General features: G+C 44.3%; 2 protein-coding genes and 2 pseudogenes across 3 annotated transcripts; all 4 read left to right on the top strand.

The window, feature by feature from the left end:
* The first annotated feature begins 8,771 nt into the window (after positions 1–8,771).
* On the top strand, positions 8,772–9,742 carry LOC137817581 (secreted RxLR effector protein 161-like). The gene is made up of 2 exons (XM_068620860.1): positions 8,772–9,319; positions 9,655–9,742. Exons 1-2 carry the CDS (start codon positions 8,772–8,774, stop codon positions 9,740–9,742), a joined length of 636 nt encoding a protein of 211 aa, XP_068476961.1.
* Positions 9,743–15,309: 5,567 nt separating this feature from the next.
* LOC150027569 (uncharacterized) lies at positions 15,310–39,177 on the top strand (annotated as a pseudogene).
* A 3,035-nt stretch (positions 39,178–42,212) lies between these two features.
* LOC137834291 (shikimate O-hydroxycinnamoyltransferase-like) lies at positions 42,213–43,535 on the top strand (annotated as a pseudogene). The gene is made up of 2 exons (XR_016521238.1): positions 42,213–42,612; positions 42,688–43,535. The product of XR_016521238.1 is annotated as a shikimate O-hydroxycinnamoyltransferase-like (transcript).
* Positions 43,536–68,257: 24,722 nt separating this feature from the next.
* Positions 68,258–69,583, top strand: LOC137834290 (uncharacterized). The gene has a single exon (XM_068642352.1). The coding sequence runs from the start codon at positions 68,258–68,260 to the stop codon at positions 69,581–69,583; it is 1,326 nt and encodes a 441-aa protein (XP_068498453.1).
* Positions 69,584–72,089: the final 2,506 nt, after the last annotated feature.

Here is a 72,089-nt window from a genome sequence, read left to right as displayed (position 1 = left end):
CCACCAGCTATGGTGTGTATCTCGCCGTGGACGGGCACCTCGTGCTGCTGTCCTTCATTGCCCGCTGGTTGGGAACCTGCTGATTGGCCCGCTTGCTTTTCCAGCAAGTAATCTTTCAGGAATCCACACTTGACCCAAAGGTAATCCACACTTGACCCGCTTGCTTTTCCAGCAAGTAATCTTTCAGGCGAGTTGGTAACCCAAAGCCAAACACGAGTTGATGGAGTGGCCAAAGCTCTTGTGGAACTCACACCACGTATCTGGTTTTGGACCCAAAACCTTTTATGTCGTCTTCTCAAGAACTTTGAGCCTAGCAGCGATATTCGGGATGGCGATCAGATCAGCCAACCCCATCACAAACTCATACCTTGGTGGGCGATTAGTCTCTCTGGGCCCCCCGGCCCCTTCCCCTTACTCTTCTTAGGGTCATAAGGATGACGCATCCTCTGGTCCCTCTTCCCCGCCACTGCCTCCATTACTCTTTGCGGCTGGACCCTCGTCTGGGCGCGCGGCTTAGCCGGGGCCACGTTTCCCCTTTTCTCGGAAACTTCGCTTTCAACGACGATGTGAGCCACGGCACGTCGCCGGATTTCAGCGAACGTGGCGGGGTGACTCCTGATAAGCGACTCACTAAAGGGTCCGGGCAACACACCCTTCTTGAAGGCATGTACAAACATTTCCTCGTCTTTACCTGGCAAGCGGACTATCTGAGCTCCGAATCTGTTCAGGAAATCCTTCAGGGACTCCCCTTGGTGCTGCCTCATGTCGAACAGGTCATAAGACACCAATGGTGGTGCCTTGTTCACTATATATTGCTCAACAAACATCTTGGAGAACTGTTGAAACGTGGTAATGTGGCCAGTAGGTAAACTGACAAACTAGTCCAACGCTGTCCCACTAAGAGTGCTCATGAACACCTTACAGTAAACCGCGTCCGACCCCCCCGAGAGCATCATCTGAGTGTGAAACGCCGTGAGATGAGCCTCAGGGTCCTCCACCCCGGTGAAAGACGCCTTCACCGCCACTGTATCGGCTGGGACCACCGAGTCCATGATCTCTTGAGAAAATGGCATGGGAAAGCTACGCGGTGGGGACGGGGGTGCGGATCCTGTTGAGCTCCTCATTTCTAGCTTGTGAGGCCACCAGTGCCTCGTGCATTCTTTCTTGTTCAGAACGTGATGCAGCGACGTTCTCCTGCAGCGTCCTCATCATATCCATCACCTGCGTCATGGACACAACATCCTCATCTATCGACGGTGCGACTGAACTAGATAGCGTTCTCCTCATCCTTTCTCAGCAAACTCAGCAGCTCAAAGAAACTCCAAACAAACAGAAACCGACTGCGACAGCGAGCAGTCGAACAGAAAGCACCAAAAACTCAACAAACACGAACTATGGTTGGGAATCACCTTTTATACGGCCCCATGGTCGGCGCCAGATGATCCTGCCGGTTGACCTAGCGTAAGAGCATTGCCTCGTCACGAACCTCCTCACCAGCTTGACCCCACGTGGCCTTCAAGTCCACACCATAGAAATCCTCTCTGAGAACCTGAAAACACAAGATGGCGCCTCTGCGGCCGGTGGCGCTCAAGTCAGTAACAAGAACACCCAGAGACTCAGAGAAAATATGCTCTGTAGAACCGTACTAAAGGTACACAACCCTAGCAATGAGCCGTAATGAAAAACGTACCTCTGCAAATTCTGTTAAGTTTACCTTTATAGCTAGGTTTCTTCTCTCTCCAGGTCGTTATGCTTTTGGACGCGTGGCTCGCATCCAGCCCTGCACGTGTCGCCATCTGGGCTGGGATAGCAGGTAGCGCCCAGCCCTACACGTGTCATCATCTGAGCTAGGATAGCTTGAGCGTCATTTCTCTATTGCATCCAACCCTACACGTGTCATCATCTGGATTGGAGTAACAGGTAGCATCCAACCCTACACGTGTCGTCATCTGGGTTGGGGCAACTTGAACATTATTTCTGTGTAATAACCAGCCGCGCGGCTAAGTCCTCTACTCAAGGAGCAAGCTAGCACGCAATATGCCCTAGAACACCACCTGACAAGGCGAGTGTCGGGTGCAGCAAAATGCACCATCTCTATGACATCGCTTGTCGTTAGTGGTACCTTCCTTATTGCTACACCATGCATGTTCTAGCTGGGGGAACCTTGCCAGCAGCGAATGTCCACTCTGGGAATCCAGTCACTGATGGGCAAGCTGCTCCCTTCAGCCTACTCGACCTCCATGCCCCATGCTAGCCCAACAATCATCTCGTTGGACTTACACGCTTGGACTTACTCCTCTAAGCCTCCAGCAGCTTTAACTAAGTTTACTGGGAGATTCGGCGATGTCAGACCACCAGATCTTCCATTACCTAGTACGTCGATGACACACAAACCCGGCGACGACCGACTATGTACACTGTAGAACGCCACTTCCACGAATAGGAGACTATGCTCGCTTCTGAACCATTCATCTTTCTCTTGTCCACGTGTTCTGCTGAGCACGCCCCACATAGTCACGTGCTAGACACGTCATCACACGCGATGACCTGGTCGGTACAAAATTACATCGAGAAAACTTGAATCTGAATTCAGTTTGCCAAAAACACAAAGCAAATAAGCACAGCACCAGAAAAACAATCGGTTGTTTCGCATAAACAATCGGTTGTTTATACCAGTTCACAAATATAAAACTGAATTTAAAGAGTTCAAAGGATAGAGAGATTGAACACAGGTTTATACTAGTTCACTCTTAACCAAGAGCTACATCCAGTCTTCCCAGAAACCACTGCGGAATCCACTAAGCAATCAACCCTAGATTACTTACAACACCACCAAAGAAGTGACCTTGATCCCCTCAAGACACACACTTCCTTTGGCTCAGCACAAAACCACTAAGAATGTTGATCTTGACAACCTCAAGAACACACAACACTTCTTAGCTTCACACACAGAGTTTCTTCAAAGGTACAAAGGATTACACTTGTTACAGAAAAGATCTGAAATCAATACAAGATGAAAATCCTATATCACACTCTCTCTTTGATCCCAGCAAAAAAAAAAGCAATCTCCAACTCTTCAAAAGCAAAATTAGTGAAAAACTCAAATCTGTTTTTCTTTTATTAAAACTAAGTTCTTGTTTGTTACATTAACTGAACAAACTATTTTAATGCATTCAAAGACTGGTCAAAGCATCTAAAATTGGAGCGTAATCAGTTATAAAATCATTTAATGCTCAGTGAAAGCATAAAACAGTTTTCTGTTATGGTCCCAAAACAAACAATCGGTTGAATGCTCGAATCAATCGGTTGTTTTGGTTTGACAGCAGGTCAACCATCAAAAAAAGTTTTCAACCTTTCTAAAAACACCTAAGTATAAAACAATCGGTTGTTTCGACAAAACAACAGGTTGTTTTTCACTTAGTTTGAAAAACACTTTTCAATTAAAAGGATTAAGAATGCTTAAGCTTTGGATTCAATCAAGAGTGGATTTAACACATAAAATCTGCCCCAGATCCTATCTAAAGAGAACTCAGCAACAACAAGCATACAACCAGCCTTCCATCAACCTTCAAAGGGTTTCGATTCTTCAAAGCTTAAACACACTTGATTCAACAGAAGTCACCCATGAAGGTACAAATGATGTGAAGAGAGATAGGAAACACACTCTAATTCAAGCATATGAGATGTTTAGAATGCTCAAGGGAGAATCAATTGCTGAAGTACAAAAGAGATTCACTCACATCATCAACCATCTAATGAGTCTTGGAAAAACCTTTGATAAAGAGGAGCTAAACATCAAGATTCTCAAGTGTCTTGATAGAACTTGGCAACCTAAGGTCACGACAATCTCTGAATCAAAGGACTTGACATCCTTGACTATGGCTTCCTTGTTTGGTAAGCTTAGAGAACATGAATTGGAGATGAATAGACTCAATGTTTAAGAAAGTGAGGACAAGCATGTAAGGAACATTGCCTTGAAAGATGCCAAGCACAAGAAGAAGCAAGATTCAAGTGATGAAAATGAGGAAGAAAACCTAAGCTTGTTGTCCAAAAAATTCAGCAAATTCTTGAGGAGAAATCGCAACAAAGAATCCAACAAAGAAAGGTATGGAAAGAAGAAAACTAGTGATTTCAATTCTAACAATTATACTTGCTTTGGTTGTGGTGAAAAAGGGCATATAAAAGCCGATTGCCCAAATAAATAAGGCAATGAAAAGAAGTCAAGCAATAAGGAAAAGGGAGGGAAATCAAAAAGAGCATATATTGCTTGGGATGAAAATGAAGTCTCTTCATCAAGCTCCTCATCAAGTGAAGATGAAAAAGCCAATCTTTGTTTAATGGCAGAAGGAGATGATGATTCAAGCAGCTCAAGCAGTGTAAGTTCTTGTGCTTCCTTAAGTGCTGAAAATTAAAGCCAATTACTTCAAGCTTTTAAAGAAACTCATGAAGAAGCTAACCGATTAGCTCTCTCAAACAACCGATTGAAGGGGATGAATAACTGGCTTGAAAACAGAGTCAATACTCTTGAAGAAGAACTGCAAAAGTCAAAAATTGATTTTGAAAAACTTGAAATGCATTGCAAAAATTCTTCTCACTTGAGTGACTCCAAGTTTTGTAAAAACTATAAAACTCTTGAGAGTAAGATCCACTATCTTGTAAGAACTGTGGATAAACTTTCAAAGGGTAAATCCAACTTTGAAATTGTCTTGGCATCCCCAAAATGTGTTTTTGGAAAATCTGGTTTGGGGTTTTATCCTCAAAACAAGAAAAATGGGATTTCAAAGCCTTTTTCAAAAGTGCCAGAAAAACAACCGATTGAAAGATCGAAACAACTGGTTGTTACGTGCTTTTATTGCATGAAGAGAGGCCACTCTATTAGATTCTGTAAAATTAGGAAATATTTTGTTCCTAAAGGTATCTTGAAATGGATTTCCAAAGGTTGTAAGGTTTCAATTGCTAAAGATGAATCAAAAGGACCCACATTTGTAAAGGGACCAAATCTTGCTGCTTGAATTCATTATGATGCAGGGATACTAAGAGAAACATGAAGTCCTGAGTTATCTGATCAAGCCCTTGGAAGAAAAGAAGTAAGACTGGAACTGAATGTACCATTCCAAAATGTATTGAAAGCCAAAAGAAGCATTCTTGATCACAAACAATGACTCATTGAAGGAACTTCATATCAAAAGGATATTACCTTCCCTATCTCTGCTTTTCAATTATAACTTCATATTAAATTCTTCATCTACATAAGATAAATTGCATTTGTTTTAAACTCTTATCAGTTTCTGTTTAAAATAAAAACACTGTTGTTGCTGCAGAAAAACAACCGATTGTTTTCTCGAAACAACCGATTGTTTCTTCTCTGACAGCACTGCATAAATAGATTTAATTTCTTTATGCATTCTATCTTTTGCAGATTCATATCTTAAAGAGTCTTTAAGTCAATAAAGCAGTCATGAAAGCCTGATTTGGTTCTGAAGGAAGTTACATCTTGTCATAAAGGAATATATTCCATATCTTGGAAATTCAAGTGCCTTTATGTCTAGTCAAAGTCACATGGCCTGACCATGTGTTTTTATGCTCTATGTTGACGTTTTTTCTGTGCAAAAGCTGGACCAGATTTCTTCCTTGAAGACTGAAACCCACTTCAACCAAAGGTTCAAAGAGGGATTATGTTTTGCTATAAAACCCTCTGCAAATGTTTTCCTTCACAAAAACAACCCATTGGCTCATCTCTTGCTACATCTCTTTCTCTCCTTGTGTGTCTGCCTCTTTCTCATTCTTTTTTCATGGATTCTACTCCTCCTACATCAAAAAGAATTAAAACCAGGGCTGTGAGATCAGGAGGACGTCTTGAGGGCTAGTTTTTAGGTGACAATGAATTGATTGAGAAATATCGCTTTGAAACAAGTAGAAAAGTGATAAACAACCCAAAAGTTGTCTCTTTTGACTGGTTGAAAAGCCAAAAGCTGGACAATGTGAGGAGGCTTCTCAAAGAACAGTTGTTGAAGAGGTTCTTGGAGATGAAAGGAAACATCTATCCGCATCTTATTCGGGTTTTCTACACCAACTTTAAATTTGAAGGTAACAATCTTGTTTCTCATGTAAAGAGAGTGGATATGGAGATCACTCATGAGGTGTGGGCTGTTGTGGTTGGCCTAAAGTATGCTGGGTTGAGAATCAACAAAGGGAACATTGGTGTGGTGGAAGACTTCAACAAGATTCAATATTACAAAAGTTGTTTGAAGAATCCACATGCACAAGTAAGAACTTGTTCGGTTGGAGGGTTGAAATTAGATGAAAGGTTGTTGGCTCTCTTTGTCACTTGGATTCTAACACCAAGAGGAAGCAACCATTATGTTCTAACTGAGGAAGATCTTGTCTACATCTACTGCATAATGAACAAAATCAAGATTAATTGGATTCATATCATCAAGGAGCATATGAAAAAAGTCTATAAGGTTAAGTGATTATCATTACCCTTATGCTATCTTGATTTCTAAATTCTTACACTATTTAGAAGTGAATCTTGAGGGTGAAACATCTGAGTTGGTGAAGTCAACATTTGAAGTGAACAATGGATAATTAAGCAAGATGGGTTTTACCAAAATCAATGGAAAATGGGTGAGTAAGGATGATGGACAAGGTGGTTCCTCAAGTGGCATTCATGCTGAACATGGTGAAGAAGATCAAGAGGATGCTGAAGGTGCTGATATGGAGTTTCCAGATGCAGAACAACCTACAACTGGTTTTGGTGTTGGAACAAGTGTTGGACATCAAGGAGATGGGACTCCTTCAATGACTTCCTTTGAGAGCTACATGGTGAATAAGCTAGACGGCTTTGCGGAAAATCAAAGGAATCTTCATGATCTTTATGTTTCAAACTTTCAGAACTTTGATAATAGATTCCAAAGCATGGATACAAGATTTCAAACGCTTGATGAACAGATTGAAGTTGTTCAGAATCAAATTTTCGAGCTGCAGTTTGGAAAGGAAGAATGAAGAAAAACAATTGGTTGATCTGTCGAAACAACCAATTGTTAAGCTTGACTATCAAGGCTTTGTTGTTTTCTATCTTTGTATTTCCTTATTCTGAACTTTTCTGTTAAATCTTTGTTTTATGTCTTCCTAAAGTCTATTTGTGAAGACAAATAGGGGGAGAATATTTGGTTTTGTGTTGCCAAACTTTGATATGTTTGAATGTTGTTTAAATTCTGCTGCTACTACTAATGTTTTTAACTTGTTTTCTTTTGGCTGATTTTTCTGCTCTAAGGTTTATGCAGAAAACTAGTTAATGTGCCAATCTAACCTGCTATTAAAGATGCTCTGGTTTGCATAAGTTTTGTTTTGCAGGTGTTGCTTCAGATTCAAACAAAGACCAACATAAGCAACCAGGGATTTGTCTTCATCAAGTAGGGGGAGATTGTTGATCAAGAGTGATCAAGTGCTTTGAAAAATCCAAATCCTATGTGTTTGATGAAAGGCTGGTGTTGCTGTTGTGTTTGGGTGGGATCTGGGTAGTTTAATTTGTAATCCACTCCTTTGTTGAATCTAAAGCTAATGTGTTTTAAATCCTTTTTGAAATAAAGTGTTTTTACAACTAAGTGAAAAACAACTTGTTGTTTTGTCGAATCAATCGGTTGTTTTACTCTTAGGAGGTTTTGAAAAGGTTGAAAATTGTTTAAGTTTGGTTGACTTAACTGCCAAACCAAACAATCGGTTGTTTCGTGGTTTCAACCGATTGTTTCTTTGAAAATACTAACAAAATTCTGTTTGGGTGGTTGAATGTGCTCTCAATGATTTCAAACTGAATACGCTCCTTCATTAATTGCTTTGACTAATCTTTGGAAAATATAAATGGTTTGTTTATGTTTTCAAACAAACAAGAGAAACAGATTTGAGTTTTTCAGTTGTGAAAAAGTTGATTTCAAGATTTGAACATTCACATCAAGCTTTGGGTTTTCTAAGAGAGTGGAATAGGATTGCAATTGTATTGATTTCAAATTGTTCTGTAAACAAGTGTAATCCCTTCTCAATCTACTGTATTTCTGGTGTTGTGTTGCCAAGGAGTGTTGTGTGCTCTTGAGGTGGTCAAGATCAATACTCTTGGTGTGTGTTTTGCAAAAGGGGGTGTGTTTCTTGAAGGGTTCAAGGTCACTACTTTGGTGGTTTTTGTGTTGTAATCTGGTTTGATTACTTAGTGGATTACCTAGTGGTTTTCTGGGGACCGGATGTAGCTCTTAGCTTAAGAGTGAACCAGTATAAACTGTTGGTGTAACTCTCTCTTACCTTCAAACTCATTTAAATTGTGTTTTAAGTTTTACTAGTATAAACAATCGATTGTTTCGCAGAAACAACCGATTGTTTTTCTGTTGCTTTGTTGTTTTATTGCTTTTGTTCTTGGCTAACCTGATTTCTATTCTGGATTCATACAAAGAATTTTGTTAAACTTTAAAAAGATTTCAAAAACCTCTCTTAAACATTTCACCCCCCCCCCCTCTCGTTTAAGGCCATATATTCTAACAAGCTTGTGTAAAGAATTTGTGGTATCTATGCAGGGAGAATTCGAAATGTCAATGATGGGAGAGTTATCCTTCTTCTTGGGACTACAGGTCAAGCAATCTAAGGATGACATCTTTATAAGTCAATCCAAGTATTGCAAAGAGATCATCAAAAGGTTTGAAATGGAGAAGTGTAAAGAGGCAACTACACTGATGTTGCTGGAACACCAGTAGATCAAGCCAAATACAGCCAGCAGGCCAGACATTATGTTTGCAGTGTGCCCCTGTGCTAGATTCCAGTTAAGTCCAAAAGAATCACACCTTAAAGCTGCCAAAAGAATTTTGAAGTATCTAAAAGGCACAACCATTGTTGGGTTGTGGTATCCCTCTCACTCTCCTATACATTTAGTTGGATACTCTGATTCTGATTTTGTAGGATGCAAACTGGACAGAAAAAGCACAAGTGGAACTTGTCATCGTCTTAGCTCAAGCCTTATATCTTGGCATAACAAGAAGCAAGCTTGTGTAGCACTCTCAACTACTGAAGCAGAATACATCGTTGCAGGAAGCTGCTATGCTCAGATTTTGTGGATCAAACAACAACTAGAAGACTTTGAGTTGAAAGTTAGAAAAGTACCTCTGCTCTGTGACAACACAAGTGCCATTAATCTCATAAAAAATCAGGTTCAACACTCTAGAAAAAAGCAACACCATTTCATAAGGGATCATGCGAGCCATGGAGATTGTGAGGTGAAGTTCATTGCAACTGAAAGGCAACCAACTGACTTTTTCACTAAACCTTTTCCAAAGGACAGGTTCTTCTTTTTAAGAAACGAGTTAGGAATTCTTGACTTACAAACTCTATCTTAATGCTTTTTTTTATCCCTCCTTTGAGCCTATTTGTGCAAATAGGGGAAAAAGTATGTGGTTTGTAATGTGCTTAAATTCAGCTTTAAAACTTGGTTTATATGCTGCTTTATTTTGATTAAAAACTGCTACATAAACTCTTATTTCCACCTTGCTTTCACTAGTTTTCACACTGATTTTACTGATTTTTCTTATGGGAATCACTAAGTGAAAACTGGTTCTGTGGTGCTAATGATATTTGGGAATGATTACCTCTGGTATATGCACATTTTATGTTTTGCAGGTATTGTCAAATTCAAACAGAACATCCCAAGCAAGCCAGGGATTTGTCTTCATCAAATAGGGGGAGATTATTGAACTTAAAGTTTTGATGTCTCCAAATCCATGAAGATTGCTTGAAGACTGCGTTGTTGCTTGTAGGCATGGGTTCAAGGTAGATTAGATTTTGTCAATCCACTCTTAGCTTAATCCAAAACTGAATCAATCAAGTTCTTTCAAAAGAAAGTGCTTTTCAAAGTAAGTGAAAATAACTTGTTATTTTTCATTTCAATCGGTTGTTTTACACTTAGTGGTTTTGGAAAGGATTTGAAAAAGCTAAAATTGGCTGACCTCACAGTCAAGGTCAATTCAATCGGTTGAATCGTGCTTTCAATGGATTATTTTTTAAAAATCTTCACAAAACTGGTTAAGTCTGTTAAATTTGTTTTTCATATTTCAAATATGTTTTGGCCCCTGATTGAAAGTCTAAAACGGCTACTTTTGAGGCTATATATCTGGTTTTACATCTCTGAAATAAAGAGAGATCAGATTACCAAAAGATTAATAGTTTTTAAAGATTGCAAGATTGCTTAAGGCTTTGCATTAGTTAAGAGTGGAATAGGAACTGTTGTAATAATTTTTGTATCAGGTGTGATCTTTCCTATTCTTACTTGTATTTTCAATTAATAGTTGTAAAGTTGTAAGGAATTGGTGCTACAGTTAGAGGGTGTTCTGACTTGTAGTTTTTGTGATTCAAAGAGGGTGAGTGTTCTTGAAGGGTTCAAGATCACCTCTTTGGTGTTTGTGTTGTGTAATCTGTGGTTGATTACCTAGTGAAATACCCAAGGGTTTCTTGGGACTGGATGTAGCTCAAGTTAAGAGTGAACCAGTATAAACATTGTGTGTGAACTGTGTTTTTGTAAACTACTAACAAAAACAATTGGTTGATTCGCATAAACAACCAATTGATTTTCTGGAATCAATTTAAAATAGTTTTGTTTTTTGACCGATTTGATTGCTTTTTCTATGATTCTGCATTAATCTTCATTCTTGTCCAGTATTTTCGAAAATCTTTCATTAAAAAATTCACCCCTCTCTAGTTTAAAGCCTTTAATTCAAACAGTAGAGTCTTCCCGGTGCAGTTGAGAGCGACATTGTGCCGAGGACGCATACTCTCGCTTGTTCTTATTTGGTTTTTTTGTTTTTGCTTCGATTTTAGTTGTTTTTTTTCTATTTTTTGATTCGTTACTTTATTTCGCACGACTTTTTTGCGAATTTGTTCTTGATTTGCTCTTTCATTTTGATCTGGAATCCGATTCGAAACTAATTGTTTAAGCTGATTCGTTGAAATTCTACAATGGAAAATACACGAGGAGCAAATCGCTGCACGAATTCGGATGAACATTGGAGAAGGTGGTCGAAATTCGGTTATTTGTTAGAATTGGAATACGAGTTGATTCTTTGGCGCATCCCAATCGAAATTTTTCAAATTCTGCCTAATTGGTGAAGTACATTACTGACACACCCGAAAACATTTTGCTCATAACTCGTCTATTAAATCTACTTTTACGAAACCATGGATTTTTTATAGTGGAGCAACCGATCCCATTGCATCTTATTCACAATTTTTCACACATTCATGATCATTTATTCCAAATGTTAATTTTCCCATAGGCTTAATTGCGACCATCTCATCTACAGGTATGATTAAATTTAATGACAACATCACTCTCAAATATGTTCTTTGCGTTCCTTCTTTTAATTTAAATCTCATGTCCGTTAGTAAGATAACTAAATTGTTGTGTCATTCTTTTTCACATGGTTGCTTCTTGCCGGACTTGGCTACGGGAAGGATGATTGGCTTGGGTAAACAATACACAGGCTTATACTACATGTCCCCTCTTCCAAACCAAGCCCGCGCATCTCAAATTTTGACCGACCCTAATTTAGGCACAAGCGCCTCGGACATCCTTCTCCGACGTGTCTACAACTTGCATCTTTGTTACTATCTATCAATAAAATTCTCATTTCCATTTGATCCTGCCGACAACTCGAGCGTGGAGGAATTGCCTTGTCGCCTGCTTGACCCGCCTCTGGCAACTGTGCTATCTGCAAGAACACTCTTAGAACCTCCTCCTTGGGAACTCCGAACACAACCTGCAAACACACCGACGGCGCCTCTAGCGGCCGTTTGCACTCTGACGCTCAAGTTAGATCACAGAATCACTAGAAAATCATGTGTGTAAAAAACAGTGTGTGTGTATTTCTCTCTTATTCTCTTTTTATCCCCCTCTGTGTCTGTGCCTAACAGAATTCTGCTACGCTGTCCTCTGCGTGTGTCAGAATTCTGTTATGCTTTTGTACGAAAACGTACCACAGTCAGGGTCGTGGGTGTCTGGGTTTTCTGTCTGTACCTTTCACGACACGGAGTGCACCTTTATCTGGATCGCGCCCCTCTCAGACAGTGACACGTGGAGGCATGCAACTCGCATCTAACCGTTCACTTGCCACCACCCGAAGGGCTCTAGCGCATCTCTTTGTGCGCCTAAGTTATTCCCTTGCGGAGTAACTTAGCGCGTTTCTTCCATCTGGGTGAAATCGCACATTCCCAGGAGAACGCCAGGTGTGGCTGGACTAGGCACACTCACCAAGCATTGCTCTCTGCATACACGATTTCCCCTTCACGATGCCATGCACGTAATGGGTTGAGAGAGTAACCAATCACTGACCGGTTTACTGACTCCCTCAGGCCACTCTCGTGCACGACTATACCGACGAGGAGCTCTTCTTTCTCTGAGGTATGATCATGCGAGGTCCATGCGTAACGCTCTCGCTGGTAATCTCAGTCCCAATTTAACTGCGTGTAGCACGAAACCCCGATGACCATGCACCCGATGACTGATCGGTGCTCTTATGCTTCTCGCGTTCTCCCCCGGGTGTTTATCTTGGAACTGATCTGTCGGTGGCCACTCGGTTACTGACCACCGATCTCCACACCGGGGAATCTCCTCCATGACTATTCTGCCACCTGATCCACGTGTCGCCCGTTTATCTTGGAACTGATCTGTCGGTGGCCACTCGGTTATTGACCATCGATAACCATACCGGGTATTCTCCTCCCTGATTTCTCTGCCACCTGATCCACGTGTCACCCTGCGAGTGGTCCACGTGGTTATCTGCTGCTGACGTCATCGACTACCGATGACCGACCGGATCAGAAGCCCCCTAGTCTCGAGCTGTGAACTCGTTCTCAGCGAAGAGACTAAGTGGTCGCGCTCTCGGTCCACGTGGCAAGTGGGGCCGCATCACGTGCTACCTCACGTGTTGCCCTTTAACGTTACAACTTCCTTTCTTAATCTTGCAACACGTGGCCGCATCAACGGCAAGCGTGGAGTGCTGCTAGCGCTTCCCTTATTCAAATAGGCGCGCATTTTCACTGTTTCATCATCTTCTTCAACACTCTCAGGCTCACTTCGAACTCCCTCTCTGCGCGCCCATCTTCCTTCAAGCCTTCTACCTCCCAACCTTTCGCGATCACTCAAAGGTATGGTTTTTCTTCTTCCTTGGTCTATTTAGGCTCTTTTCACCGATTGCATTCGTCCCTTTCATTATCATGCATTCATCTTCTCTATTTTTCCTCTTCTCGACCCGCGCTAGGGTTTTTGCGCCCCTCACTCTGCTTTCTGCTTCTCCCTCTTCCTCTTTTTCGCCTGGACATTTCTTTCTTCTTCCCTTCCTCTGTTTTTCACCGAACCATTCATCATTTCTTCTTCTTCCATTCCTCTGACCCTTCATTTTTCTCCATTGCAGTTATCTCGCAATGGCTCGCTTAAAACAAACCGCTCGAATCGTCGCTTCGTCTTCTGGTGCACAGCCTTCAGCAAGTGCACCGGCGCCGCCACCACCCGATGCAACCTCCTACCATGACAACGCCAGGGTCTACGACTGGGCTCCCTTGGCATTGCTGGCCGAAACCTCCACCCTACTACCGCAGGGTCACCTCACATCCCTTCTGAGCAACGACCCAGATGAGCCTTCTTGCGCCGTCGACAGGGAAAACGATTTTAATATCGGCATACGCATTCCTCCTCGAGGGATGCCCATCTGTGCGGATGACAGGGCCACCAATGGGGTGCCCTTCACCTTCGTCTACTCCGCCATCTTCAAGAGGTTGAAGTTGCGCCTGCCCTTCACCTTTTTCGAGAAGGAGCTGATGATGGAGCTGAACGTCGCACCCTGCCAACTCCATCCAAATGCCTGGGCTTTCATCCGGGCATTTGAGATTCTCTGCAATTACTTCGGGCTTAACGCCTCCGTGGATGTGTTTCTCTACTTCTTCGAGGCGAAGAACCCTGGGGACAGGTCCTGGGTTAGTCTGAATGGGGTTGCTGGACGGGTGCTCTTGGGCCTGTATCAGCAATCCTTCAAAGATTGGAAAGGCAGGTTCTACATGATATCTGCCACCCCACGAAGTCCAACATTGCTCGAGGGGTACCCCCTCTACTGGGTTCCTGGGGTTGAGTTCAAGAAACCCCGGGGTCTCGAAGCCATGGCCCCCTACGAGCGCGAGCTATGTGGGTTGTTCCTGGGGGCCAAGTACAACTCTGCTCTTCTCATCAAACATGAGTTTGACGTGTTGTCTTTGAAAAAATACATAGGTAGGCTCTTCTTCTTTCACCTCTTAGGATACTTGCACATTCTCATGCATGCTTGCATACATCTTGACTCACTTGCATAACTATGCCATCTAACTCTTCTTTTTCCCTTCGATGTAGATACGATGTCAGAGAAGGAAAGGAGGAAAGCTTTGCTGGAGCTTGCCAGACTCAAAGGGGCCAAAGGGACCGGCTCCTCTTCTTCCACCACCGATCCTATCGCCGCTCCTCCTCTCTCGGTCGCGCCATCTGAAGGCCCTGAGCCAGGAAGGAAGAGAAGAAAGCTGACGAAGGCCTTTCCTTCATCTGCTGCTGCAGCTCCTGCTCCCTCAACCGAAGAGGAGAGCTCTGGCTCTCCTCTCGTACACCGCAAGAGGAAACTTCCAGCGGTTGGGGGGGCTTCATCTCTTCAGCCTGGGGAGATTGAGGTAGTGGAGATAGAGGAAGGTTCGCCCTCGCCTCTTTCTATTCAACCTGCCCCAGTGCCAACATGCTTTCCCTCTCCTCAACAACTGCCATCCCCAGCTCCTCGATCACCATCTCCTTCCCCAGCAGGCCAACCACTTGCTCAATCCACTCCACCTGCTAGGGGCGATTCTGCTCGCTCGGGGGATCTCCCGGGACCTCTCGTGACGCCACCACCACCGCCAACCTCCGCCGCTACCGCTGAAGGCGGCGGGGCCAGCTCTCGACCAAGCGGCTTTGGAGCAAGCAATGAGAACTTCAGCCGAGTCATTGCCTTGGTCCGACAGCTCATTCGCAGTTGGGAGCTTGTCGAGTGGAACGGAGAGGAGGTGGACATGCACCTGGCTAAGCAGATAGTGCTTTCCCTGGAGTTTTCCACCCAGCACCGCAAGCAGCTAATCCTGGAGAAAAGGATCAAGGAGCTTGAGCATGACAAGGAGTCACTGCAAAGTGACTTTGAGGCTGCCCAAGGGTTCGTTGAGCTGATGAGGGGTATGGTGGAAAAAGCCAGGGGAGAGTACCTAGCGCAGGTCCAAGAGACCATCAAGACTGAGATCTTGATGGGGCAAGCCGTCAACTCTCTGGACTGCGAGGTGGTGCAACTGCGGAGCAAGGTGATCCACCTGGAGGCCGAGACCTCCTCCCTACGCCAACTGAACTCACAACTGGCGGGGGATCTCGAGTCTGCCAGAGAAACGACCACTACTGGGGAGAAGAAGCTTGAGGAGGCGGTGAGCAAGCTGTCTGAGGCAAAGGGGCAATTGGAAGAAGCTGCTTCTTCCATTGCTTCCCTTACCACCGAGAAGAATGCTGCGGAGGCCTCCAAGCAAAAGCTCGAAGTGGAGAATGCTGACCTTATGGGCGTGGGCGCTAAAGCCCTTGCTGATGGGTTCGAGCTGGCACTCGAGCAGGTCAAATGCATTCTCCCGGATTTGGACCTCTCCCAGTTCAGCATTTATCACGAAGTGGTAGATGGAAAACTCATCCCTCCTCCTTGAGCTCTTTCTCTCTTTTTTTTTGTAATTTTACACTTCCGCACAATTTGTTGTACTTGAACTTGTATAAACTTTGTCGCTTAATATATACTAGTTTCAGACGCATATCTTTCTCTTCGCATTTTCTTAAGCTTTGTCTTTCTCTTTGCACACGACTAACTGTTAACCAGCTTAGGCTTAGCGCGATCTGCCTTCTTTGATCTTGGCCTCTACTTTGATCACGACTAACAACTCCCTTAGCTTCGTCCTTAACAGTTCTTGTGCACTGCTTTGTACTGGATGACTGACAAGGCATAACCTGTCTGCTAGCTTGTTGTTGTAGGAATTTGTTTGGAAAAGCTTCCTCCGACAAGGCAAGACTAATCAGTCATCGTTCTTCAAGCAGCGTACCCACCAACAACTCATCAATCATCGTTCTTCGTACTTCACTTTGCTTCTCTATCGCTCTAGCGCTAAGCGCATAGAGGACATCGATCGTCAGAGGTGATACCTTGTTTGGCAAAACTTGCTCAACTGCGTGAACTCAGCAATACTTGAACTTGACCCTCCATGTACCGCTTTTAACTCGAGCAAGTTGTTTAACCTTATAACAAACTTGACAAACTGTTAACTCAAAGTAAACTTGAGCAACTATCAATTCTTCGGCGATGACGTTCAATAAAACTTGTGAACTTAAGGCAACAAACCTTAACATAAAATCACTTACTAGGCAGCAGGTTTTGACTCAAACTAGTATTAAAATACAGTTTACCTGATCTGCCAAGTGAAATCCCCCCTACTTCTGTCATCGCCTGGAACTCTTCTGATCTGGTACTCGCCACACAACCCCTTCACTGTCTCAACTTTCACGCCATAAGGTTCTGGTGATGTTACCTTTCTTCTTTTCCTGACTTAATCATTGTTCCCTCATCTGGGGATAGAGGCGCCTTTCGGATCCTTCTCTACCTCCCTGAGTTTCAGAACAATGATCTGGTCTTACTGGTTCAACATTGATGTTTCACTTAAAGGGGGAAAGGCGTTTTCCTTCCCTTCCCACCATTTAAGGTCACAAACACCCCTGACCTTTCAGCTCATTTTGCCTGGACTCACTCGGTGAGAAAGGCTTTTTCTTGCCTGAACTCACTCTAAGGTGAGAAGGACTTTATCTTGCCTGAACTCACTCTAAGGTGAGAAGGACTTTATCTTGCCTGAACTCACTCTAAGGTGAGAAGGACTTTATCTTGCCTGAACTCACTCTAAGGTGAGAAGGACTTTATCTGGTGCCTCAACTTGCCCAGGGTGTACATCTCCACCCCTCCTGGATGCACTGAGGACTTTTAATCTTGCTTCTATCTGCTGGTGCAAAGAGGTCTTTTAACCTGTTCTCGTTTGCACTCGCACAAAGACGAGGAGGACTTTATCTCTTTCTCGCCTCAAGACGCGCGAGGGCGTTGAGGTCTTTAATCATTGTTGGTGCCTCCGATCGCCGAAAGACGACGAGGTCTTTAAAACTTTTAACTGATGCCGCCGATCGCCGAAAAACGATGGGGACTTTAAAACTTTTAACTGAGAGCATGCAATACGATTTTACTGTTGCCCTAGATCACATACGAGTAATAAGGCCTTTTTCCTAAAACTCTCAAAGCCATAAGCATGCAAACATAGAAGCTTTAAACTTTGAAAAACTCTTCTTTATTGGGTGGCCTCATTAAAAACCCTCCTTAGGGAAAAAAGAGTGCCCCCTTGAAATTGTTTTAACAGAAACTATTCAAATCTCTTCATATTCGTCTTTACTTACAAGGCTTTAACTGTAATACGACTTGAGATGTGTGGCGTTCCAAGTGCGAGGAATCGCCCCTCCTTCTAACGTCTCCAAGCGGTAGGCGCCATTCCCGAGCGCCTCGGTTATTCTGAACAGTCCCATCCACTTGGGCGATAACTTGTTCTGCATCTCATACTGATGGGCCTTCCTCATCACCAGATCGCCGCTTCTAAACTGCCTTGGCGTTACCTTAGAGTTGTACCTTCGCTCAAATCTTCTCTTTACTGCTTCGACTTTCACTCTCGCCTCCTCCCTGACCTCATCCAGCAAATCCAGATTCATTCTTCTTTCTTCATTTGAATCTTCCGCCACGAAGTTCTGGAATCTCGGCGAGCTTTCCTGGATTTCGACTGGAATCATCGCATCACATCCATAAACCAAACTAAAGGGGGTCTCGTGGGTTCCTGACTGCTCAGTGGTATGGTATGCCCAAACTATGCGGGGTACCTCTTCAGCCCACGATCCCTTAGCTTTCTCTAATCTTCTCTTTAGACCTCTCAGCAACACCCGATTGGCAGACTCCACTTGACCATTCGTTTGTGGGTGCTCGACGGATGCAAACACCTGTTGTATCCCCACCTTTTCGCACAGCTTTTTCAAGAGGTGGCTTGCAAACTGAGTCCCATTGTCTGACACCAGGCGTTTAGGCACACCAAACCGGCACACTATGTTCTTCCATACAAAGCTCTCGATCTTGTGTGCGGTGATCTAGGCCACTGGCTCCGCTTCGATCCACTTGGTGAAGTATTCAATCGCCACCACCAAGTACTTCATCTGCCTGATCGCCAATGGGAAGGGTCCCAGAATGTCAATTCCCCAAGTATGGAACGGCCAGGGGCTGTAAATCGACTTCAGCTCTTCTGGGGGTGCCTTGTGCCAATCGGCGTGCTGCTGGCATTGCTTGCAACGCTGGGCGTATCTCTTGCAATCTTCTCTCATCGTGGGCCAGTAATAGCCTGCACGGATAGTCCTTGTCGCCAGCGATTGACCTCCAATGTGGCTCCCGCAAATTCCCTCATGGAGCTCAGCCATAATCCTCGTGCACATCTCTCCGTGTATACATACAAGAAGGGGGTGCGTGAATCCAAACCTGTACAGCTCGCCGTCAATAAGGGTAAACTTGCTGGAGCTCTTCTTTATTTTTCTGGCCTCAGTTGAGTCAACTGGAAGCACACCATCCGCTAAATAACGTTGGTAAGGCGTTATCCACGTGTCTGGCTCGTGGACAGCGCAAATCTGCATCGATCTTGCCCCTTCTTCTGCTGGGCGCACTCTGACCCTCGGCGCCCTCAGAGTTTCCTGCGTTAGGGACCTATGACTTCTCGCCGGTCTTCCCATTGATCTACAAACATGGAGAACTTGGTGGTCTGCCACGAATGCTCGAGGCGCTTTCAAAGTTTCTTGTGATCCTCAAAGACTTCTACTAACATTATCGACCTCGCGTACCTCTTTCGTTGCGACGCTGTGCACCCCCCGCCGGAGAATCCGCCAGCTATGGTGTGGATCTCGCCGTGAATAGGCACCTCGTGCTGTTGCCCTCCGCTGCTCGCCGGTTGAGACCCTAATGCTTGGTCCGCTTGCTTCTCTAGCAAGTAATCCTTTAGGAAACCACATTTGACCAGCTCGGCGAGCTGGTGCCCCAGAGCCAAACACGAATTGATAGAGTGGCCAAAACTCTTGTGGAACTCGCACCATGCGTCTGGTTTTGGCCCCAAAATCTTCTCCGCCGTTTTCTCAGGCACTTTGAGCCTGGCAGCTATGTTTGGGATGGCGATCAAATCAGCCAAACCCATCACAAACTCATACCTCGGGGGGCGATTACTCTCCCTGGGGCGCCCTGGTCCCTTGCTCTTATTTTTCTTAGGGTCGTAAGGATGACGCGTCCTTTGATCCCTCTTTCCCGCCGCTGCCTCCATTATCCTCTAAGGCTGCACCCTTGCTTGGGTGCACGGTTTAGCTGGGGCCACATTTCCTCTCTTCTCGGTGACCTCGCTCTCGGCGGCAATGTGAGCCACAGCACGTCGCCAGATTTCGGCGAACGTGGCGGGGTGGCTCCTGATGAGCGACTCACTAAAAGGCCCAGGCAACACGCCCTTTTTGAAGGCGTGCACGAACATCTCTTCGTCCTTTCCTGGAAAACGGACTATCCGAGCTCCGAATCTGTTCAGGAAATCCTTCAAGGACTCCCCTTGGTACTGCCTTATATCGAACAAGTTGTAAGACACCAAAGGTGGCGCCTTGTTCACTATGTACTGCTCAACAAACATCTTGGGAAACTGTTGGAACGTGGTAATGTGGCCAGTGGGTATACTGACGAACCAGTCCAACGCCGTTCCGCTCAAAGTGCTCATGAACACCTTACAGTACACCGCGTCTGAGCCCCCTGAGAGCATCATCTGAGTATGAAACGCCGTGAGATGGGCTTCAGGGTCCTGCACCCAGTGAAAGACGCTTTCACTGCCACAATGTTAGCCGGGACTACCGAGTCCATGATCTCTTGGGAAAATGGCATAGGAAGGCTGTGTGGTGGGGATGGGGGTCTGTCCCCTGCCGCACGCTCCTCCCGCTCCTGAAGGGCTTTGCGCAGCTCTTCGTTGATCCTGTTGAGCTCTTCGTTCCTTGCTTGCGAGGCCACCAGCGCCTCGTGCATCCTTTCCTGCTCAGAACGCGATGCAGCCACGTTCTTCTGCAGCGTCCTCATCATGTCCATCACTTGCGTCATGGACACAGCATCTTCGTCGATTGATGGCGCAACTGAACTGGAGCGCGTTGTCCTCATCCTTCCTCAGCAAACTCAGCAGCTCAAAGAACTCCAAACAAACGGTGAAAACTCAAGGAGTCGACTGCGATAGCGAGCAGTCGAACAGAAAACACTCGAAGCACCACAAACACAAACTATGGTTGGGAGACACCTTTTATACGTGCCCCACGGTGGGCACCAAATGATCCTGCCGACAATTCGAGCGTGGAGGAATTGCCTTGTCGCCTGCTTGACCCGCCTCTGGCAACTGTGCTATCTGCAAGAACACTCTTAGAACGTCCTCCTTGGGAACTCCGAACGCAACCTACAAACACACAGACGACGCCTCTAGCGACCGTTTGCACTCCGACGCTCAAGTTAGATCACAGAATCACTAGAAAATCATGTGTGTAAAAAACAGTGTGTGTGTATTTCTCTCTGATTCTCTTTTTATCCCCCTCTGTGTCTGTGCCTAACAGAATTCTGCTACGCTGTCCTCTGCGTGTGTCAGAATTCTGTTATGCTTTTGTACGAAAACGTACCACAGTCAGGGTCGTGGGTGTCTGGGTTTTCTGTCTGTACCTTTCATGACACGGAGTGCACCTTTATCTGGGCCGCGCCCCTCTCAGACAGTGACACGTGGAGGCATGCAACTCGCATCTAACCGTTCACTTGCCACCACCCGAAGGGCTCTAGCGCATCTCTTTGTGCGCCTAAGTTATTCCCTTGCGGAGTAACTTAGCGCGTTTCTTCCATCTGGGTGAAATCGCACATTCCCAGGAGAACGCCAGGTGTGGCTGGACTAGGCACACTCACCAAGCATTGCTCTCTGCATACACGATTTCCCCTTCACGATGCCATGCACGTAATGGGTTGAGAGAGTAACCAATCACTGACCGGTTTACTGACTCCCTCAGGCCACTCTCGTGCACGACTATACCGACGAGGAGCTCTTCTTTCTCTGAGGTATGATCATGCGAGGTCCATGCGTAACGCTCTCGCTGGGAATCTCAGTCCCAGTTTAACTGCGTGTAACACGAAACCCCGATGACCATGCACCCGATGACTGATCGGTGCTCTTATGCTTCTCGCGTTCTCCCCCGGGTGTTTATCTTGGAATGGATCTGTCGGTGGCCACTCGGTGACCACCGATCTCCATACCGGGGAATCTCCTCCATGACTACTCTGCCACCTGATCCACGTGTAGCCCGTTTATCTTGGAACTGATCTGTCGGTGGCCACTCGGTTACTGACCACCGATAACCATACCGGGTGATCTCCTCCCTGATTTCTCTGCCACCTGATCCACGTGTCACCCTGCGAGTGGTCCACGTGGTTATTTGCTGCTGACGTCATCGACTACCGATGACCGACCGGATCACCATTCATAATAATTGTATTATTTGTTCCAAAGATAAATAGACAAGGCTACCCTTTCCTTTAAGCACAATAAAATCTCATTCTCCATTTAATCTATTGCATTGTGACATTTAGAGTCCTCATAAAACCCCAACTCATTTTGGAAAACTTTTTTTTCTCACTATAGTCAATGACTATACTAGATGTACTTGGCTATTTCTTATGAATCACAACATCTCTTAGAATCATTCATTACATTTGCACAAAAATCAATTTGAGGCATCTATTAAACCCATCCGTGTTGACAACGAATTGGAATTTATTTCAATGCGTAATTTTTTCTCAAGAAATGTATTGAATGTCAACACACTTGGATCTACACTTAACAAAATGTAAGATCACAATTTTTCTCTCATGGTTAAAATTAATTTAAAATAAAATATGATTACTTATACATAAAACTCAATGTCATTCAAATATTATTTCCGCAACGCTGTGAGCTTAGTTGACAACAAAATAAAAATTATTTGACATTGTGGATACATGCGAAGTTGTTGAAAATGAGTTTTGATAAAATTGAAATAAAAGTAATTATAAAAAATTTAAGTGAAATTATAAATTTTGTAAAAAATAATGAAATAAACCAAATTTTGTGTAAAATTTTGTCTAAAATAATACACATTATCTAACCCTGTCAATACATCTACGAATGTATACAAAAAGTTCATAAATTAAAATTAAAATTAAATTAATATGATTAATAATAATATTTGATCCTGCTTGTTGACCAAAACGCTGGAGCCTTGCCTCGTCCAACCTGGATCGACTTCTGCGTCGTGTTAGCCTCCGTCCTTCACCGCGATCCACCTCAAGAACCTGCAAAAGACAGAACGGCGCCGCTGCGGCCGATCACGCTCCGACGCCCAAGTCAGCGACTGAACCACCAATTTCTAAGAGAAAAACTCAAGAACTCTAAGGAACCGTGCAAAGTTCTCTCTCAGCGTACTCTCGTTCTCGCAGTTGTAAAGAAGTAATCTAAACGCGTGCGTACCTCAAAGTTCGTTGGAAACTCTTATATACCTGGGCACTTTCTCTCTCCTGGCACTTACACATCTGGACACGTGGCTCGCATTCAGCTGTACACGTGCCATCATCTGGAGCATCCTTGACTTGCGCGCCACTTCTTATTCTTCGGGCTTTTGGCTAAGTTACTTACGCATGGAGCACAAAGCTGCCCTGGAGCGTGATCTCTTCTGAGTGGCGAGCTCGGGTGCCTTCGTATACACCTTCCCTGTGGTCTCGCCGGCCGCCTTCATGATCTACTCTACCTGCTTCACCGTGTATGTTCAAGTAATCTGTCTCCCGACCTCATCCTCTGGCCAGCTGGGGGAATGACTTTCTGCCTTCATCTTCGGCGATGTCCTTGTTTCGGCGATCTCTAATCACTTGGTCGCCTGGATTCACATCTGGCGACTTCATCTTCAACCCGGTGACCGCCGGTTTAGGTATGCTGGAGATCGGAGCACGCCAACTTAATAACTGGCGACTACACGATCCCCCCGACTTCCTTCCCTTCTGCCAGCCAGGTGTCCCATCCAACACGCCTATACAATAGCTTGACGCCACGTCATCACTTCCGACTACCAGGGCGGTACACAAGCCCCCCAGTCTTAAGCGAAGACTTGTCCAGCGAAAAGACTAAAGAAGTCACGTCACTACCGATCTACGTGGCGCTGGCGCAGAATTCCAAACGTTCGTACTTTCTGCTTTCCTGACGCTCCACCAAACATTCTCCTAATCGCTCGACACGTGGCTTCATCAACGGTTATCTTTAGTTGTCGTTTACGCTTCCAAAAATCATTTGAAAAACCCTTAAACCCATTTCATTTCTACTGTTCCATCACCTCTTTGCCTTCTCAAACGCTCTGAGTTTCTTCTGCAAAAACCCACGACGCTCTTCAACCTTCTGAATCCTCAACCTCCTTCAGCGTTCGTCTGATTATCGAAAGGTACTCCCTTTACTTCTTCTGTTGATATTTGCTGCATTTTAACCGATTCGCATCATCCATTAACTGCCTGGTGCATACGCTGTGGTTTGTTTCTTCTTCTTCCCCTTTTTCGCAACTTGGGGTTTCACCTTCCATTTCTTCCATCAAAACGAACTTTCGTTCGTTCGTTTTTCGTCCTTCATTCACAATCAGATCAACCTCTGCAACCTTCGCTCACCTCTCTTTTACTTTTTCCTTTGCAGTTCCCGCAATGGTTCGTACAAAGATAACCGCGAATCCTCCCCCTTCGTCACAAAACCCTCCATCACAGGCGCATAACCCATCGCGAGCACCTGGTGCTCCCTCTTCCCAGGCTGAGAGGCCTGCAACCTCTCGCCCCGACCTGGCTCAGGCTACTCCACCGGTCGCCGGAGGAGCCTCCATCCCTACCCCAGACTATAAGAAGCTTTACCCCTAGGCCAGCTTGGCTCTGCTGAAAGAAACTTCTTCAATAAACTCCGCGCTAGCGGTGCTCCGACTAAGGAAAGGGGGCCAGCCGGATCTTTCGTTTCACAAGGAGCACGACAGTAAAATGGTTGTGCTGCCTTGCCATCCTGATGAGCCAATCTGTGCTGACGACAAAGCGAGCAACGGCGAGTCGTTCTGCTTCCTCTACGCGACGCTTTTCAAGAAGGTGAAGCTCCGACTTCCCTTTACTCGTTTCGAGCGAGAGTTGTTAACTGAGCTCGACATCGCCCCTGCCCAGCTTCACCCCAACAGCTGGGCGTTTATCAGGGCGTTCCAGATCGTATGCGCACACCTGGGACTGCCAGCGTCAGTGGACGTTTTCCTTTTCCTTTTTGAAGCTAAGCATCCAGGAGATCGCCTTTGGGTGAGTCTGAACGGGATAGCTGGGAGGTCGATCCTCTCTATCTTCCAGCAATCTTACAAGGATTAGAAAGGAAAATTCATCCAAGTGCGCCAAAACGACCAGGACGACTCGCTGCTTGACGGCTTTCCCTTGTACTAGGTAAACAAGGGAAATAAAGACTCCAAGGGAAGCTTCAGAAAGCCAAGGAGCCCCGACAACATGGGCGCTTTGGACAAAGACCTGTGCCTTTTCTGGAAGAGCGTGGCAGACGCCAACATTACCTTCCTTACCTCTGCGATCATCTCCTTCGAATTCTTCGAAGGCCAACTCGAGGCTCGCATAGGTTAGAGCTTACCTTAATATCTAAGTTATTGCCTCGTGCTGCACCTCTGTTATCTGTTGCTGGGTGTCTTATCTGTTGCGTAATAGACTTGGCCTTCATTTTCTGCATCACTTGTTTGTCTCATTTGCATATTTACCCATGTATTTATCTTCGTCTTTTGAGCTAACCTATATACTTTCTCATTGTGCAGATATCATGCTGGGCAAAGGCAAACTAGCTGAATTGAGGGCGCTCGCCCGAGCTCATGGGTTGGCGTCGGGCTCCCAGACTGTGCCCAACTCAGTGGTGGAGATCGCCGCCGCTCAGGGCAGATCGCCCCCTCAAGGTCCAGCCCCTCCAAAAGCCTTGCCCGCCCAACAACACAAGAAACTCATCCTCAGGAAGCCAGAGAGGAAAACCCCTCAGGTGGTCCATGAGGATGAAGAAGAAGACGATGAGGCAACTGAAGATGGCCTTATCACCAAAAGAAGAAGGGTGGCGCCTTCTTCACCACCTGCTCCACCTCCTCCTCCAACATCAACACCGTCCTCCCCACCAGCTCCCCTTCCAACACCTCCTCCTCCCCCAACTGCAACACCGCCGGTTCAAGCAGTTCCTTTGGCGGCTGCATTTCCCGTGGTTGAGGCTGCTGAGCTCAACTTCATGGAGAACCCCCCGAGCGCCTCCACGCCATTTGTATCTGCTGGAGGGGGTCCTCCTTCAACCGCCTCAATCGCCAAAGCTGCGGCAGGTGGGGATGAAGGTGCTCACAACTCACCCATCATCATCACCGAGTCCTCCTCGTCACCACCACGCCAAGAAGCTCCAACTCACCAACCAACTCAAGAAGGTGGTGGCGAGAACCAGCACCAGGCTCCTCCAGCGCTTCCGCGAGCAAACCTTCCCCTTGCGGTCAAAGGGATGTGGGAACCCTTCTCAGCAAAACTCAAAATGATGGCAGAGGATCTCCCCTCCATCATATCAAAAGTTGTGGAGAGTTCCAGCAAGAAACTCCAGGACGACATCTCCGTGCTCCAAGAGGAGAATCGCCTAATAAGGATTGAGGCGGAGAAGTTGTCCTGCAACCTTATGCTGGCAGAGATCGACCACTCGCGAGTGGAGGATGCTATGAGCACCGAACTGAGGGTGGCGCGCAAGGAAGCCACCGATCTACGCCATAGGGTGCACCTCTTAGCTCAAGAGAAGATCGAGCTGGAGAGCAAACTGGTCCCCTACCGTCTCAAGGTGGCTGACCTGGAAGCGTTGATCAAAGCCGATGCAGCCAAGGTAGAAAACCTTGAGAAGAGGTCAGTAGATCGGGAGGTCTTCTTAGGGAAAGTTGAAAAGGAGAGAGATGACACCATGGCCAAAATCGCCGAGGCCAAAGAGGAAAATGAGAAGATCGCCGCAAAGCTGGCCCAGGCGCAGGCGGAATCCAAGAGGGTTACTGAAGACCTCCTTCAAGCTCGTGAAACAACTGAAGAACTCAAGAAACGAGCTGAAGAATTAGAGCAACAGACCGAGGAGCTCAAAAAGCAGACTGAAGAGCTCGAGCTGAGCTCCGCCCAGATCCTTGCTGCTGGGTTTGACGCCGCCTTGGAGCAATTCGCGTGCCAGTACCCTGATTTGGATCTCTCCATGGTGTCGCTAAACAATGAAGTGATGGATGGGAAGATCGTTCCTTCTAAAGACTAGCTGCTTGTTGCTTCCCTCCATCACTTACTCATCTGTCTTTCTCTTACACAACTTACTTGTAATAATTTTTCTCCTTTTGGTACATGTAATTTGAACTGATGCCACTGTGTTATGAAAATTTCTGCTTTTTCTTTCAATCTCTCTGTTGGCCTTGTTTTTCCTTGTAAAAAATCACTTAAACGGAATTGACTTAGCAATTTTGCGAGCGCGACTGTTCACTAACTGCTTCAAACTACCAACTCTCGAACGATAGTCTTCTAACAACTTCGTGGACTTTAAGATAATGAACCTCAGCGCGGAACCACTTTCCAAACAACGAGTTTCAACCCAACTAATAGTTTAAAATATAGCTCACCCGATCTGCCTTATCAAAACGGGCCTTAACTCTTGCTGTTGCTTGAATTTCTTCTGATCGCCAAAGATTCTTGGCGATACCAACTTCCTCTTCCCTTCATAGCTTGGCCATTGTTCCCTCATCTGGGGTAGAGGCGCCTTTCGGATCCTTCTCTACCTTCCCTGACTTTTAGAACAGTAAGCTGGATAGCTAAGTGTTCTCTTCGAACCTACCTTAGCTATCCTTTAAACTTCTTCCACCCTCCACACCGTACCTGAACTCGTTCGAGACGAGAAGGATTTTATCTTGCCTGAACTCGCTCATCGGCGAGAAGGTCTTTAACTCGCCTGAACTCGCTCATCGGCGAGAAGGTCTTTAACTCGTGCCTCTACATTGCCCCAGGGGCTACATCTTCTCTCCCCTAGAAACACTGAGGACTTTTCACTGGTGCCTCTACATTGCCCCAGAGGTTACATCTTCTCTCCCCTGGAAGCACTGAGGACTTTTTGCTGGTGCCTCTACATTGCCCCAGAGGCTACATCTTCTCCCCTCTGGAAGCACTGAGGACTTTTTACTCTAACTCGCCTGCACTCGCTCGACGGCGAGGAGGTCTTTATCTCTTTCTTGCCTCAGGACGCGCGAGGGCGTTGAGGTCTTTTAACTGGTGCCTCCGATCACCTAAAGACGATGAGGACTTTAAACTTTAACTGATGCCGCCAATCGCCGAAAAAAGATGGGGACTTAGAAACTTTCTAGAAAGCATGCAACATAACTTCAAAACTTGCCCTAAATCACGTTCGAGTGAAAAAGTTTTTCCTTCAAAACTTTTGCAATAACGACAAGCATGCAATCTAAACAACTTTAAACTTCGAAAACTCTTCTTTATTTGGTGGCCTCATTAAAAACCCTCCTTAGGGAAAAAAGAGTGCCCCCTTCAAACTGTTTTAACAGAAAGCTTGCAAACTCTACGTGTTCGTTTTTACTTACAATGCTTTTAACTGTAATATAACTTGAGGTGCGTGGCGTTCCAAGTGTGAGGAACCGCCCCTCCTCCCAACGTTTCTAAGCGGTAGGCGCCGTTCCCGAGCGCCTCGGTTATCCTGAACGGTCCCGTCCACTTAGGCGACAGCTTGTTCTCCATCTCGTACTGGTGGGCCTTCCTCATCACCGGGTCGCCTTCTCTGAACTGCCTTGGCATCACCTTCGAGTTATACCTTCGTTCAATCCTTCTTTTCACCGCCTCAGCCTTCACTCTCGCCTCCTCCCTGACCTCATCCAGCAAATCCAGATTCAGCCTTCTTTCCTCATTCGAGTCTTCTGCTACAAAGTTCTGGAATCTCGGCAAGCTCTCTTGGATTTCCACTGGAATCATCGCGTCGCATCCATAGACCAGGCTAAATGGGGTCTCATGGGTTCCTGACTGCTCGGTGGTGTGGTACGCCCAAACTATACGGGGTACCTCCTCAGCCCAACTTCCTTTGGCTTTCTCTAGCCTTCTCTTCAAACCTCTCAGCAATACCCGATTGGCTGACTCTACTTGGCCATTCGTTTGAGGGTGCTCGACAGATGCAAATACTTGTTGAATTCCCACCCCTTCGCACAGCTTCTTCAACAGGTGACTTGCAAACTGAGTTCCGTTATCTGACACCAGGCGCTTGGGCACACGAAACCGGCACACGATGTTCCTCCACACAAAGCTCTCGATCTTGTGCGCGGTGATCTGGGCCACTGGTTCTGCTTCGATCCACTTGGTGAAATACTCAATCGCCACCACCAAGTACTTCATCTGCCTGATCGCCAATGGAAAGGGTCCCAGAATATCGATCCCCCATGTGTGAAACGGCCAAGGGCTGTAAATCGACTTCAACTCCTCGGGAGGCGCCTTGTGCCAATCGGCGTGCTGCTGACATTGCTTGCAACACTATGCATACTTCTTGCAGTCTTCTCTCATCGTAGGCCAATAGTAACCTGCACGGAGGGTTCTTGCGGCCAGAGCTCGACCCCCGACGTGGCTTCCGCAAATCCCTTCATGGAGCTCGGCCATGATTCTTGTACATTTCTCTCCGTGCACACATTCCAGGAGTGGGTGTGTGAACCCAAACCTATACAACTCGCCATCAATCATTGTGAACTTGCTAGAATTCTTCTTTATCTTCCTAGCCTCCGTCGGATCTAACGGGAGAAGGCCATCCGCCAGACATCGCTTGTACTGTGTTACCCAGGTGTCTGGCTCATGGGTCGTGCAGACCTGCGTCATGTTCACCTTCTCTCCCCGACACGCTCTTATTCTTGGCGACCTCAAGGTCTCCTGAGTCAAAGACCTGTGACTCCTCGCCGCTTTCTCCGTCGACTTGCTTATCTGAAGAACCATGTGATCTACCACAAATGCTCTGGGTGTCTTCAGAGTTTCTTGGATCACCGTCCTCTGCCTACCCCCCTTGCCTGAACTGGCGAGCTTAGCTAGCAAGTCAACTCGGGCATTCTGCTCTCTGGGCACGTGCACCACTTCAAAGGAGACAAAGGAACTCTTCAACTCTTGTACATACTCCAGGTAAGCCGCCATTTGTGGATCCTTGGCCTGGAACTCGCCTGTTACTTGTCCCGTGACTAACAGCGAGTCACTCTTAGCCATCAGCACCCTAGCTCCCATCTCCTTGGCCAGCAAGATACCGGCGATCAGCGCCTCATACTCCGCTTGATTGTTGTTGGCTTTGAAGGCAAACCTCAGGGACTGCTCAATCAGCACGCCGTTGGGCCCTTCCAAGATGACTCCAACACCGCTACCCTGCTGGTTCGACGATCCATCCACCAAAAGCACCCAACGAAAGTCATTCCCCTCAACTCGTGTTGCTTCTGACGAGAGCTCGACCACGAAATCTGCGAAAATATGCCCCTTAATCGGACCTCGGGGCTCATACTTGATGTCGAACTCCGACAGCTCCACCGCCCACTTCACCATTCTCCCGGCGACGTCGGGCTTCTTCAGGACCTTCTGGATGGCCAGGTCGGTCATCACCAGTATTGTGAAGCTGTGGAAATAGTGGCGTGGCCTTCTCGCCGAAAAAACCACTGCCAGTGCAGCTTTCTCCAAGGCCTGATATCTTACTTCCGGGCCCGGCAGCACCTTGCTGACAAAATAAATAGACTTTTGGGCCTGATCTTGGTCTTGGGCGAGCACCGCACTCACCGCCCTCTCAGTCACAACAAAATACAACCTGAGAGGGGTCCCCACCAGCGGTTTGCACAAAACCGGCGGGCTCGCCAGGTACTCTTTAAGCTTGACGAAGGCCTCTTCACACTCCTTCGTCCAGGCAAACTTTTTGTTCCGCCTCAAACACTGAAAATACGGATGGCCCTTCTCTCCGCTGGCTGACACGAAACGAGACAGGGCGGCCATCCGACCTGTAAGCTGCTGCACTTCCTTCACGGTAGCCGGGCTCCTCATCGCCAAGATGGCAGCACACTTATCAGGATTGGCTTCTATTCCTCTTTCAGTTAAGAGAAATCCCAGGAACTTTCCCGCCTCCACGCCAAAGATGCATTTCTCGGGATTCAGCTTTAACCTAAACTTGGCGATCGTAGTGAACAACTCCTCCAAGTCCGCAACGTGCTTGCTTTTCTCCGGCGAGGTCACGACCATGTCATCCACGTACGCTTGCACATTCCTCCCCAGCATTGGTGCAAGTACTCGATCCATCAACCTCTGGTACGTGGCCCCTGCGTTCTTCATCCCAAAAGGCATCACCTTGTAGCAGTAGCATGATCTCTCGGTCATGAAGGCAGTCTTCTCTTCATCCATGGGATGCATCTTGATCTGGTTATACCCCGAGAAGGCATCTAGGAAACTCAGCAGCTTACACCCTGCAGCACTGTCCACCAGGGCGTCTATGCTTGGCAAAGGATAGGAATCCTTTGGGCAAGCCTTGTTCAGATTGGTGAAATCGACGCACATGCGCCATTTCCCATTGCTCTTCTTCACCAGCACGACGTTAGCTAGCCACTCAAGGTACTGGACCTCCCTGATATGGCCTGTAGCGAGGAGCTTCTGGGTTTCATCTCTGATCGCCTGCCTTCTCTCCTCGTTGAATTTCCTCCTTCTCTGTCGCACTGGCCTGACTTGGTTGTCCATTGCTAGATGATGGCACAAGAAGTCGGGGTCAATTCCCGGCATGTCTGAAGCAGACCATGCGAAAGCATCCAGATGCCGCTCTATCACCTTGGCAATCTGGTCTTGGAGCTCAGCCTCCAAGGATCTTCCCAACTTGAAGACCTTTCCCCCGATCTCCCTTTCGAGCCACTCCTCGATGGGTTTGGGTCTAGCTTCCCTGGCGATCACCGCCCTGGCGATTCCCAGCTCCCTCGCTTCCTCAGGGCGATTCCTCGCCTCTTCTTCCCGCTCGGCGTTCTCTCCCCCAGCCTCAGCATCCATCATGGCGACGTCTCCCCCGGCGGCCACCTCCATCGCCGCATCAACAACCTGCCACTCTGTTGGCTTGGGCTTCACACCGGGAGGCGGCGGCGTCGTGATATAACTTACTAACCTCTTGTTCTTCAGGCTATTCTCATAGCACTTCTTCGCTTCTTTCTGGTCAGATTTGATGGTGATCACCACCCCTTCCATCGATGGCAACTTCACCTTCATGTGCCTGGTCGAAGGCACAGCTCCTATTCTGTTGAGCGTTGGTCTTCCCAACAGAATGTTATATGCTGAGGGAGCGTTCACGACGAGGTACTTGATTTTCTCCGTTCTCGAGCCCGCCTCATCCGTGAAAGTAGTTCTCAACTCTATATACCCCCTGACCTCCACCTGATCGCCAGCGAAGCCATACAAACACCCTCCATAGGGCCTCAGCTGGTCAAGGGGCAACTGCAACTGTGTGAAAGTCGGCCAGAACATTACATCTGCCGAACTTCCTTGGTCCACCAGTACTCTATGGACCTTCCTTCCCGCCGTAACAAGTGAGATGACTATTGGATCGTTGTCATGAGGCACAACGTCCCTGAGATCTGCCCTTGTGAACGTGATGTCCACATCTGGTGAGTGGTCTTCGAACATGTCCACCGTCATCACAGACCTCGCATACTTCTTCCTCTGTGACGCGGTGCATCCACCACCCGAGAAACCTCCTGCAATGGTGTGGATCTCTCCGTGGGTGGGCATCTCGTGCTGCTGGGCCTCACAACCTACTGGCTGGGAGCTCGACGCGCCCCCCGTCCTTCTGTCCAGCAAGTAGTCATTTAGGAACCCGCTCTTGACCAGATCGTCGAGCTGGTATCCTAAAGCCAAGCATGAGTCCACGGTGTGGCCAAAGCCTTGGTGGAACTCGCACCAGGCGTCTGGCTTTGGTCCCAACACCTTGTCGCCCACCTTCTCGGGCGCCTTCAGCCTAGCTGATATATTGGGAATGGCGATCAGGTCCGCCAATCCCATGACAAACTTGTGCTTCGGCGGGCGATTGTACTCCCGACGTGCCGGTTGAGGGCGCCCTGGGCCCCTGCCCTTGTTCTTCCTTGGGTCATAAGGATGTTGAGTCCTCTGATCCCTCTTGGCCGCCGCTGTCTCCAGCACCCTCTGCGGCTGGATCCTGGTCTGGGCGCGTGGCCTAGCGGGGGCCACGCTTCTCCTCTTCTCGGCGACCTCACTTTCATCGGCGATGTGGGCCACCGCAAGTCGCCTAACCTCAGCAAATGTGGCGGGGTGAGCCCTGATCAATGCCTCGCAGAATGGTCCCGGCAGCACGCCCTTCTTGAATGCGTAGACCATCATCTCTTCGTCCTTGGCCGGCGAGCGGACCATCTGCGCCCCAAAACGATTCAAGTAGTCCCTGAGGGACTCTCCCTGCTACTGCCTTATGTCGAACAGATCATAAGACACCCTGGGCGGCGCCTTGTTCACTATGTACTGCTCGACGAAGATCTTCGAAAACTGTTGGAAGTTGGTTATGTGACCTGTAGGCAGGCTCACAAACCATTCCAGCGCCGTCCCCTGGAGTGTGCTCACGAACATCTTACAATACACAGCATCTGATCCTCCTGACACCATCATCTGCGTATGGAACGTGGTGAGATGTGCCTCAGGATCCTCCACGCCGGTAAAAACAGCCTTCACAGGTACCACATTCGCAGGGATAGGCGTGTCTGTAATCGCCTGAGCAAAAGGCATGGGAAAAACGCGAGGCGGCGTTGACGGCGCGACCTCTTCGGCGACTGGGCACCCTCGCTGCTCCTGAAGAGCTTGGCGCAATTCCTCAGTGACTCTGCTGAGCTCTTCATTCCTGGCCTGAGAGGCGACCAGGTCCTCGTGCATCTTTTCCTGCTCTATGCGCGAGGCTTCCACATTCGCCTGCAGCGAACGCATGATTTCCACCATCTGCGCCATAGTCATGGCGCATTCAGCAGCAACGAGCGCAACTGGACTTGAACGGTTGCTTCTCATCTTTCTCATGAAAACTTGACAGATCACAAAGAGCGATGAACAACACCTTCTTCAGCGACGATCGATTCAGCGATCAATCGGTCAGAACTTCACAAAACTCCAAAAAGCTTCAAGAACGCAACTTCGACAGCGAAACCTTCACAGAAACTCGCGACTCCACCACAAACCACCACTTCTCCCACAAAAATCCGAACGAGCGGCGAAACTTAGATCTCACCGATTAAAACTCGCGTAAGCAGCGAAAAACCTCACCTCACCGAACAAGAACTCAAACGAACGGTGGAAAATACGAAACTACCGAACAAAGCTTAGATGAACAGCGGAAAATGGTTGCACCAGCACACAACCACACAGAAACCGCAGAAACTTTCAAGAACTCACGTTGTGGATGGGAACAGGTTTTACACGGCCCCACAGTGGGCGCCTGATGATCCTGCCTGTTGACCAAAACGCTGGAGCCTTGCCTCGTCCAACTTGGATCGACTTCTGCGCCGTGTTAGCCTCCGTCCTTCACCGCGATCCACCTCAAGAACCTGCAAAAGACAGAACGGCGCCGCTGCGGCCGATCACGCTCCGACGCCCAAGTCAGCGACTGAACCACCAATTACTAAGAGAAAAACTCAAGAACTCTAAGGAACCGTGCAAAGTTCTCTCTCAGCGTACTCTCGTTCTCGCAGTTGTAAAGAAGTAATCTAAACGCGTGCGTACCTCAAAGTTCGTTGGAAACTCTTATATACCTGGGCACTTTCTCTCTCCTGGAAGTTACACATCTGGACACGTGGCTCGCATCCAGCTGTACACGTGCCATCATCTGGAGCATCCTTGACTTGGGCGCCACTTCTTATTCTTTGGGCTTTTGGCTAAGTTACTTACGCATGGAGCGCAAAGCTGCCCTGGAGCGTGATCTCTTCTGAGTGGCGAGCTCGGGTGCCTTCGTATACACCTTCCCTATGGTCTCGCCGGCCGCCTTCATGATCTGCTCTACCTGCTTCACCGTGTATGTTCAAGTAAGCTGTCTCCCGACCTCATCCTCTGGCCAGCTGGGGGAATGACTTTCTGCCTTCATCTTCGGCGATGTCCTTGTTTCGGCGATCTCTAATCACTTGGTCGCCTGGATTCACATCTGGCGACTTCATCTTCAACCCGGTGACCGCCGGTTTAGGTATGCTGGAGATCGGAGCACGCCAACTTAATAACTGGCGACTACACGATCCCCCCGACTTCCTTCCCTTCTGCCAGCCAGGTGTCCCATCCAACACGCCTATACAATAGCTCGACGCCACGTCATCACTTCCGACTACCAGGGCGGTACAATATTATTATTATTTATTTTAATTTTATTATTACTTTTATTATTATTTTATAATTTTAATTGTTATTTTTTATTTATTATTATTTTTAAAAAAATCTTATTTTATAAATATGTTATTATTAATTTTTTCACTATTATATATTATTATACCTTTGCATACCGTAAAAGTCAAGGAAAAATTTTGTCTTCTCACGTCATGTTCAACAGCCTTTTCTTTTTTTCTTCCCTCCAGATAGGCAATATGATTTCTTTAGTAATAAATATCCAAAAAATCTAGCCTTCCTCAAGTTCATTCCCTCAAATTCATTTGGGTAAATATTACATCCAAATACAAAACAACGAAAAAAGAGTGGAAAGTAAAGAAAGAAATAAAACTTATGAAAATTTGTGAGTAAGGTGTGATTGGTATTTCTTTTTTAAAATTGATGAATTTGTAATGTTAGAATTTTATCTTATGTTGATTTAAAATGAAACATAATTAGTTATTTGTATATAAAATTAGCAATGTAATTCCTGTTCGGCGTTCAGTTGAAATAAAATATAATTCATCTGAGATTGAAGTTCCAAGTACGATAATTTATATGCATGATTTCAAGTGAAAAGGAAAGAAAAGGAAAAGTAACACTGAGGAAATTCATAAACATATTCACGAACAATAACCACTGAAAAAAGTTGTTGAGTTTATCCAGGATAATCATTCCAATTTACAATATCAGATGTTCCTTACTAAATTAGTAGATAACATAAAACAAATTACAAAACCAAGTGCTATAATAGGGATCATGAATAATAAATATTAATACCTACGAGTAGAATGTTAGTTTTTTTTTATGAGGAAAGAATAAAAATAAATAGATGAGAAACATTTTAGGGGTGTCGCCATAGTACTTTGCCCTTTGGTTTTAGACCACCAAAGAGCACATAGATAGCTGAAGAAAGCATAAAAACAACCTAATAACTACTATAATCAGCAGCAGAGAGCCCAGCATAAGCGTAAAGCTAAACGACATGTTAGCAACCTGAACTCGCAGTTCCAGTGACTCAAGCTAGAAGGAGGGAAAACCACATAACATCATAGCCAATTCCTTTGGTGACAAACAACAGAGTAAGGAGCAAGCCTGCACCCTCACTGCATCCAACCACAACCAAGGCTGATGAGTCCTGGTTAAGCATGGACTTGAAAAAGAGAACAACTGAAGAAGCAGCGTAGGAAGGGATTCACATTAGCTTAGAGAATCAACGTGTGCGCTAATGAGGTTTAAATCTCTTCCCGTGTCTAACTTCTTGAACTTCAGCTCTACCTCTTGCTCCATCCTTCTTACTCCAAGATATGATCGCTCTTTTGCTCCTACATAACTCTTGAAACGTGCTCGCAGATAGGCTACCACTTCTACCAACAGAGTCTCCTGTTTAGAAAACTGAAGGCACCAACACTTCAATGTAACATGCTATACCTGCAAAACTAATAAAACCACGTTAGTTAGAAACATGTCTGGCAGCTGGTATTTGACATCTCTATGCTTGCACCAGTATCTTTACAGCCCCTGCATACGGAGAATGTGCCAAGGCATCACCAACAAGCTTTGATTCCAGAGAAAGGCCCTTTATTGCATCCTGATTTTTCTTGGTGAGAGTTGGAAAAGAGCTGGCTTTACAAAATGAATCCTACACTCTGGTAGTAGCATCCAGCATCCCACTCCCAACCCAGCTTTGGCATCTATCACAGATATACCATCCAAGGCAGCATTCCACTACAGGCGGAGGACATCTGCCCAACTCTCCTTTTTTAGCAGCCTAGATCTTCACTAGCGTCTCCTACACTCAATATTCCCGTCACTCCAACAACCTTCCATAACTCCAACTAAAGTCCACACCAGTTCTGCCTCAAAGATTGTCCCATCATGCTAATTTTCCATCAGATCATAAAACACCAAGCAGAACGGAATAAACACCCTGTTCCCAGCAGAAGACTCTCTAGACAGCCATTTGATCGTGAAAAGCAGCGCGATTTAAAACCATACAGCGTTGTCAACAGCCAGGCCATCAACCGAACATGATCTCAGAGAGGTTGGCTGTGTATCAGAACCATAATTCCACAGCTAGAGAACCTCTACCTAGAGATTACTATAACAGACATGAAGATGTCCTACACTTCTTCAAATTACATCCAGACTATACTTCTGGACCAGCTTACTTTTGATTAAGCTCCTATTACATCGTCTGCTCGCTGTTAAGCATAGCATCTCCTTACAGCCCCTCCTTTGGCTAGCAGGCCAAGATTCTTAATTACTACCTCGGAAACCACACTGCTCCTAGATATAGAAGCTCAAATAACTCAGATTCCTCCTCCAGAGACTCTTCCTTCCAGTACAACCAACCCGAGTAGGAGGGATTCTCACGGTGAGCAAGTAGAATGTTAGTTGAATAGATGATGGTGACAGCATGAATGAACTGATGACACCTTGTTAGTTGAAAGTTAGTTGAATTACAACCTTGTTTACAACCTTGTTTTTTTATCTAAAATTTTAATTTTATATGAAATAATAAAAATATTTTTTTTATATAATTAATTAGAAGTTGTACAGTGAAACACAACTATAAATATATAAGATACATGGACAAAGATAATAGTGGCATGTACTTGTTGTTGTAAGTTGTTGTAAGCAGAGATTGATGACGATTATTATTAAGTTGTTATTTGTTTGTTATTTTTGTTACTCTGTTTCTGTTTAACAGAATCCTATATATTGTATTCCTTTCTTCAGATATAATAATATAAAAAAACAATTCTCTTTCTTCTTCATTTACCTTTCTTACTTTTTCACCGCTTGCACCGCTTTCACCGTTTTCTTCCATCACATCATGCTACTCTCTGTCACAGAAGGCTAAGCACACCCAAGATGCTCTCGTTCTTTCTTTTGTTCTTATTTCTGGGTTTTCTTTATTTCTTTTTTGTGTGATTTGTGATGGAAACTAACCCTGGCAGTGGCAAAAATTCCACTCCGAATTTCAGTAGTGACCAAGATCCATAGAACCCAAGCAACCCTTATTATCTACATTCTGGAGAAAATCCAGGAACGGTTTTAATCAATCTTCAGCTTGATGGGAGCAATTATCATCCATGGAGTAGAGTTATGCGTCATGCACTTCTGTCCAAGAACAAACACAAGTTCATTGATGACACTTTGCCCACTCCAAAACCAGGTACATCTCTCCAAGAAACATGGGAAAGGTGTAATATGATGGTTATATCATGGGTAACACGAACTCTCAGTGGACAAATTACACAAAGTGTGGTTTACATAGAAGATGCGAGGGAGCTCTGGGAAGATTTACGTGAACCCTTCTCAAAGGGAGATCTTTTCAAAATTTCAGATCTTCAAGAGATACATTCCATGAGGCAAGGTGAACGGACATTAACTGAATTCTACACTGATTTAAAGATCTTATGGGAAGAGCTTGAAGCACTACGACCAACTCCTGATTGTGAGTGCAAGATCAAATGCACTTGTGCGTTCTAAGCACATCCAGAGGTATAAAGAATCTGAGTACGCCTTGTGTTTGTTAAAAGGTCTGAATGACACTTATGTTACTGTTAAGACACAAATCTTGCTAATGGAGCCATTACCTAGTATAAATCGTATTTTTTCTCTCATCATCCAACAAGAACGACAACTGGCAGGCAATGAGATGATGAATAAAGGTAATGTGATGATGAATAGCAAAGCCTTGTTTAATTCTTCAGATAATCAAGGAAATTGGAAGACGTTTCGCAGCGGAAATGGTAGATCTCAAGGAAGAGGACAAAACAAGTATCAAAACAATGGTAAACAATGCACACATTGTCATAGATTGAACCATACAGTAGAGGAATGCTACTTCAAGTATGGGTTTCCTCCTTGGTATAAACAGAAAGGTGAAAAAAATGAGAGAGTTACAAACAGTGTTGTGATGGATAGGAATATCAAAAGTGAAGAAGAACAAGAAGACAAGTCTGACTCACATAACGGGAATCAATTTACACATGGACAGGTATATCAAATTATGAAACTTATCCAAGAAACGAAGAATGACTTTGCGCATAAGGTGAACAATTTTGTGAACGACACTTCAAATGAGAACACTGTGAAAGGTAAGAAAAACAAAAACTCTTGGGTCTTAGATACGGGTGCTACAGATCATGTGAATTTTTTTATAAATAATTTTGTTACTTTTCGCAGAATAGAGCCTATTCATATCAGTTTACCAAATGGTTCACATGTCATAGCTTACTATAATGGAACAGTGGCGTTATTTGAAATTTTTTCTTATATAACGTATTATATATACCATAATTTGCCTTTAATCTTGTTTCTGTGCAAAAACTGGTTAAAAATCATAACTGTAAACTCACTATTACTTCTAAGTTTTGTCATATTCAAAATGCGGAGTCATTGAAGATGATTGGATGTGCTAGGCTGAATAGAGATTGTATCTTATAGATACACCAAAGCATGAAGTCATTGTCAACACTGCAAGAGAGTTGAAAGATCCAGACCGAAACACTACAAAGAATATTTGGCACCTCAGGCTGGGACATCCGCCTGATAAAATCTTACAGCATATGAGTAACATTTTCCCTTATATTAGTTTCTATGAGAATAAACCGCGTGATGTTTGTCATTATGCTAAGCAAAACAAACTTTCTTTCACTCATAATAGCACTCCTACTAAACATATTTTTTATATGATTCATGTGGATATATGGGGGCCTTTTGGGATTGCTTCTATACATGGTCACAAGTTTTTTCTTACCATAGTGGATGATCATAGTAGGTTCACTTGGGTTTATCCTATGATAACAAAATCTGAAACTAGGAATACCTTAAGTAGATTCATTACTCTTATACATCACCAGTTTAATACTGCTATAAAAGTCATACGTTCTGATAATGAAAGTGAGTTTGTATGTGCCACATTGTATGAAAGTTTAGGCATCCTTCATCAAACCAGTTGTGTTGAAACTCCACAACAAAATTTTGTTGTTGAGAGGAAGCATCAACACATTTTGAATGTTACGCGTAGTCTTTTATTTCAGTCCAATTTGCCTGTTGCTTTTTGGTCTTATGCTGAGATTTATGCCACGCATCTAATAAACAGAATACCTACTGCAGTTTTAGAAAATCATACTCCTTATGATCTCTTATATAAAGAACAACCTAATATTCAAAAATTTAAAGGTCTTTGGTTCTTTATGTTTTGCTTCAAGTTTGCAAAGAAATAGATCTAAGTTAGATCCGAGAGCAAGGAAGTGTATTTTTCTTGGATATAAAATTGGTATGAAAGGTTATGTTGTGTTTGATATTCATAATAAAGAAATTTTTGTTTCAAGAAATATAAATTTCTATGAATTTGTTTTCCCCTATTATGAAAATAATGAATGTAACACAGAAAAAGGTAATCAGAAAAATTTCTATGAATCTGTTTTTCCCTATTCTGAAAATAATGACTGTAACAAAGAAAAGGGTAATCAGCAAATAAATGTCTTTGATTTCAATTTTGAACCAGTTGATACAAATGAAAGTGGTTATATTGATCAACCCGAAGGGAATATTATTGAAGAGTCACATGAAGGGAACGACTTGCGAAGGTCTGCTAGACACAGGAAGTCACCCAGCTATCTAAAAGATTATCATTGTCAACTTTCTAGTCACATTGACAGTAAACGTCCAACTCCTTCTGGTAATGTCACCCATTCTCTATCTACATATCTTGATTATGGCAATCTCACTACTAAGCATCTTAACTATGTTTTAGCTATATCATCTAATGAAGAACCACAAAATTACAATGAAGCCATAAGAAAACCTAAATGGTGTGAAGCCATGAAAAGGGAAATTCAAGCCTTGGAAGAAAATGATACATGGATTTGACCAATCTTCCCCAAGGTAAGCAACCCATTGGGTGTAAATGGGTATACAAAATTAAATACAATGCCAAAGGTGACATAGAAAGGCACAAGGCTAGGCTTTTTGCGAAAGGATATACTCAACTGGAAGGAATAGATTATCTTGACACTTTTTCACCTGTGGTCAAACTCACCACTGTAAGAATGCTCCTTGTCATTGCTGCCACACAGAACTGGCACCTAAAACAGTTAGATGTAAACAATGCATTTCTACAGGGGGAACTAAATGAGGAAGTTTACATGTTACCTCCACCTGGCATCAAGGTCAAAACTGGACAGGTTTGCAAGTTAGTTAAATCTTTATACGGTTTGAAACAGGCAAGCCGACAATGGTTTGCTAAACTAACTTCTTCTCTTCACAAAATTGGTTTCACTCAATCTGTATATGATCATTCTTTATTCATAAAAAATTCTGAAAACAATTTTACTGTATTGCTAGTATATGTGGATGACATTATTCTTGCAGGAAAATCTATAGTTGACATTGAACAAGTGACATAGCACCTAGACAAAGTTTTTAAAGTAAAAGACTTGGGCGATTTGAAGTTCTTCCTAGGTCTCGAGATAGCCAGATCTAATAAGGGCATTCATGTTTCGCAAAGAAAATATGCTCTAGACATCATCAATGACGCTGGTCTCCTTGCTGCCAAGCCTTGTGCCACGCCTATGATGAAGGATACAAAAAACATGTTCCAAGAAGGAATTCCCGTGAAGGATGTTACTGCTTATCAAAGACTCATTGGGAGGCTAATATATCTTACAAACACCAGACCCGACATAAGCTATTGCGTCCAGTTTTTAAGTCAATTCCTGCGGGCACCTACTTCAGAACATCACAAAGCTACACATTGACTTCTACGTTGCATTAAGGGAACTCCTGGACAAGGGCTTTTCTTCCCTGCAAACTCTCATCTCCAGCTCAAAGGTTTTTGAGATTCTGATTGGGCAAGCTGTCCACAAACTAGACAATCAACAACTGGTTTTTGTGTTTTCCTGGGCTCCTCCTTGATCAGCTGGAAATCCAAGAAGCAATCTACTGTGTCACGGTCATCATCTGAAGTTGAATATCATGCACTCGCTACTCTAACTTGTGAGATTCAATGGCTGAAATATCTCATCGATGAATTCAAAATAAAAATTCAGACCCCAGTTGTTGTCTACTGTGATAACCAATCAGCAAGGTATATAGCTCACAATCCAAGCTTCCATGAAACAAAGCATATAGAAATAGATTGTCATGGTGTACGTGAAAAACTACAATCCAAACTTTTTCGGCTGTTGGCAATCTCCTCCATTCATCAAGCTGCTAATGTTCTCACAAAACCACTTAAACGTGGTGATTTTATTTCTACAATTTCCAAACTTGGGTTGATAAACATCTACCGCTAAGCTTGAGGAGGATATTAAGTTGTTATTTGTTTGTTATTTCTGTTACTCTGTTTCTGTTTAACAGAGTCCTATATATTGTGTTCCTTTCTTCAAATATAATAATATAACAAAAACAATTCTCTTTCTTCTTCATTTACTTTTCTTACTTTTCCACCGCTTTCTTCCATCACATCATGCTACTCAGTGTCACAGAAGGCTAACCACACCAAAGAAGGTTGAAGCACAGTGGTGTGAGTTATAAGGAAAACCAGAATCCAACATATGAAGACCAAAATCCAATAATTATTGTGAAGGAGTCGATAATGGTGCAATCCGCAGAGGCTACCCCGCGGAAGGTGTTGTGGAACTCAGACCTGGATTTGTTGGTGGGGAATTACCACACTCCCACTGTCTATTTCTACAACCCAAACGGGGCTTCCAATTTCTTCCACCCCAACATTCTGAAGGAAGCCCTAAGTAAGACCCTCGTCCTTTTCTACCCAATGGCCGCCCGCCTCCGACAAGGTGACGACCACCGTGTGGAGATTTATTGTGACGGTCAGGGTGTACTTTTCGTTGAGGCTCATGCCACCGTTGCCATGGACCACTTCACTCACAACCTTCACCATCGTAACTTTATTCCCGCGGTGGATTATTCTGCCGGGATTGAAACATATCCGTTAGTGGTGTTACAGGTGCGTTCCTTTTCTTTCTCTTTGTAAGGATAAAATGAAACTAACTATTTGCTGCACTGCACTGCATGCATTCAGGTAACATATTTCAAATGTGGTGGGGTCTCAATAGGCGTTGGTATACAGCACCATGTAGCAGATGGAGAATCAGCTCTTCACTTCATCAATTCATGGTCCAATGTGGCTCGTGGCATCCCCATTTCTGTTCCCCCATTTATTGACAGGAACCTACTTTGTGCCAGAGACCCACCTCAACCAGCTTTTCCTCACCACGAATACCAGCTCTCACCACCACCACCACAACTGTGGTTGCCTCTAGTTTTAAATTGAGTCGTGACCAACTCAACATCCTGAAGGGCAAGTCGAAAGAAGATGGCAACACAATAAACTATAGCACTTATGAGATGTTGGCAGCTCATATATGGAGAAGTGCGTGCAAAGCAAGAGGCCTTCCTGAAGACCAAGAAACCAGACTATATATTCCAATTAATGGAAGGTCAAGGCTGCAACCTCCCCTCCCTCCTGGTTACCTTGGCAATGCTATCTTCTCCACCTTTCCCAAAGCATTGGCAGGAGATCTCGTGTCAAAACCTACATGGTATGCTGCAAATCAAATCCACAACGCAATAGCGAGAATGGACAACGAATATTTGAGTTCAGCTCTTGACTATATGTAGCTACAGCCTGATCTAAATGCTCTTGTTCGTGGAGCACATACTTTTGGGTGTCCAAATGTGGGTATCAATAGCTGGGCTAAGTTTCCAATCTATGATGCTGACTTTGGTTGGGAAAGACCGATCTTCATGAGACCAGGCTGGATTATACACGAGGGGCTAGCAATCTTAGAATGGACTTTCTCTTCATTGTTACTATTGATCGGTAGGTTTTTCAAGTTGAAAAGTCAAATCAAGATACAACACATATAAGTGAAATTGAACTTCTTTACTCCAACAAGAAATTCAACTCAATAACCATTGAAACAAACATATCATGCAAATACAAAGATACATGAACAAATACCTGCAATTGACAAATGCTTAACATTGATACTTTTGAGTCACAAATTAAACATATAATACAAACTCAAACAAAAAAAATAAACAAACATTCTATACATACATAAATTAAACATATAATAGAAACTCAAAAAAAAAAATAAACAAACATTCTATACATACTAATATTCTCATTTGGGTAATATATTAATACATAAAAACATAATAATGTTAATAATAACCTTATTTGATAAGACATATGCATTAATTAAATATACTTATTATTTTTGGATGTATAAATAAAGTTAAAGCTACTAACATATACTCAACATTCTATACATACTAATGTTCTCATTTGGGTAATATATTAATACATAAAAACATAATAATGTTAGTAATAACCTTATTTGATAAGACATATGAATTAATTAAATATACTTATTATTTTTGGATGTATAAATAAAGTTAAAGCTACTAACACATACTCACTATCAATAGTCATATCTATTAATTATAAGAACAATTAATCAACCCACTAGTGCAAACAAGACTTTTTTATGATGGTTACACAAGATTTTTGTGATGGTTCTGAGGTGATATAAGAACTCTACACTTTCTATGTTAGTTGAAAAACTGTCATAGTAGGTTGACTTACTATGATTGTTGTATATAAACTGTCACAAAATGTGCAAAATATCTGTTATAGTATGTTCAAACGGAACTTTCTATGTCTGGTATTTCTAGAACAATTATAAAAAATATGACTTACCATGATGGGTTCTCATCAAAACTGTCATAGTAAGTGTTCCGGCCGGTTGACCTGGGTCGTCTCTACGAGTGGCTTGTCCTCACGAGCTAGAGCACCTTCGTTCTGCCTTGTCTATGAGTACCTGAAAAAGAAGAACAAAGGGGCGCCCTCGCGGCCGTTTGCACTCCGACGCTCAAGTCAGCCAGCGAGAAACATCAAAGGTGACGCACCCCCGTATCGGAGCACTTGAACGAATGCTCTGAGGGTGGTCGAAAACTGTACTGAAGGACTAAAACTGTGTTGCCCTAATTGCCTTGTACCCACAGCTGGGTGCGCCGTCAAGAACAACTAGGGTTTAGTGCTCTGTGTAATTATGAAAGCGTACCTCTGCAGATTCTGTTAAGGTTACCTTTATAGCTAGGTTTCTTCTCTCTCCAGGCCGTTATGCTTTTGGACGCGTGGCTCGCATCCAGCCCTGCACGTGTCGCCATCTGGGCTGGGATAACAGGTAGCGCCCAGCCCTACACGTGTCGTCATCTGAGCTAAGGCAACTTGAGCGTCATTTCTCCATTGCTCCCAACCCTACACGTGTCGTTATCTGGATTGGGCAACTTACACGTCATTCTTTGCGTAGGGGCCATGCATGTTCTAGCTTGGGAAACCTTGCCACCAACGAATGTCCACTTTGGGAATCCTGTCGCTGATGTGCAAGGTGTTTCCCCCAACCCACTCGACTTTCATGCCCCAAACTGCTGCCACCATCGTCTTACTGAACTTACACGCTTGGAATTACCCTTCTGAGCCTTCGACAGCCTTAACTAAGTTCGCTGGGAGACCCGGCGACGTGCTCCTTGTGGCGGTGTGTAAACCACCCGATCTCCTAGCATTCTCATACGGCGACTGCGACGCAACTCTGGTGACCGCCGGTTACGCACACTAGAGATCGGAGAACGCCAATCCACCGATCGGCGACTATGCCCACTTCCGAGCCATTCATCTTTTCTAGCCTATGCATTCCATTGAGCACGCCCCACTCGAGCACGTGCAAGACACGTCATCACGCCTGATGACCTGGTCGGTACACGGCCCATGGGCTTCCATTATCTGGAGTGCAATGTATAACCTTATGGCCACTTGGGCTCTAACTTGAGCGTTGTATCTCTCGCGCCATCATACTCTGTGGGTGCCACTTTGACTTGATCATCTATTCTGTGCGGAGGGTCCCACAGTGCCGCCACCCAACTTTAGGGTGATGTCTACACTCAGCGACGTCTTACTCGGCAACGTCTTACTTCTGCGCGATGCTTCTCTTGGGCGATGGGCGATGATCCATCTTGGCAGTGACACATCTCAGCGATAACCGATTATTTATACTGCAGAACGCCGCTTCTACATACAGCGACTACGTTGACTTCTTGACCACCTACCTTTCTCTTGTCCACGTCATCACACCCGATGACCTGGTCGGTACAGTAAGTGATTGTCTATGACAAATATTTCTACCACTTGTCAAATCAAATTTTTTATGTCATATATTACAATAATCGTCATAGTAAGTTTTTTTTTTAAATACGTTTGCTTTATCAATTTTCTTTCATTTATTAATAACAATCACCTGCATATAAATGTTATCTAAACAATTGCATACAATTTCCAAAAAAACTCAATCATTGATCAACTTTTTTTCATTCATTAATAACAATTATCGGCATATCAATGTTATCCAGACAACTACATAAAATTTTCAGACAAACCCATTCATTGATCAATTTCCCCTCCATTCATTAATAGTAAACACTTGAATATGAATGTTATCCACACAATTGCATACGATTTCCAGACAAACTCATTCATCGATAATTCAATTATATCTAATAAACGTTGTACAAAAACGATAAATATAACATTCATTGTATATTTAAATAAACTAACGAATTTTACATCTTATCATAAACACTTAAAATGAAAGCCCCGTGCATTCTAATGTCTTCTATACTTTTATCCTTGAATGACGATGGATCGTTGAATAACTATATATAAATTGACTTAATTAATAAAAAGTGAAATTCATAATTAAATAATTAAGGTATTTGAGTACATTTTTTATTACCTCTCTTCATGAGTCGGTAATGTTTGCATATATGATTATGTGCATGTGCTTCATCATATAATATCCACACTCATAGCTTCCTGATTGATGTGAACACTGCAAATTAAAATATAAATATAAGATATATTTTATATCATAATTAAATAGTGGGGAGACAAATAAGTTACATTAGATGCAATTAATTGTATCTTCTTCCTAGCTACATGTGGAAGGCCTTCCAATCTCGAATGAGCCTTTAAAGCCCTATAAAAAGTAGACATTCATTAATTTATATTAATCATTAAGGTATAAAGTATAATACAAGAAAAAACTTACGCATCTAGTAAATATTTGATGGTCAAAGTGTTAGTTTTCTTATTTAATGAACACAAGAGAACCATGAGAAAATGACAAGGAATAATGACCAAAAACTACTAATGACCCTTACAAGTTATAGTAATATTAATAATAAAGAAGTTCCAAATTAAATAACTTGTAATTTAAAATTATATACTATTGATGCAAGGTGCTAAATACACTTCTTTGCTTGCATTTTTAGTATGTTTGCATTTCATTTCCCACACTCTAAATGACAATTGGGTCTAAAAAATCCATAAATATAAGCATTCCTCTCTTTGTAAAGGTGATAAATACCTTGAACATTGCAAAAAAGAATGTTAGAGTTAAAGTATGAATATATATATATATATATATATATATATATATTAAACTATTTTTAAGGTTAATAAAAGTATATTTATAACAACCAAAGTTGTAGAATCAATATAGATAATGACCAGTACCAATAACAATCTCACAAATATTCTTATGGCATATTAAAAAGGGATGCTACTGGCCCTACCTACAACATCTCGCATTTTCCCTCTCATCATCACACATTTCCAGTCGCATCCACCAGGTAACTCATTTCTTCACTGATGATTAAATGGCTTATGGTGTTGCATGGATTAAAATGCGCTTTTATTTTACTATTGATTTGTTCACTCTGTCTGGCCTGAACTGTATCCATACTTTGTTTGTGTTTGTGCTTGTGTTCTATCTATTTCTCTAATGGATTACAATGTTATGTATCCCTGGGCCAAAAAAGACCTTTTAAAAGAAACCTCTTATTATACCACTCATTTACGCCTTAGAGATTTGAGAGAAAATGGTTGCACCATGAGCAAAAGATACGAGGCTCACATAAAAATCGTAGAATGTAAGGAGGGTGAGCCCATTTATTGTGACGAGTCTTCGGACGCTAGTGGTCCATTTTGTTTTTTCTATGCAACGCTTTTCAAAAATGTTCTCCTACGCCTCCCTTTATCCATCTTTGAAAAAAAGCTTTTGATCGAGCTCAATGTCGCCCTTGCCCAGCTACATCCTAATAGTTGGGCATTCATCCGTGCTTTTATTATTTTGTGTGCTCAGTTCAGCATCTCGTCATCGGTTGAAGTCTTTTTATACTTCTTTGAAGTTAAACACAGAAGTAGTAAACTGTGGGTGTCCTTGAACGTGCCCCTGGAAGAGCCCTGTTTTCCCCCTTCCAGTCTTCATATAAGAATTTTAAAGGCAAAATCGTTAAAGTTCGAGCCACAATAGGAGATTCAGCCCTTCTGGATGGATTTCCCCTATATTGGACCCCTGAACCTAAATTCCAAAGTGTTCGGTGCCTGAAAGATCTATCACCAAAAGATCAAGGGATCTGCCAATTCCTGTCGAGCTTGAAGGTCGTCTTCGACACCTCTTACTTAATAACCAAAGAGTACTTTCTCGATGCTCTGAAGGCTTATACTGATACTCCTCATTCCCCACTCTTGGTGAAAATAACTCTGCTACTACTTATTAACCATTTACTTATTTTCTTTGTAGAAAGAATTTTGACCCATACAACAAGGCGGAGCTAACCGAGATGGCTAAAAAGATGAGGGCAGCTGCCAACATGCCCAAGGATTCTTTAACTCATAAAAAGAAGACTCCAATCACAATTACCCAAGCCCCGACCGAGCAGGATGAGGAAACCGCCTGAGGTTTTAGAAAAAACCTCCACTAATTAAATCAATTCCTAGTGTTATATTAACCTACGCTAAATAACCTCCATTAAAACTTTTTTTTTTCTTGTAGTGTAAATATTACATAAATTTATGTAACAAAATATTTAATTATACTATCAATAACAACATATAATTATAAATAATGTAAATAATAAAATAAAATTATAATATTAATATATATAATAATATAAAATAATAAATTATATAATAAAATTATTATTATTTTCATAAATTTTAATATATTTAATATAAATTGTTTTATATTGTATTTTTTAATATATTGTATTATTATTGTTTTAATATATTCATAATACTGATAATTATGAATATTATATATTATTAGAATTTAATTAACTCAAATATGTGTTTTCAATCCATATTTTCTTATTTCTTAAATTATTTTGAAATCTGGATACATTATACCATTTACGATTTTAGGAGCTTTTTTAATTATATTTATTTTAAATGTTATAATATATAAATTTTAATTGTTATAATATTTTGTAAATAAATGTCACTATATATAACATTAAACCAATATATAATAGTATTTTTTTAAAATATTATAAAAAGACAACTTTTTCCTAATTAAATAAAAAAAAAGAAAAAGAGAATACAATTTGTTTGTACTTTCAAAATTATTTTCACTACACAAAACTTATTAATATATATTAATTTAGAAATAAAAATAATTAATTATTATATTCATTAAATTAACACTAAAAACTACATATTTTTTATTATTCTTTTTTGGAAAATTTGCTTTAGAAAATACTTATAAATTTTGCTATGAATAACAATTTTCATGAAATTGTATTTCAATAAAATTGACAAGAAATTTGCAATCTCTTATATATGATTTTTTTTTAATTTTCAGAAAAGTAAAATATAGATTATTTTGTTAAAGTAATTATAATTAATTATTAATTATGTTATATTTTTTCTTTTATGTACTTAGATATGTAATTTTTTCTTAAAATATTTTAATCTCAAATATTTATTGAATAAAAAACTAATAATTTTTTCATTTATTTTATTAAATATTTCTATAAAAAAATTATACACTATAATTATTATTAATATGTTTATAAATATATTATAATATTTTTTATTAGATAAACTTTATATCATATTAAAATAAGTATAATATTACAAAACTTTCAAACCAGCAGTAGTACTAGAACTATTTTTCGTCGGTGGGTTTCGGCACAGTGTCAGCCAGTGGTTGGTGTGGGCGTCTAAGGCAGTGCTCGCGGACGGTAGAGTCTTCCCGGGTGCAGTTGGGAACGGCAATGTGCCGAGGACGCCTACTCTCCTTTGTTCTTATTTGGGTTTTATTGTTTTTGCTTCGATATTAGTTGGTCTTTTTCTAATTTTTTATTCGTTACTTTATTTCGCACTATTTGTTTGCGAATTTGTTCTGATTTGCTCTTTCGTCTGGAATCCGATATGAAATTAATTGTTTGAGCTGATTCGTTGAAATTCTGCAATAAAAAATTATCTGTAGATACTTAACGAGTCAATCTGGATCAAAGTGATCGATTGTCCAAACCAAAGTACATCTCAAGACACGTAATAAATAATAGTAATAACAGTTACAATAGCACTTAATGAGTCACAATCATATATCGAAATATGCAGAAAATATCTTTGACGAATCAGTCAACAACTGATTATGTAAAAACTGTACATCCCTATTACTTAGGGACCTCAATACATGTCAGTTAATAACTGATATCCGACCCATTACAAAGGCCCATAACTAACACTATAAATAAACCATCTGCGAAGGTGTTAGGTACATTTTTCATATTCTACCATAATACACTTAAATCATAACATTGACTTGAGCGTCGGAGTGCAATCGCAGGTACCCGACCGAAGAAGCATTAATAGCGAAGGAAGGAAGCTTGAAGAAACTCAAGGATTACCGACACGTCAGCAATTGTACAACCAGTTTCAAGTACTATATGGGTCCCTCTTTGTCCATATAAGTACAATTGGCGCCCACCGTAGGATCGAGATAGAGTTAAAGCAAACAAATGGTATCAACAAGGTAGATGACAAAATCAAGAACACACTGTTATTTTGGAGGAGGAACTTAAGGGACACTCCTTTACTAATTAAATGATTTGATCCTGCCTGTTGACCAAAACGTTGTAGTCTTGCCTCGTCAAACCTGGATCGACTTTTGCGCCGTGTTAGCCTCCGTCTTTCACCGTGATTCACCTCAAGAACCTGCAAAAGACAGAACGGCGCCGCTGCGGCCGATCACACTCTGACGCCCAAGTCAGCGACTGAACCACCAATTACTAAGAGAAAAACTCAAGAACTCTAAAGGAACCGTGCAAAGTTCTCTCTCAGCGTACTCTCGTTCTCGCAGTTGTAAAGAAGTAATCTAAACGCGTGCGTACCTCAAAGTTCGTTGGAAACCCTTATATACCTGGGCACTTTCTCTCTCCTGGCAGTTACACATCTGGACACGTGGCCCGCATCCAGCTGTACACGTGCTATCATCTGGAGCATCCTTGACTTGGGCGCCACTTCTTACTCTTCAGGATTTTGGCTAAGTTACTTATGCATGACACAACTCAGTGCATAAGTGCCTTGGAGCGTGATCTCTTCTGGGTGGCGAGTTCGGGTGCCTTCGTACACACCTTCCCTGTGGTCTCGCCGGCCGCCTTCATGATCTACCCTACCTGCTTCACCGTGTATGTTCAAGGGTGCTATTTCCCGAGCTCATCCTCTGGCCCGCTGGGAAAGGCTATCTGACTTCATCTTTGACGATGTCCCTGCTTCGGCGATCTCTGATCACTTGGTCGCCCGGGTTCACATCTGGCGACTTCATCTTCAGCCTGGTCACCGCCGGTTTAGGTATGCTGGAGCTCGGAGCACGCCAACTTAATAACTGGCGACTACACGAGCCCCCCGACTTCCTTCCCTTCCGCCAGCCAGGTGTCCCATAAACACGCCTATACAATAGCTTCATGCCACGTCATTACTTCCGACTACCAGGGCGGTACACAAGCCCCCCAGTCTTAAGCGAAGACTTGTCCAGCGAAAAGACTAAAGGAGTCACGTCACTACCGATCTATGTGGCGCTGACGCAGAATTCCAAGCGCTTGTACTTTCTGCTTTCCTGACGCTCCACCAAACACTCTTCGAAACGCTCGACACGTGGCTTCATGAACGGTCATCTTCAGTTGTCGTTTACGCTTCCAAAAATCATTTGAAAAACCCTTAAACCCATTTCATTCCTACTGTTCCATCACCTATTTGCCTTCTCAAACGCTCTGAGTTTCTTCTGCAAAAAACCCACGAAGCTCTTCAACCTTCTGATTCCTCAACTTCTTCAGCGTTCGTCTGATCATCAAAAGGTACCCCCTTTACTTCTTCTGTTGAGTTTTCCTGCATTTTAACCGGTTCGCATCATCCATTAACTGCCTGGTGCATACGCTGTGGGTTGTTTCTTCTGCTTCTCCCTTCTGGTAACTTAGGGTTTCGTCTCCATTACAACGAACTTTCGTTCGTTCGTTTCTGATCTTTCTTTTACAATCGAGTCAGCCTTTGCAACCTTCGCTCACCTTCCCCTTTCTTTTTCCTTTGCAGTTTCCGCGATGGCTCGTTCAAAGATCACCCCGAATCCTCCTCCCTCGTCACGAAACCCTCCATCTCAAGCTCATAACCCCCCGCGAGCACCTGGTGCTTCCTCCTCCCAGGCTGAGATGCCTGCAACCTCTCGCCCCAGCTCGGCTCAGGCTACTCCACCGGTCGCCGGAGGAGCCTCCATCCCTACCCCAGATTATAAAATGCTATACCCATGGGCTACTTCGACTTTGCTGAAGGAAACTTCCTCAGTAAACTCTGCTGGAGCAGTTCTTCGATTGAAGAAAGGGGACGAACCCCACCTGTCGTTCCACAAGGAGCACGATGACAAGCTGATGGTGCTACCTTGCCCCCCCGACGTGCCAGTTTGCGCAGACGACAAAGGGAACAACGGCGAGTTGTTCTGCTTCGTATACACCACCCTATTTAAGAAGGTGAAACTTAGGTTTCCCTTCACTCGTTTCGAAAGGGAGCTACTAACCGAGCTCGACATCGCCGCCGCCCAGCTTCATCCCAACAGCTGGGCATTTCAGATCATGTGCGCACATCTGGGACTGCCAGCGTCAGTGGACGTTTTCCTTTTCCTCTTCGAAGCTAACCATCCAGGAGATCGCCTTTGGGTGAGTCTGAACGGGATTGCTGGGAGGTCAATCCTCTCCATCTTCCAGCAATCCTACAAGGATTGGAAGGGCAAATTTGTCCAAGTGCGCCCAAACGACCAGGACGCCTCGCTGCTCGACGGCTTTCCCTTGTACTGGGTAAACAAGGGAAATAAAGAATCCAAAGGAAGCTTCAGGAGGCCAAGAAGCCCTGACAGCATGGGCGCTTTGGACAAAGATCTGTGCCTCTTCTGGAAGAGCGTGGCAGACGCTAACATCACCTTCCTCACCACTGCGCTTATCTCCTTTGAGTTCTTCGAAGATCAACTCGAGACTCGCATAGGTTAGTGCTTATCTCAACGCTTAAGTCTTTGCCTTGCGCTGTACCTCTGTTAACTGTTGCTGGACGTCTTGTTTGTTGTGCACAAGACTTGAGTTTTATCTTCTGCATCACTTGTTTGCCTTATTTGCATACTTATTCATGTATTTATCGTTGTCTCTGAGCTGACCTGTATACCTTCGTATTATGCATATCTTATGTTGGGCAAAGGGAAATTAGCTGAATTGAGGGCGCTCGCCCGAGCCCGTGGGTTGGCATCGGGCTCCCAGACTGTGCCCAACTCGGTGGTGGAGATCGCCGCCGCTTAGGGCAGATCGCCCCCCAAAGGCCCGGCTCCTTCCGAGGCTCTGCTCGCCCAACAGCGCAAGAAGCTCATCCTCAGGAAGCCTAAGAGGAAAACCCCTCAGGTGGTTCATGAGGATGAAGAAGGAGACGATGAGGCAACTGAAGATGGCCTCATCACCAAAAGAAAGAGGGTGGCGCCTTCTTCACCACCTGCTCCACCTCCTCCTCCAACATCAACATCGCCTCCGCCAGCTCCAACTCCAACACTGCCTCCTCCTCCAGCTCCCACATCGCCAGTCCAAGCGGTTCCCTTGGCAGCTGCATTTCCCGTGGTTGAGGCTGCTGAGCCCAACTTCATGGAGAACCCCCCGAGCGCCTCCACGCCATATGTATCTGCTGGAGGGGGTCCTCCTTCAACCGCCTCAACTGCTGAAGCTGCACCAGGCGAGGATGTAGGTGCTCACAACTCGCCTATCATCATCACCGAGTCCCCCTCGTCACCACCACGCCAAGAAACTCCAACTCCCCAACCAATTCAAGAAGGTGGTGGCGAGAACCAGCAACAGGCTCCCCCAGTGCTTCCACAAGCAAACCTCTCCCTCGCGGTCAAGAGAGTGTGGGAACCCTTCTCAGCAAAACTCAAGATGATGGCAGAGGATTTTCCCTCCATCATATCACAAGCTGTGGAGAGTTCCAGCAAAAAACTCCAGGATGACATCTCCGTGCTCCAAGAGGAGAACCGCCTGATAAGGATCGAGGCGGAGAAGTTGTCCTACAACCTAATGCTGGTGGAGATCGACCATTCGCGAGTAGAGGATGCTATGAGCACCGAACTGCGGATGGCGGGCAAGGAGGCCACCGATCTACGCCATAAGGTGCAGCTCTTAGCCCAAGAGAAAATTGAGCTGGAGAGCAAGCTGGTCCCCTATCGCCTCAAGGTGGCTGACCTGGAAGCGTCGATCAAAGCTGATGCTGCCAAGGTAGAAAACCTTGAGAAGAGTTCAGTAGATAGGGAGGTCTTCCTGGGGAAGGTTGAGAAGGAGAGAGACGACACCATGGCCAAACTCGTCGAGGCCAAAAAGGAAAAAGAAGGGATCGCCGCAGAGCTGGTCCAAACGCAGGCGGAGAACAAGAGGGTTACTGAAGACCTTCTTCATGCTCGGGAGAGGGCTGAAGAACTAAAACAGCAGAACGAGGGGCTCAAGAAGCAGATAGAAGAACTCGAGCTGAGCTCTGCCCAAATCCTCGCTGCTGGGTTTGACGCCGCCTTGGAGCAGTTCGCCTGCCAATACCCTGACTTGGATCTCTCCATGGTGTCGCTGAACAATGAAGTGGTGGACGGGAAGATCGTTCCTTCCGAAGACTAGCTGATTCCCTCCATCCACTTATTCCTCTGTTTCTCTCTTTCACAATTTACTTGCAAAAAATTTCCTCCTTTGTATATGTAATTTGAACTGACACACTTATGTTATGACATTTCCCCTCTCTTTATATAATCTCTCTGTTAACTTTTATTTTCCTTGTACAAATCTCTTAGACGAAAGAGTCTTAGCAACTTCGTGAGCGCAATTGTATACTAACTGCTCCAAACCATTAAATTTCGAATGATAACATTCTAACAACTTGCAATCTTAAGGTAACGAACCTCAGCGTGAAACCACCTTTCAAATAACGAGCTTCAACCCAACTAATAACTTAAAACATAGCTCACCTGATCTGCCTTATCAAAACGGGCCTTGGCTTCTGCCACTGCTTGAATTTCTCCTGGTCGCCAAAGAGTCTTGGCGATACCAGCTTCCTCTTGCTTTCACAACTTGGCCATTATTCTCTCATCTGGGGGTAGAGGCGCCTTTCGGATCCTCCTCTACTTCCCTTGACCTTCAGAATGGCAAGCCGGATAGCTAAGCGTTCTCTTCGAACCTACCTTAGCTATCCTTTAAACTTCTTCCACCCTCTACACCGTACCTGAACTCGCTCAAGACGAGAAGGATTTTATCTTGCCTGAACTCGCTTGACGGCGAGAAGGTCTTTAACTCGCCTGAACTCGCTCGACGGCGAGAAGGTCTTTAACTCGCCTGAACTCACTCATCGGCGAGAAGGTCTTTGACTCGCCTGAACTCGCTCATCGGCGAGAAGGTCTTTAACTCGTGCCTCTACATTGCCCCAGGGGTTACATCTTCTCTCCCCCAGAAACACTGAGGACTTTTCACTAGTGCCTCTACATTGCCCCAGAGGTTACATCTTCTCCCCTCTGGAAGCACTGAGGACTTTTCACTAGTGCCTCTACATTGCCCCAGAGGTTACATCTTCTCCCCTCTGGAAGCACTGAGGACTTTTTATTCTAACTCGCCTGCACTCGCTCGTCGGCGAGGAAGTCTTTATCTTTTTCTCGCCTCAGGACGCGCGAGGGCGTTGAGGTCTTTATCTGGTGCCTCCGATCGCCTAAAGATGATGAGGACTTTAAACTTTAACTGGTGCCGCCAATCGCCGAAAAACGATGGGGACTTAGAAACTTTTTTAGAAAGCATGCGACATAACTTCAAAACTCGCCTTAAATCACGTATAAGCGACAAGGTCTTTTTCAAAACTTTCGCAATAACGACAAGCATGCAATCTAAAACAACTTTAAGCTTCGAAAACTCTTCTTTATTGGGTGGCCTCATTAAAAACCCTCCTTAGGGAAAAAAGAGTGCCCCCTTCAAACTGTTTTAACAGAAATCTTTGCAAACTCTACACGTTCGTTTTTACTTACAACGCTTTTAACTGTAATATAACTTGAGGTGCGTGGCGTTCCAAGTGCGAGGAATCGCTCCTCCTTCCAGCGTTTCTAAGCGGTAGCGCCGTTCCCGAGCACCTCGGTTATCCTGAACGGTCCCGTCCACTTAGGCGACAGCTTGTTCTCCATCTCGTACTGGTGGGCCTTCCTCATCACTAGGTCGCCTTCTCTAAACTGCCTTGGCATCACCTTCGAGTTATACCTTCGTTCAACCCTTCTTTTCACCGCCTCAGCCTTCACTCTCGCCTCCTCCCTGACCTCATCCAGCAAATCCAGATTCAGCCTTCTTTCCTCATTCGAGTCTTCTGCTACAAAGTTCTGGAACCTCGGCGAGCTTTCTTGGATTTCTACTGGAATCATCGCGTCGCATCCATAGACCAGGCTGAAAGGGGTCTCATGGGTTCCAGACTGCTCGGTGGTGTGGTACGCCCAAACTATACGGGGCACCTCTTCAGCCCAACTTCCTTTGGCTTTTTCGAGCCTTCTCTTTAAACCTCTCAGCAATACCCGATTGGCTGACTCTACTTGGCCATTCGTTTGAGGGTGCTCGACAGATGCAAACACTTGTTGAATTCCCACCCCTTCGACAGCTTCTTCAACAGGTGACTTGCAAATTGGGTTTCGTTATCTGACACCAGGCGCTTGGGCACACCAAACCGGCACACGATGTTCCTCCACACAAAGCTCTCGACCTTGTGCGCGATGATCTGGGCCACTGGCTCTGCTTCGACCCACTTGGTGAAATACTCAATCGCCACCACCAGGTACTTCATCTGCCTGATCGCCAATGGGAAGGGTCCCAGAATATCGATCCCCCATGTGTGAAACGGCCAAGGGCTGTAAACCGATTTCAACTCCTCGGGAGGCGCCTTGTGCCAATTGGCGTGCTGCTGACACTGCTTGCAACACTGTGCGTACTTCTTGCAGTCTTCTCTCATCGTAGGCCAATAGTAACCTGCACGGAGGGTTCTTGCGGCCAGAGCTCGACCCCCGACGTGGCTCCCGCAAATCCCTTCATGGAGCTCGACCATGATTCTTGTACATTTCTCTCCGTGCACACATTCCAGGAGTGGGTGTGTGAACCCAAACCTATACAGCTCGCCATCAATCATTGTGAACTTGCTAGAATTCCTCTTTATCTTCCTAGCCTCCGTCGGATCTAGCGGGAGAAGGCCATCCGCCAGGCATCGCTTGTACTGTGTTACCCAGGTGTCTGGCTCATGGGTCGCGCAGACCTGCGTCATGTTCACCTTCTCTCCCCGACACGCTCTTATTCTTGGCGACCTCAAGCTCTCCTGAGTCAAAGACCTGTGACTCCTCGCTGCTTTCTCCGTCGATTTGCTTATCTAAAGGACCAGGTGATCTGCCACAAATGCTCTGGGCATCTTCAGAGTTTCTTGGATCACCGTCCTCTGCCTACCCCCCTTGCCTGAACTGGCGAGCTTGGCTAGCAAGTCAGCTCGGGCATTCTGCTCTCTGGGCACATGCACCACTTCAAAGGAGACAAAGGAACTCTTCCATTCCTGCACATACTCCAGGTAAGCCGCCATTTGTGGATCTTTAGCCTGGAACTCGCCTGTTACTTGTCCCGTGACCAACAGCGAGTCACTCTTAGCCATCAACACCCTAGCCCCCATCTCCTTGGCCAGCAAGATTCCGGCGATCAGCGCCTCATACTCTGCTTGGTTGTTGCTGGCTTTGAAGGCAAACCTCAGGGATTGTTCCATCAGCATGCCGTTGGGCCCTTCCAAGATGACTCCAGCACCGCTACCCTGCTGGTTCGACGATCCGTCCACGGAGAGGACCCAACGAAAGTCATCCCCCTCAACTCGTGTTGATTCAGACGAGAGCTCGACCACGAAATCCGCGAAGATCTGCCCCTTAATCGGACCTCGGGGCTCATACTTAATATCGAACTCCGACAGCTCCACCGCCCACTTCACCATCCTCCCGGCGACGTCGGGCTTCTTCAGGACCTTCTGGATGGGCAAGTCGGTCATCACCAGTATCGTGAAGCTGTGGAAATAGTGGCGTAACCTTCTCGCCGAAAAAACTACTGCCAGTGCAGCTTTCTCCAAGGCCTGATATCTTACTTCCGGGCCCTGCAGCACCTTACTGACAAAATAAATAGGCTTTTGAGCCTGATCTTGGTCTTGGGCGAGCACCGCACTCACCGCCCTCTCAGTCACAGCGAAATACAACCTGAGAGGGGTCCCCACCAGCGGTTTGCACAAAACCGGCGGGCTCGCCAGGTACTCCTTAAGCTTGACGAAGGCCTCTTCACACTCCTTCGTCCAAGTAAACTTGTTGTTCCGCCTTAAACATTGAAAATACGGATGGCCCTTCTCCCCGCTGGCTGACACAAAGCGAGACAGGGCGGCCATCCGACCTGTAAGTTGCTGCACTTCCTTCACGGTAGCCGGGCTCCTCATTGCCAAGATGGCAGCACACTTATCAGGGTTGGCTTCTATTCCTCTTTCAGACAAGAGGAACCCCAGAAACTTCCCAGCCTCCACGCCGAAGCTGCACTTCTCGGGATTCAGCTTTAACCTGAACATGGCGATCGTAGTAAACAATTCCTCCAAGTCCGCAACGTGCTTGCTCTTCTCTGGCGAGGTCACGACCATGTCATCTACGTAGGCTTGCACGTTCATTCCCAACATTGGTGCAAGTACCCGATCCATCAACCTCTGGTACGTGGCCCCCGCGTTCTTCAGCCCAAATGGCATCACCTTGTAGCAGTAGCACGATCTCTCAGTCATGAAGGCAGTCTTCTCTTCATCCATGGGATGCATCTTTATCTGGTTGTACCCCGAGAAGGCATCCAGAAAACTCAGCAACTTACACCCTGCAGCACTGTCAACCAGGGCGTCTATGCTCGGCAAAGGATACGAATCCTTTGGGCAGGCCTTGTTCAGATCGGTGAAATCGACGCACATGCGCCATTTCCCATTGCTCTTCTTTACCAGCACGACATTAGCTAGCCACTCAAGGTACTGGACTTCCCTGATATGGCCTGCAGCGAGGAGCTTCTGTGTTTCATCCCTGATCGCCTGCCTTCTCTCCTCGTTGAACTTCCTTCTCCTCTGTCGTACTGGTCTGACCTGGTTGTCCATCGCCAAATGATGGCACAAGAAGTCGGGATCGAACCCGGGCATGTCCGAAGCGGACCATGCGAACGCATCCAGATGCCGCTCTATCACCTTGGCGATCTGGTCCTGGAGCTCAAACTCCAGAGATCTTCCCAGCTTGAAGATCTTCCCCCCGATCTCCCTTTCGAGCCACTGCTCGACGGGTTTTGGTCTGGTTTCTCTGGCGATCACCGCCCTGGCGATTCCCAGCTCCCTCGCTTCCTCAGGGCGATTCCTCGCCTCTTCTTCCTCTAGACTGGCGTTCCCCTCCCCCAGCTCAGCATCCACCATCACCACGTCGCTTCCGGCGGTCTCCTCCATTACCGTCGGCCTGGGCTTCACACCGAGAGGCGGGGTGGTCGTCACATAACTCACGGACCTCTTGTTCTTCAGGCTATTCTCATAGCACTTCTTTGCTTCTTTCTGGTCGGATTTGATGGTGATCACCACCCCCTCCATAGATGGCAGCTTTACCTTCATGTGCCGGGTCGAGGGTATAGCGCCTATTCTGTTGAGCGTGGGTCTTCCCAACAGAATGTTGTATGCCGAAGGAGCGTTCACGACAAGGTACTTTATTTTCTCTGTTCTCGAGCCCGCCTCATCCGTAAACGTAGTCCTCAACTCAATATACCCCCTGACCTCCACCTGATCACCAGCGAAGCCATACAAACACCCTCCATAGGGCCTCAGCTGGTCAAGGGGTAGCTCCAACTACGTGAAAGTCGACAAGAACATCACGTCTGCCGAGCTTCCTTGGTCCACCAGAACCCTGTGGACCTTCCTTCCCGCCGTAATCAGCGATATGACTATGGGGTCGTTGTCGTGGGGCACAACGTCCCGAAGATCTTGCTTTGTGAACGTAATGTCCACATCCGGCGAGTGGTCTTCGAACATGTCCACCGTCATCACAAACCGCGCATACTTCTTCCTCTGTGATGCGGTGCATCCACCACCCGAGAAACCCCCTGCAATGGTGTGGATTTCTCCGTGGGTAGGCATCTCGTGCTGCTGAGCCTCACCACCTGCTGGTTGGGAGCTCGACGCGCCCCCCGTCCTTCTATCCAGCAAGTAATCATTTAGGAACCCGCTCTTGACCAGATCGTCGAGCTGGTATCCTAAAGCCAAGCATGAGTCCACGGTGTGGCCAAAGCCCTGGTGGAACTCGCACCAGGCGTCTGGCTTAGGTCCCAACACCTTGTCGCCCACCTTCTCGGGCGCCTTCAGCCTAGCTGATATATTGGGAATGGCGATCAGGTCCGCCAATCCCATGACAAACTTGTGCTTTGGCGGGCGATTGTACTCCCGGCGTGCTGGTTGAGGGCGCCCTGGGCCCCTGCCCTTGTTCTTCCTTGGATCATAAGGATGGCGAGTCCTCTGATCCCTCCTGGCCACCGCTGTCTCCAGCACCCTCTGTGGCTGGATCCTGGTCTGGGCACGTGGCCTAGCAGGAGCCACGCTTCCCCTCTTCTCGGCGACCTCACTTTCATCGGCGATGTGGGCCACCGCAAGTCGCCTGACCTCAGCAAATGTGGCGGGGTGAGCCCTGATCAATGCCTCGCAGAATGGTCCTGGCAGCACGCCCTTCTTGAACGCGTAGACCAGCATCTCTTCGTCTTTGGCTGGCGAGCGGACCATCTGCGCCCCAAAACGATTCAGGTAGTCCCTGAGGGACTCTCCCTGATACTGCCTTATGTCGAACAAATCGTAAGACACCCTGGGCGGTGCCTTGTTCACTATGTACTGCTCGACGAAGATCTTTGAAAACTGTTGGAAGTTGGTTATGTGACCTGTAGGCAGGCTCACAAACCATTCCAACGCCGTCCCCTGGAGTGTGCTCACGAACATCTTGCAGTACACGGCGTCTGATCCTCCTGACAGCATCATCTGCGTATGGAACGTGGTGAGATGTGCCTCAGGATCCTCCACGCCGGTAAAAGCAGCCTTCACAGGTACCACACTTGCAGGGATAGGCGTGTCTGTAATCGCCTGAGCGAAAGGCATGGGAAAAACGCGAGGCGGCGTTGAAGGTGCGACCTCTTCAGCGACTGGGCGCCCTCGCTGCTCCTGAAGAGCTTGGCGCAATTCTTCAGTAACTCTGCTGAGCTCTTCATTCCTGGCCTGAGAGGCGACCAAGTCCTCGTGCATTTTTGCCTGCTCTATGCGCGAGGCCTCCACATTCGCCTGCAGCGAACGCATGATTTCCACCATCTGCGCCATAGTCATGGCGCCTTCAGCAGCAACGGGCGCAACTGGACTTGAACGGTTGCTTCTCATCTTTCTCATGAAAACTTGACAAATCACAAAGAGCGATAAAGAACACCTTCTTCAGCGACGATCGATCCAGCGATCAATCGGTCAGAACTTTGCGGAACTTCGAAAAACCTCAAGAACACAGCGAACCTCCACAGAAACTCGTAACTCCACCAAAAACCAACTCTTCTTCCACGAGAATCCAAACGAGCAATAGAACTCAGATCTCACCGATTAAAACTCGCGCCAACAGCAAAAAACCTCACCTCACCGAACAAAAACTCACACGAACGGTGGAGAATGGTTGCACCAGCACACAACCAAACAGAAACCGCAGAAACCTCTAAGAACTCACGCTGTGGATGGGAACAGGTTTTACACGGCCCCACGGTGGGCGCCTGATGATCCTGCCTGTTGACCAAAACGCTGGAGCCTTGCCTCGTCAAACCTGGATCGACTTCTGCGCCGTGTTAGCCTCCGTCTTTCACCGTGATTCACCTCAAGCACCTGCAAAAGACAGAACGGCGCCGCTGCGGCCGATCACTCTCCGACGCCCAAGTCAGCGACTGAACCACCAATTACTAAGAGAAAAACTCAAGAACTCTAAAGGAACCGTGCAAAGTTCTCTCTCAGCGTACTCTCGTTCTCGCAATTGTAAAGAAGTAATCTAAACGCGTGCGTACCTCAAAGTTCGTTGGAAACCCTTATATACCTGGGCACTTTCTCTCTCCTGGCAGTTACACATCTGGACACGTGGCCCGCATCCAGCTGTACACGTGCTATCATCTGGAGCATCCTTGACTTGGGCGCCACTTCTTACTCTTCAGGATTTTGGCTAAGTTACTTATGCATGACACAACTCAGTGCATAAGTGCCTTGGAGCGTGATCTCTTCTGGGTGGCGAGTTCGGGTGCCTTCGTACACACCTTCCCTGTGGTCTCGCCGGCCGCTTTCATGATCTGTTCTACCTGCTTCACCGTGTATGTTCAAGGGTGCTATCTCCCGAGCTCATCCTCTGGCCCGCTGGGAAAGGCTATCTGACTTCATCTTTGGCGATGTCCCTGCTTCGGCGATCTTTGATCACTTGGTCGCCCGGGTTCACATCTGGCGACTTCATCTTCAGCCTGGTCACCGCCGGTTTAGGTATGCTAGAGCTCGGAGCACGCCAACTTAATAACTGGCGACTACACGAGCCCCCCGACTTCCTTCCCTTCCGCCAGCCAGGTGTCCCATAAACACGCCTATAAAATAGCTTCATGCCACGTCATTACTTCCGACTACCAGGGCGGTACATGATTGAAGCACAACATCCTCCTACTTAAAAAGGTTTGAACTTTGACCGATATGATCTTAATCAGGAAAATGATTATTGTTTAAATTTGTTATGATTATAATCATCACAATTATTATTGCTCCGCACAACCATATTTATTATCATTTAAATTTATTGAGATTTTTGAAAATAACAAATATAATTATTGTTATTTAAATTTTTTATGATTATCACCCCACACAAGCATTATTATTATTTAAATCTGTTGAGATTATTGTTGTTATTTAAATTTGTTATGATTTACATATGTTGAGATTATTGTTATTATTTAAATTTGTTATGATTTAAATATGTTGAGATTATTGTTGTTATTTAAATTTATTATGATTTAAATTTGTTGAGACTATTGTTGTTATTATTAAATCTATTATGATTTAAATCTTGTCCCACGCGATCAAAATTATTATTATTTAAATCTGTTATGATTTAAATTTATTAAGAATTATTATTATTTAAAACTGTTGACAATTATTATTATTATTTAAATATGTTATGATTTAAATTTGTTCAAATAATTGTTGTTAGGATTAATCATCATTTAAATCTATTGAGATTTCTAAAAATAACAAATATAATTGTTGTTATTTAAATTTGTTATGATTATAATCATCAGAACTATTATCACCCCGCACGACCAGATTTATTATCATTTAAATCTATTAAGATTTATGAAAATAAAACATATAATTGTTGATTTTTCTTCTATTCTTTCACTTTTTTCGAACCATAATTTTTATGGTACTCAGCAGAAATTGAGATGTCGCACCATCATCATCATTATCATGATCTTTCTCATGAGAGCTGTACCGACCAGGTCATCGGGTGTGATGACGTGGACAAGAGAAAGGTAGGTGGTCAAGAAGTCAACGTAGTCGCCGTATGTAGAAGCGGCATTCTGCAGTATAAATAATCGGTTATCGCCGAGATGTGTCACCGCCAAGATGGATCATCGCCCATCGCCCAAGAGAAGCATCGCGCAGAAGTAAGACGTCGCCGAGTGTAGACATCGCCCTAAAGTTGGGTGGCGGCACTGTGGGACCCTCCGCACAGAATAGATGATCGAGTCAAAGGGGCACCCACAGAGTATGATGGCGCGAGAGATACAGCGCTCAAGTTAGAGCCCAAGTGGCCATAAGGTTATACATTGCACTCCAGATAATGGAAGCCCATGGGCCGTGTACCGACCAGGTCATCAGGCGTGATGACGTGTCTTGCACGTGCTCGAGTGGGGCGTGCTCAATGGAACGCGTAGGCTAGAAAAGATGAATGGCTCGGAAGTGGGCATAGTCGCCGATCGGTGGATTGGCGTTCTCTGATCTCTAGTGTGCGTAACCGGCGGTCACCAGAGTTGCATCGCAGTCGCCGTATGGGAATGCTAGGAGATCGGGTGGTTTACACACCGCCACAAGGAGCACGTCGCCGGGTCTCCCAGCGAACTTAGTTAAGGCTGTCGAAGGCTCAGAAGGGTAATTCTAAGCGTGTAAGTTCAGTAAGACGATGGTGGCAGCAGTTTGGGGCATGAAAGTCGAGTGGGTTGGGGGAAACACCTTGCACATCAGCGACAGGATTCCCAAAGTGGACATTCGTTGGTGGCAAGGTTTCCCCAGCTAGAACATGCATGGCCCCTACGCAAAGAATGACGTTTAAGTTGCCCCAATCCAGATAACGACACGTGTAGGGTTGGGAGCAATGGAGAAATGACGCTCAAGTTGCCTTAGCTCAGATGACGACACGTGTAGGGCTGGGCGGTACCTGTTATCCCAGCCCAGATGGCGACACGTGCAGGGCTGGATGCGAGCCACGCGTCCAAAAGCATAACGGCCTGGAGAGAGAAGAAACCTAGCTATAAAGGTAACCTTAACAGAATCTGCAGAGGTACGCTTTCATAATTACACAGAGCACTAAACCCTAGTTGTTCTTGACGGCGCACCCAGCTGTGGGTACAAGGCAATTAGGGCAACACAATTTTAGTCCTTCAGTACAGTTTTCGACCACCCTCAGAGCATTCGTTCAAGTGCTCCGATACGGGGGTGCGTCACCTTTGATGTTTCTCGCTGGCTAACTTGAGCGTCGGAGTGCAAACGGCCGCGAGGGCGCCCCTTTGTTCTTCTTTTTCAGGTACTCATAGACAAGGCAGAACGAAGGTGCTCTAGCTCGTGAGGACAAGCCACTCGTAGAGACGAAACCAGGTCAACCGGCCGGAACAAGAGCAATTATTCTTCTTACTGGATATAGAGCATAGTAGTGTAAAATTACATGTATAGGAAAGTTCTGGCAAGGAAAGACTTGGTATTTAAACAAGTCCATTAGTGACCCACCTCTCTTTCCTGGGAACTTACTTGGTGTAATAGTTCATGATCTATAATCATTGTTCCTAAGATCAGACCAACTAGGCCAGAATCAAATAGGAGTTTTTACTCCAACCAAATTTATCCAGGACGAAACCTCGACTAGAATAAATTATTATCACCCCGCGCGACCAAAATAAAATAGGAGTTTTCACTCAAACCGAATTCATCGAGGATGACTCATTGACCAACTCAAATTATTATCGTCTCAGACGATCAGAATAACAAGAGTTGTCACTCCAATTGAAGTAAACTATACCTATTCATAAAGTAGACTATACCTATTAATAAAGAATTCTAAGAAGAGACTAAATGGAAACCTATTATACCAATAAAGTGATTCTTTATAAATACATCTTAAATTAGTCAACTTATCAACACATACATTCTCTTCACGAAAAATATAATTTATATTTTAATATAAACATTTTACATCTTTTTAGATAAAGTTCAGTCTAATATTTTATGTCTTACATTATTTAATACACATAAAATTATTTTCTGTTTTATATTTAATTATTTAAGCTTATAATAAAAAATTAATTAGAATCGGTTGAACTTGGAATTAATAAAGATAAACTTTATTTGTATTTTTTATTTCAATAAAGTTAAGTTACTATATATTAATATTTTTAATACAGATTTGTTGAAAGAACTTATAACTCGCTTCTTTAAAAATAAATTGAGTCATTCTAAAGCCTAAAGTAAATATTTTTATGTAATATTTCCAAAAGAAAGGTTTCATGTCATTTGGGCGAGTAAAGCTTTATTAAAAGGTGCACACATAAAGCAAATGCTAGCTTCATTTAATTTTTTTCAACATATAGAATTTGAAAAAAATCATTAAATATAAATAAAAACCAAATGGTTGGAAATCTTGTTAAATTTAGTTTCAAAAATTACAATTAGATTTAAAAAAAAAAGTTTTCCAATTATTACAGTTAAAGCATTTAAGTTTTTTTCTAAACTTTTCAATACAAAAGTAATAACTTTTATATTTCTTTCCTTTTAAAATATTTTTGAATAATTCACATGTCTATTTTGAATATATATTAGTCTATTTCCTAACAAAATCAGTTTAGATCATTTTGTTAAGTTATACTTCAATTATGAATTTTTTGCTAATTCATGTTTGTTCAGAATGGCTTGACTAATTTTTGGATTTATATTTTAATTATTATAAAAATATAAAATTAACTCAGAAAATACTATAATTTTTTTTAGAGAATATCTCCTTAATTTGCATAAACTTCCAAAAGAATATTTGTAAAAAATAATCACTACAAGAAAATCATGAAATAGAAACCAATTTTTAGAAACCAAAATAATTAGTTGCAATAGTAAATAAATTAGAAACCATTTTAGAAACTAAACAAAAAATTGGTTTCTAAATTAGTTTATATTATTGTTAAATAGTTTCTAAATTGGTATCTAATTAGCAACCAAAGTTTTAACTGCCAATTATTTAGTTTCTAAATTTGGTTTCTAAAACATTGGTTGCTAATTAAATACCAATTTAGAAACTATTTAACAATAATAGAAACTAACTTAGAAACCAATTTTTTATTTTAGTTTCTAAAATGGTCTCTAATTTAGTTACTATTGCAACTAATTATTTTGGTATCTAAAAATTGGTTTCTATTTCATGATTTTCTTGTAGTGAATATTTAGGTTAGTTGCAAACAATTTTAAAGTAACCAATATCTTCAAAAATGAAAATAGAATCCTACTCTCTTGCAATTTGTAGGTGACTGTAGATGAAAAACATGTATAAATGTTGGGTAGGAGGAAATAACACTAAAAAAAATCATGAAATAGAAACTAATTTTAGAGACAAAAAATAATTAATTGCTATAGTGACTAAATTAGAGATCATTTAAAAACTAAAAAAACTTTTGGTTTCTAATTTAGTTTCTATTATTATTAAATAGTTTCTAAATTGGTAACTAATTAGCTACCCAGGTTTTTGCTACCAAATTTAGAATCTAAATAATTGGTAGTTAAAATATTGGTAGTTAATTAGATACCAATTTAGAAACCAATTTTTTTGTCTCTAAAATAGTTTCTAATTTAGTCACTATAGCAACTAATTATTTTTTGATTAAAAAATTTGATTTCTATTTCATGATTTTCTTGTAATGTAAGAACTTTTTTTTTCTTTTTTATTTAGTATATTGTTTATCTAATTTTCATATATACTCTTTAATACATCTTTGTTGGTCAAAATGCTTAATCTATTTCTATAAAAAATATTATTATAATATGTGAGAAATTGAGAATGTTTTATAATATATGTACCGACCAGTCCTCGGACGTCGTTGACTGCTAGTAGACGTGGCGCCACGTAAGCTGGGTCCCACGAGCGGCATGGGCCAGTGCCTTGCAGACAACACACCAGTTATCAGTTAGAGGGAAACCTAGATCACGAGGGGCCCATGCGTGTGGTGTGGATGACGCGTTTCGGCGTAACATAAGTAAAGAGCCACTGGAAAAAGCAAGGCCCGTGACGGTTACGTTCCAGTGGTAAGCTGCATGCATGGCACGTGAACAGCTAGGGCACTCCCAGGATGGATGGCCCTAGAGACTAGGTGCATGAGTTGGTACCCAGGTGGTCATCCCGTCAGAGGTTGCACTATAGTAAGGGAGTTTTACGCTCTAGATTGCCTTAAGAGTGGGTGATAGCGGCGCTAAGGCACACCCTCAGTAACCCTAATTACGGTTAACGGAAATAGCGGAAACCCTAAAGTATATAAAGGGAAGTAACAAACCTAATAAGGTACGCAAGCTTTACGCAACTCTAATTCGAATACACACACAGTTTACACAGAGAGCTTTTGATAGCTAAGTTTCAGTGTTTCCTAGCCCAGTACTGAATTGAGCTTCGGAGTGAAAACAACCTCTAGGGCGCCCTTTGTCTTTGCATTTTCAGGTGTTTGATCGAAGAAAGGCACGAACGAAGACAGAGATAATTGGGCGTGTGATCGTCGTAGACGTACGAAGGCAATCAAGTCAATCGACAGGAACATTTGGCGCCCACCATGGGGCACGATTTAAAACACTGTCCCATTCACAAGAATTGAGAAGATCCATCAAGATGAGGAACACGAGGCAAGGATCCGTTGCACCAAACGGAGGCGAAAGCCTCACCTTGCAACAGATCATGGAAACGATGCAGGTCCTCCAAGAAATGGTGGCTCCATCAAGAGCGGATCAAGAATGCATTCAGATTGATCTAGCTGCGTCGCTAGCAAGGAATGAAGAATTGCAAAGAACCAATGAAGAATTACGCAGGGGTTTGCGGAATCAGGCAGGGGAGCGTGAGGTGAAAGATCAAGAACCTACGACACCACCCAGGGATTTCCCAATGCCATTCTCGCAAGTGATCATGGACGTCAAGATACCAGCCACGTTCGTGGGCCCCAAAGCCACCTTCACAGGTGTAGAGGACCCAGAGGCTCATCTCACGGCCTTCCATATTCAGATGATGTTGGTTGGGGGCTCTAACGCGATGCGTTGCAAGCTGTTCATGAGCACGCTGGTGGGCACATCGATGGATTGGTTCATCAGCCTCCCTGATGGCCACGTGACGTCGTTCGCGCAACTTTCTAAGCTGTTCAGAGAGCAGTACATCGCAAATTGGGCTTCCCCACCTATTTCTTACGATCTTTTCGACGTAAGACAATATCAGGGAGAGTCCCTGAAGGATTTCCTCAATCGCTTTGGGGTACAGGTGGTGAGGCTGAACACCAAGGACGAGACCATGATGGTACACGTGTTCAGGAATGGGATCGTGCCGGGACCCTTTAGTGAATCGCTCATCAGGAACCGCCCAAAGACTTTCGGCAAGATTAGGCGTCGAGTGGTGGCACATATTGTTGCAGAGGGAGAAGTGAACGAGAAGCGCATATGCGTTGTTCCCTCGCGCCCACGAGCACTAGGTCGACCTCAACCCATGAGGGTGCATGAGGCAACAACAAAGAAGAGGGCCCCAACGAAGCAACAACCCTATGAGTCCAGGAAGCCCCAAACTAGGGGGCACACGAGAGAGAACGTGCCCCCAAGGCACAACTTCCTAGTAGAGTTGAAGGACCTGATCGTCGTCCCCAACATAGCGGAGAGATTGAAGATACCCGCAAAGACTGACAAGAAGTTGGGGCCTAACAAGAATGCCTGGTGCGAGTTCCACCAAACGTTTGGCCACCCTATACGTATCTGCTTAGGGTTGGGACACCAGTTAGACGAGCTGGTGAAGAATGGATTCCTAAAGGACTACTTGGCGGAGTCACAGGAAGCACAAAACTTGATAGAACCAGGAGAGGATCAGGGGCACGAGATGCCTGTCAATGGAGAGATTCACACCATCTCGGGGGGTTTCTCAAGTGGAGGATGCACCGCTTCCCAGAGGAAGAAGTATGCATGAGCGGTGATGACAGTAGAGGTGCAAGAGGCAGATCAAGCCCTTGAAGTAGACCTTGTCTTCACCAAGGCCGACCTCCGAGACGTTGTTCCCCACAACAATGACCTGGTGGTAATCTCAGTAGTTACCGCTGGAAGAAAGGTGCACTGTGTGCTGGTGGACCAAGGAAGCTCGACCGACATGATGTTCTGGTCGACTTTCAACAAGTTGCAATTGTCCCCCGACCAGCTGAGGCCTTACACTAGCTGTCTGTACGGCTTTGCGGGGGACGAGGTGGAGGTGCGTGGTCACCTAGAGTTGAGAACCACCTTCACAGATGGTGTTGCGTCCTGCACAGAGAACATCAGGTATCTGGTGGTCAATGCCCCTTCAGCTTACAACATACTACTGGGCAGACCCGAACTAAACAGGCTGAGGGCGGTAGTGTGAGTGACGACCAAACTCCTTGTCTAAGACAAGGGATGGTTGATGTTCATTTGAATGAATAGAGATGGAAAACTGCAAAAAAAAAAAAAAAAAAAAGGAGAAATATGATAAAGGGATGAAGGCTGAGGCAAACTAGGAAGAAGAAAAGAAGATGGAGAATATACCTCTAAGTAGAAGAGCCTTAAAACATAGAAACAAATGCTGGAAGTTTAAGCCAATGATAAACGCAAATCAAGCGCTGTATTGGCAACGTTGTTGCACGATTTTGATTGCAGTTCACTACGCATATAATCTGTGACTGAATGCAAGTCTTGTTGGGTTGGGTTCACTTCCTATGTGAAGGCCCAGTCTAATATTAACCTTTAGGGCTTTTTTCAAACATAGTGACAACCGTCAGCAGAGAAGACACAGAGAAAAGAGAGATAAAAGTGTAAAGAGAGAAAGTTTCGCCCAGAAACTTCTGGCCGCCACCGACACTTTGTTCACCGTTGGTTCGGGCTGAAATTTTTTCAGAAGGTTCATACTTTGTGTGACTTCAATCTCACCGTTCGGATCGTGCAGAAATTGTTTGAGCAGAGAGAAATTCATCTCACACTGCAGCAGCGTTCTCAGCGTTTCTATTGAGGACGAAAATTTTCGAATTACTTTTGTTGTTTTGTACACCGTTGGATCAGGCTGACATTTTGTCAGCAGGTTCGTACCTCGTAGTACTTCAATTGGACCGTTTGGATTGGTCAACGATCACTGATACAGTGACATATAGGCCGCATACGGTAGCTGCAGTTTTGTGAATTTTTCAGGTTTCTTGTTCTCTGTTACATCTCTGTTGTATTGCTATTTGGCTGGTTATTGAGCACAATTTTTGCTGTGATTTGAGAATCTATTGTAACCATAACTTTGATCATAGTGGAGTTTGATTGACTGGCTTGTGCCCGTGGTTTTTACTTCTCACATTGAGAAGGTTTTTCACGTTAAAATTTTTGTGTCTTCCTGAAGTGTGTTTTTTTGTTGCTGCCATTATTTGTTATTGATCCTCATAGATTCTTGCAAGTTGTGGAAATTATTATCGGTTTTATAGCTTTTGTTGAGATATTATTTTTATTGTGTTGAATTTCCCATGAGAGTGGTATCAGATCTCCTTGGTTGGAGCTATTTGACTGCTTGAATGATGGAGGGAAATACAAATAAGATGGTCTATTTGAATGAAACTAACTATCACTTATGGAAGGGAAAAATGAAGGATCTGTTATTTGTGAAGAAATTGCATCTTCTTGTGTTTGCTACTGAAAAGCCATAAGACAAGACTGGTGAGCAATGAATGTTTGAGCATCAACACGTTTGTGGTTTTATTCGTCAGTATGTTGAAGACAATGTTTATAATCAAATTGCTAATGAGGAACATGCAAAATCATTATGGAAGAAGATTGAGACTTTGTATGCTTCTAATACACGAAACAATAAATTATATTTGTTGAATTCTTTGATGAATTTGAGGTACAAGGAGGGGATTTCTATTTCAGATCACCTAAATGATGATTTTCATTGGCTCCGAGATCAATTGTCACAAATGGGCATCAAATTTGATGATGAAGTGTTGGGGTTATGGCTACGGAATACTCTACCAGATTCTTGGGAAACATTTCGTGTTTCAATTACAAACTCATCTCCTGATGGTGTTGTCTCCTTCGAAAATGTTAAGAGTAGTGTTCTTAATGAGGAGATGAAAAGGAAGGCTCATGGTACTTCATCTCACTCTGAGGTACTTATCACTGAAAATAGGGGGAGAAGTCAGAAAAAGGAACCGAAAGGGAGTAAACAGAACAACAGAAGTAAGTCCAAGTCTAGATACAAAAATGTGGAATGTCATTATTGTCACGAAATAGGGGAGAAGTCAGAGAAAGGAACCGAAAGGGAGTAAACAAAACAACAGAAGTAAGTCCAAGTCTAAATACAAATATGTGGAATGTCATTATTGTCACGACACAGGGCACATTCAGAGAAACTGGAAAAGGGAGAACAAGGATAAGAAAGGGAAGCAGAAGGAGAAACATCATGACAATGATGATCGTGTTACTACTGTTAT

This window comes from Phaseolus vulgaris, chromosome 5 (assembly GCF_051622355.1).
Source record: "Phaseolus vulgaris cultivar YP4 chromosome 5, ASM5162235v1, whole genome shotgun sequence".
NCBI lineage: Eukaryota > Viridiplantae > Streptophyta > Magnoliopsida > Fabales > Fabaceae > Phaseolus > Phaseolus vulgaris.
This window is presented reverse-complemented; position numbering and strand designations above follow the sequence as displayed.

What these genes read in the sequence shown, in the direction of transcription:
- LOC137834290 (XM_068642352.1), top strand. Translation starts at nt 68,258, where the DNA reads ATGAGGAACACGAGGCAAGGATCCGTTGCACCAAACGGAGGCGAAAGC.
- LOC137817581 (XM_068620860.1), top strand. Translation starts at nt 8,772, where the DNA reads ATGTTTGCAGTGTGCCCCTGTGCTAGATTCCAGTTAAGTCCAAAAGAA. An exon ending in AAACCTTTTCCAAAGGACAG is followed by an intron (nt 9,320 to 9,654) that starts GTTCTTCTTTTT and finishes TATGTTTTGCAG; the next exon opens with GTATTGTCAAATTCAAACAG.